The sequence below is a fragment of the Durio zibethinus genome, chromosome 13 (assembly GCF_047325235.1).
Source record: "Durio zibethinus cultivar Kanyao isolate XHJ-2024 chromosome 13, ASM4732523v1, whole genome shotgun sequence".
Classification (NCBI taxonomy): domain Eukaryota; kingdom Viridiplantae; phylum Streptophyta; class Magnoliopsida; order Malvales; family Malvaceae; genus Durio; species Durio zibethinus.
The window spans coordinates 12,155,367-12,227,455 of NC_143174.1; the positions used below are offsets into that span (position 1 = coordinate 12,155,367).

Here is a 72,089-nt window from a genome sequence, read left to right on the forward strand (position 1 = left end):
CATAACTTTCAATGATGATAAAATTTCACCAGAGGGATAAGGCAATACCAAGGCCTTCATATCACTACTATGTGTAAAGGCTATATTATAGCTAAAGTTCTTATTAACAATGGCTCTTTTTTAATCAATGCCATACCCATGATCACCCTAACAAAATTACCCATTGATGTATCATATATGAAGAACAACCATATGGTTGGGAGGACTTTTGATGGGTCTCGAAAGGAAGTGTTAGGGGACATTGAAATACCAATGCAAATTGGGCCATGCACTTTCTCTATAGAATTCCAAGTCATAAACATCTCATCATCTTATAGCTATCTATTGAGATGACATGAATTCATATGGTAGAAGCTGTCTCTTCATCTTTGCATCAAAAAGTAAAGTTTATAGTTGAGGATCAACTAATTAGTTTTTTTTAAGAAGAGAATTTATTGGTAACTAAGCCCATGACTGCTTCATATATGAATGTGCAAATGAGGTATTAGAGTGCTCTTTTAGATTTCTTGAATTCATTAATGTAACTTATGTGGAGAAAGGATCGAAGGCACACACTTCATGCTTATCAAGTATAACCGGATGGTTGTTAAACAAACACTTGGTAAAGAATGGCGTGTTCGATACAAACTTGGAAAAAATTTGTAAAGAATCAAGGAGCTATCGTAAGTATTTAAAAATAGGGAAAGGTTTGGATTAGGATTTAAAGTCACTGTAATAGAAAGAAAGAGAGCCATAGTTGAAAAGAGAAAAAAAAATATTAGTGCAGCTTAAGGGACATGAGCCAGAATATATAAGAATAATTATCCCTTACCTCTATGATATATTTCATTCAGGTGGATATATCCACTCTAATCTACTGAAAGTTACACAAAAAGAACCTATGCTGAATATAGAAAAAGCCTTTTTCAAACTCTATATCTATATGGTGAGAGATACAACAACAATTATTTAGAAAGATAAGCTTCTTGTTTATCCATGTTCTCCAGGTGATGAGCTGAATAATTGGAAATCAATGAAGTTGGTGGTTATCCTTAGATCTTTCACAAAGTAATATAGTGAGTTAATTTTCCCTAATGCTTATGCCCAATAGCATTTGAAAGAATTTTTTATGGGCTTATCTTTTCATTATCATTTCAATAAAATGACTAGTGTTTTGCATTTGTGTTTCCTCTGTTATTTCATTCATTCAAAGTTACAATGTCATTTTCTTTTTCTTTTCCCACACATACGCTTACATCCTTTTAATTTCACTTATTTTTAGGTTTTCAAATAATGAATACAAGGATAATCATGATGACAATCGAAGATTTCACTTTGAAAAACTTATTCACATTGATGAACTTGATAATGAAAAAGATTTAGATGAGCAAAATTTGCCTTTTGATTTATTCAAACTAATGGAATAAGAAAGGAAACAAATTGAACCTCATATAGAAGCTACAGGCATAGTTAATTTAGGTGATTGAAAAATAAGAAAGAGATTAAGATGGGCACATCCTTTTTACACAAAAAAAAAAGGAGGTTGGAAAATTTGCTTCATGAGTTTGTTAATGTGTTTGCATGGTCATACCAAGATATGCCAAGACTCAGTTCAGATATTATAGAACATCAATTACCATTAGAACATCGATTGCCATTACAATAGAAATTGAGGTGCATGAAGCCAATCATGTTGTTAAAAATAAAAAAAGAAGTAAAAAAATAATTTAATGTAGGCCTTTTAGAAGTAGTCAAATACCCAGAATGGGTAGCTAATGTAGTCCCAGTTCCCAAGAAGGATGAAAAAGTTTGGATGTGCGTAGACTATAGAGATTTGAATAGAGCTAGCCCGAAAGATAATTTTTCTTTATCCCATATTGACACTCTTGTGAATAACATTGCTAAGCACTTCATATTCTCTTTCATGGATTATTTTTCTATATATAACCAAATTAAAATAGCCCCTACTAATATTTTAAAAACTATGTTTATTGCCATGTGGGGCACGTTCTGTTATAAAGTTATTCTTTTTGGGTTGAAAAATGTATGAGCTATTTATCAAAAAGCTATGGTAACCTTTTTTCATGACATGATGCATAAAGAAATAAAGGCATATATGGATGACATGATTGCAAAATCTCGTAAAAGAGAAGACCATGTTACAAAATTCACAAAGCTATTCAAAAGATTACAAAAGTATTAACTCAAGCTAAACCTAGCTAAGTGCACATTTGGTGTTAAGTCAGAAAAATTGTTAGGGTTTGTGGTTAGTAAGAGGGGCATTGAAGTTGATCCAGATTAGATACTCACCATCCAAAACTTATCTCCCCTATACACGTAAAAGGAAATAAGGGTTTTTCTGGGAAGGTTGAATTACATTTCCTTCTTTATTTCTCAACTTACTTCTAAATGTGACCTAATTTTCAAGTTGCTTCAAAAATATGATCCCGAAAAATGGGATGAGGAATGTCAATATGCCTTTGAAAGGATTAATGAATCCCTATCAAATCCACCAAGGTTAGTGTCGCCTGTTATAGAAAAACCATTGATTTGTATATCAAGGTATATGACTATTTTATGGGATGTGTGTTGGGGTAACAAGATGAAACGGTCAAGAAAGAGTACATTGTTTATTACTTAAGTAAGAAGTTCACTGAATATAAGTCTAAATATTCCCAATTGGAAAAAGTGTGTTGCATATTAGCTTAGACAGCCTACACACTCAGGCAATATATGCTATACCATACTACTTGGTTTATAGTAAGGTTGGATCCTCTTAAGTATATTTTTGAAAAACTATCATTGTCAGAAAGGTTAGCAAAATGGCAAGTCATGCTCTCTGAATATAATATTGTAAATGTGTCATAAAAGGTGACCAAAAAAAGTGTGTGTGATAGCTAAATTCCTTGCAGAGCGTGCAATTGATGATTATAAGCCTATCAAATTGAACTTTCTCGTTGAAGATTTAATGATCATCTCCTAAATGGAAAAAAAGGAACCAATCAAAAAACCATGGAAAATGTTCTTTAATGGAGCTTCAAATGCTATAGGGCATGAGATTAGAGCAATTTTAAGATCCCCTGATGGAAATTATTATCCAAGCACTACAACGTTGGATTTTAATTACACCAACATTATGGTAGAATATGAAGCATGCATAATGGGCCTACAAATGGCAATTAAAAAAAAGATTGGAATGTTAGAAGTTTATGGAGACTCAGCCTTGGTAATTTATCAACTAGTGGTGAATGGGAAACAAGAGATTCAAAGTTGGTACGATACCAAAAGTATGTGGTAAATTTGATCAAAAAAATTAAAAAGGTCTAATTTCGTCATGTACCTCGAGAAGATAATCAAATAGTTGATGTTCTAGTTATGTTGGCTATGATGTTTAAAGTGTGTGATAAGATGGAAATTCAACCTATTTGGTTAAATGTGCAAGGATCACTGACATATTATTCAACTATTGAAGAGGAGATTGATGGTTTGCCTTGGTACTATGATATTATGCAATATGTCAAGCACCAACAATATGCAAAAAATACATCAAAAAATGACAAATAAATTGTTAGAAGATTGGTTATGCTATTTTTCCTTAATGAAAAAATTTTGTACAATAAAAGTCAGGATCAAATGTTATTAAAATGCATGAATGTTGTTGAAGCCAAGAAAATACTTCAAAAAGTGCATAAAGGAACTTATAGAGCACATGCAATGGCCACATGATTGTTAGACAAATCATGAGGGCAAGTTATTATTGGTTGATAATAGAGAGTGACTATATCACTATGCTAAAAAATGCCATAAATGCCAGATTTATGCAAATAAGATTTATGCTCATCCAATCCTTTTACATGTTCTCACACCTCCATGGCTATTCTTCATGTGAAGAATGGATGTAACTGGACTCGTCACTCCAAAAGCTTCAAATGGACATCGATTCATCTTTATAGTGATTGATTATTTCATAAAATAGGTCAAAACAGCTTCTTATGCTAATATGACAAGGACAGTGGTATGCAAGTTTATAAAAAAAAAAGATAATATATTGATATGGTCTTCCAAAAAAGCTCATTTCTAATAATGCTCATAATTTGAATAATAAGATATTAGCAGATGTTTGTACTTAGTTTAAAGTGAAGCACGAAATTCAATTCCATATCACCCAAAGATAAAAGTAGCAATAGAAGCTTTCAATAAAAATATCAAGAGAAAAATAGAAAAAATGACTGATACTTATAAGGACTGGCATGAAAAGTTACCTTTCGCACCGTCTGCTTATAAGATATCAATGCGCACATCTACTAAGGCCACTCTTTTTTTGCTCGTATATGAGATGGAAGCTATGCTACCAATCGAGGTGGAGACTCTTTCTTTAAGGATCTTGATGGAAGTAGATTTAGAAGAAGTAGAATGGGTCTAAAATCATTACGAACAATTAAACTTTATTGAAGAAAACACAGCTCTTTGCCATGGTCAGTTGTACCAAAAAAAATGATGTGGGCATATGACAAAAGAGTTCAATTTAGGTATTTTCGTGAAAGAGAATTGGTTTTAAAGAAAATTCTTTTAAATCAGCATGATAATCGAGGAAAATAGATGCCAAATTGGAAGGGTCCATAGGCTTTTTTAGGTGAAGTACTAATCTTGGCAAAGATTAATGTGGATGACTTGCCAAACTCGATAAATTCGAATGCTGCAAAAAACCACTTTGTTTGAGAATGAGATAGAAAAAGAAAAAAAAACAAAAAAAATCAAAAGTGAAAGAGAATCATAATTAAAAACCCAAAAATGGCAATTTGAGTTAAAAAGAATTATCTAAGTTAAAAACCTGAAAATGTGGCTTAGATACAAAGGAAATATCCAAGTATAGGGAGACAATATCTAATACAATGAACTCGAAAGGATCAGGTGTATTAATGGAATGGGTTTTTAAAAGGAAAATTTTGGAATGGTGTTCATGATTGTTTGAATATTCACTATCTAAATATAATTCCCGTGTTTAAACTAGAGTTCAAACTTCTCACTGGATGTGTCCTTATACCTTTCTATAATCACATTTCTCTAATTTACCTTACTTTTTGATAATCTTCATTCTCTCAAGTAGAAGAAATGCTAATTCATTACACTATTCATGAAATTTGGAATATGATAAATGATTGATAATATTCATAAAAGGTTTTACATTTTTTTGTGAAAATCAAGGATAACAAAGTGAAAAGAATAACAAAAAAAAGGGAGATTTGGAAAAGCATCTATTTTCAAACTCATCAAATCAAAGTAAAAACTTGTTGAAAGTAGTGTTGGATAATGATATTAGCAAATGATCATTGTAGTTCATAAGAAAGCAGCTTATAGAATATGTAAACCAGGATTGAGATTGGTTGTTTTGGAAAAAATGAAAATTAGAAAAGATTGACTTGAAGAACCTTGTTATCACAATTTGGATGCATCATATTGGTTTCCAATAATACTTGTATTACATGTATTACATTCATTGCATTCATGAATTATGTTTAATATATTCTTTAAAAAAACTTGAACTTTATTTTTTTTAATGAAGAATCATTCAAGTAAAAGACTGAAGTATGAGAAATGATTTTGAAAACAATCACAACTTGTGAAACCATTGAGCTAAAACATTATGAGTCATTTCCAAACCAGTTACAAAATTTAAAAAAAAAGAGAGAGAGAGAGAAAAAAAAAGATTTTTAATGTTTCAATACCTCTATGTAAAGGAAGCCATTTGCAAAGTTTCAAAGCCTCTGTTTAAAAAAAGTCATTTTCAAAATTTCAAAATCTTTGTTTAGAAGAAGTAATTTTCAAACAAGATTTTTTAAAAGTTTCAAAGCCTCTATTTAGGAAGAGCCATTTTCAACATTTCGAAACCTTTGCTTAGAGGGAGCAATTTTCAAACAAGATTTTATAAAAATTTTAAAGCCTCTATTTAGGGAGAGCCATTTCCAAAGTTTCAAAACCTTAGTTTAAATGGAGTAATTTTCAAACAAAAATTTTTCAAAAGTTTCAAAGCCTTTGTTTAGGGGGAGCCATTTTAAAAGTTTCAAAACCTTTGTTTAGAGGGAACAATTTTCAAACAAGATTTTTTAAAAGTTTCAAAACCTCTATTTAAAGGGAGCCATTTACAAAGTTTCAAAGCCTCTATTTAGAGGAGTAATTTTCAAGCAAGATATTTTTAAAAAGTTTCAAAACCTCTATTTAGAGGGAGCCATTTTCAAAGTCTCAAAACCTCTATTTATAGGGAATAATTTTCAAACAAGATTTTTTAAAAGTTTCAAAGCCTCTGTTAAAAAAGAACCATTTTCAAAGTTTCAAAGTCTCAGTTTAGGGGGAACCATTTTCAAAGTTTCAAAACCTCTATTTAGGGGGAGCAATTTTCAAATAAGATTATTTAAGTTTCAAAGCCTTTGTTTAGGTGGAGCCATTTTAAAAGTTTTCAAAACCTCTATTTAGAGGAAGCCATTTTTAAAAAAAAAAAAATCTCAGAAGTATCATCCGGATAAAATTATTGTTTATGTCTTTATATTATTTTTTATTCTCATAAATATTCAAAAAGGGGTAGCTATAGACACTGCATTTTTGTCTAGGACATTTTAGTATGGTTAAACCAAGCCCTTTTACAACCCATAAAAACACCCACAAGTTGGCCTATTTAGAGATTCAAACAAAGCCCATTTGAAGCCTGTAAAAAGGCCTTTTTAAGAGCCTATAAAATGCATTGATATTTATGTCTATAATAAACAAAGAAAAAAGAGACCCATATTATTACTGTCAAACTCATTCGCATATGATTTATATGGATGATACCTTGTCACATGGATACATGAGATAAAAAGAATAAATGAAACAAATAAACCCCAAAGCAACTCTTTTCAAAATTACATAAAACTTTATCAAAATAAATAGAACCAGTGTCAATCCTCAAAGTTCACAACCTAATTAGAATCAATGTAGTTTAAAAATAAATTTGGTGATTTTTAAAACATTAAAACTTTTTTATTGCACTATAGAAGTATAAAATTACTAAAATGCCCTTTAGGGGTATTTTAGTAATTTGACCTTCCCGAGCTTGGATTTTCATGAAACTTTTCAAATCTTAATTTCATAATATTTCATGACTTTTTGTGCATTTGAAATCACAGCAAAACCCCAAAAAGTATGAAATTACCAAAATACCCCTGTAAGGGTAATTTCATAATTTAGCCTTCTCGAGCTTTAATTTTCATGAAACTTTTGAGATCTTAATTTCATAATATTTTTATGATTTTTAACGCATTTGAAATCATAGTAGTACCTCAAAAAGTGTGAAATTATCAAAATATTCCTATAAAGGTATTTTCATAATTTAACATTCCTAAGCTCGAATTTTTATGAAACTTTTCATATCTTAATTTTATAATATTCATGATTTTTTATTTTTTAAAATACCAAAAATGAGCATGGGAACAATGATTTCTAAGAAAATAACCTAAATACCAAAAACTTTGCAATATGGGTAAAATGGTCCTTCCATGGGTTTAGAGGCAATAAAAATTTAATCTCTCATTGATCTTGATCCAATAGCCAAAGTTTGTTCCTTGAAAAAAAAAAGATTTTGACCTTTGGATGAGATTTGATCAAGGGCATATACTCACCAAGAAAAGAAGATATTTTTTAGGGGACTCTTAAAAAACTGGAGAGAGGTTTTCCAAAAAGGAAAAAGAGAGCAAGAAGAAAGAAACGGAGGCATGTAAAAAGAAAAAGAAAAAGAAAATGCTAAGAAAAAAAAAGGAAAAAAGAAAGCCAAAAGGTAAAGGTTTCTAGAAAGCTAAAACAAAAGAAAAAAAAAAACAAAAAACAAAAAGGATAAAGAAAGTTTGAGGAACACTAAGGAATTTTCTGTAGAAACAAGGTTTAGAAATGGTAAAGGAGGGAATCAATAAAAAAAAGGGGTGGAAACTTTGTCAAAAAAGAAAATAGTTTGTTTAAATGGGAAACTATATTTTGGTTTTGGTCAAGCTTGTTGTAGAAGCTTAAATCTTCATCCTGTCATGGTATGCCATCTTTTCTCTTTTTTTCACATGGGATCATATTCAGGAACTTAAAGCTCCATTATTTTCATGTTGGTTGTCTTTACTTTTAGGTTCACAGAAGCCTAGGGCTTCAGTTTGTGCCATGGTTACTTATTTTCCTTTTTGCAAAGGGGTTAGTATGGTTATAGTTTGTGTTGCGTGTGGCTCTCCCATGAAGGCTTTAAGCTTTATCGCCCCTATATTCATTGTTTTGTTTCCTGCATATAGTTTGTGTGGTGTCTATTATTTTGTTCAGTCTCAAAATTTAAAGTTTCAAATATTTCGTTGCTGCTAAGGATGCTATTGGAAAGTTTTAGGTTTTATTTTCTTTTGATCTTGTTTATTGGTGTAATTAGTTTAAGTCTCCTACTCCTTCGAGGTCTGCAAAACCCTCTCAATGCCTTCAGATTTTACTATAGAAATGGGATGTTTTTGTTCTTGGGGCAAGGAATTCATGAAAGCTAAAAATAGGCTTCCTCATTTTATCGTGCATGATGGTTTAAAATAAAGGAGAAATAGTCACACCAAAAAGAAAATAAAAGCTTTGCCTTTTTATTTGGGGGCCAACTAGCTTTTGGACTTGATAAGTATTGGTTATGGATGGCCCAACATTTTTATATGCCCACACACATTTCTTCTACGTTACTTCAATAAATTACAATTTTTAATTTCATGCATTTTATTATTTCTTGATTGATTGGATTCCTACGCTTATCATAACTTGATGCAATTTAATATTTCATGTTTTAATTTACTTCAATGCACTTTATTTCTCACACACTTTAGATTCATACACAAAAATAATAATTAAATGAAAAATATTTCAATGATGATATTTTAAAGAAATCCAAGTAGCGATTTTCTAAAAATGCCTAGGTGATGATGCATTTTCTAAATACTACTAAACTAATGGAATATTTAAGAAAATATCTAATACACAAAAGTTTTCATTCTTTTATCTTCTTAAGGATATGTTTAAAATAAAAATATTTTTAGTTATGCTTTGACATTTGAAAATTGTGATTATTTAAAAAAAAGAGTAATAACAATGTAATTGAAAATTAAAAATTAAAAATTTAGATTAAAATATAAGAAAGAAAAAAGTAAATGAAATTTCTGTGAATGGGATTTTAAGAAAGTCTAAGTAAAGATTTCTAAGAAATCTCTAGGTGAGAAAATTCTTCTAAAATACCATCAAACTATCAAGGTATCTAGAAAAATTTTCAATAAAAGATTTTATTTATTTTGTTCCATTTTAAAGTTTTTAATGATAATTGTGAAATAACTAAAAATATTAAAATAAAATTAAAACAAATAATGAAAGAATGATAAATATTATATTTTTTTCATACACATATTTTGCTTTATTGTCTTGCATTATATGATCTTATGTGTAAATGAAATTTTCAATGATAGGACTCTTGGAAATCCAAGCAATGATTCCTGATAATTCCTAAGTGAGAAAAAATTTTTAAATTAAAATAAATAATGAAAGAATAATAAATATTATATTTCTTTCAGATGCATATTTTGCTTTATTGTCTTGCATTATATGATCTTATGTGTAAATGAAAATTTTGATGATGAGACTCTAAGAAATCCTAGTAGTGATTCTCGAGAATTCTTAAGTGAGAAAATATTTCTAAAAGTTATTAAAGTATTGGAATATTTAGAAACTTTTTTTAATACAAAATTTTTTTAATTAAATTGAACAATTCTCGTAAAAAGATAAAAAAAAAATTATACATATTTATAAAAGCATCTTTTTAATAATAATAAAATTAAGTAATAAGAATTTTCGATGATAGGATTTTAGAAAATCCAAGTAATAATTCTCCGGAATTTTTTAGGTGAGAAAAATCTTCTTAAAATTACCAAAGTATTGAAATATTTAAAAGTTTCTTTTCAATATGAAATATTTTTATTTTATAATTATTTTTTGTAATTTTAACAGTTTTTCTTAATAAATAAAAATGTGTTTTTTGGGAAATAAATATATTTGTAAATAATTATATTATTACACAACTTTTAATAATTTAAAAAAATAAAAAAACCAAACGAAAAATCTTCAAAGATGAGATCCAAAAGAAATTTGATTGGTGAGTCTTTAAGAATATTTAGGTAAGAAAACTTATCTAAAATGCTACCAATGTATTGGAGTATTTCAATTAATTTTTTATAAAGATTTCTCGTTGGTTTGTAAATGGCATAGAAATGAGTTTCAAAAAACACTATTTGTTTTTAAAAATTATAGATATCATATTTTATAAAAATAAATTTGAATTTTCGAGGATAAGATTTTTGAGAATTACAAGTAGCAATTCTTAAAAATTGTTTAAGTAAGATGGTTCATTTTAATATTGCTAGAGTATTGAAATCTCTTTAGGAATTTTTCAATATAAAGTTCTTATTTATTTTTCAACCATACTAAAAACATAAAAATATGTTTTTTTTTTTACAATAAATAAAACTAGGAAAATTAAACTTTAAATATCAAAATTAAAACCATTTTAGTCATAATTAAAAGATAACACAGAATTAATTGGTACCATTTTAAACGGGCATCGTGGGGGTGCTAATCCTTCCCTACGCTAACCAACTCTCAAACTCAAACTGTTTTCGCTAACCTAAAAATTATCTTTTTAATAAATTTTAATTAGTTTTAAAATTTTATTAATAATATAAGTTTTAATAGGTGGCCAATCACACCTAGCAAAAAAAATTAGTAGCAACTCCATCTTTTGTTTTCAAATTCATCACCAGCCCCTTAAAACCATTATTGCAATGCAATGTATGGCTATTCCTTCTCCTTTTTGTAATTTTTAAACGTCACTTTCTTTAGTAATTCTCTTTCAATTTTCAACCAATGAGAAGTATTTTAATTACCAATTCATCCATGTAAAAATCCAAAAACTTCCAGCATAAATAGTTGTTCCAAAAATTGCTCCTATTACTTTTTCTCCTAATTAGCTCATTCAACTTTACTAAAAAGATGAAAAACACTTAAAGAGATAAAAAGCGTTTTTTAAACAAGAAAATTATAAAGAATAAAACTTGAATTGAAGTTCTCTCAAGCTCAAATATGCAAAGGAAGTAATAAAAAAAAATGAAGAAAAATCTCCCAAAAGTGGTAATTAAACAAGCTTCACACTAGGTTCGACCAAATGGGGATGTTTAGCACCAAAATGCATCCAAATTGAATCCAAAACAACATTTTTTCCTATTTTTTTGATATATTTACCTACACATTGAATATTTAAACAATTAGGAGTATTTTTGCCACATTTTCTCAAGGATCAAGCAAATATTAATCATAAAATGCCTTTAAAAGGTATTATAAACTATTAAAATTTAATTGTAATCACACCCCCAAACTTAAGCTTTTACTTGTCCTTAAGCAAAACAAGATTGAGCAAGAATCATCACTAACTTCCATTGACTCATTCGACATGAATACCTCATGGATTGACTAATGGATATAACTAAAGCAAAATCATGATCATAGGCTAGTCTACAAGAATCAACCTAGACTAAGTTCTTTTCTAATTATGGTTCCAAATGCAGGTAATACATCTCTCAAATTCTTGCATGAAATCTAATAATGTCATGTAAAGCATGAGAATTCTAAAACAAAGATCAATAAAGTGTGATCATATTTTATATGTTTGCCTATCACATATCTTTCCCCTAATATAGATAAACACATGAAGATGATTTAAGACTTTATAAGCTTGTAATGTAAGGCTAGGGTTAAGGTATGATAAAAGTCATTTTAAGTTTAAGTACTCTAACTATGCATTACTTTGTCTAAATCACTCATCAAGAGCTTTCAAGAGATAGAAGTTAAAACATATCTAAAGAATCACCCCCAAACTTAATTTTTGTCATAATTTTTTCTTTATTTTCTTCACTATTTTACCATTTTTTTTTCATTCATTCTTTTTCTTTTCCTTTTCGCAATTGTTTTTCTTTTAGGATATAAGCTCTTTTTGCTTGCTTATTTTCTTTCTTTATTCCTTCTTTATTTTTCTTTTTTTTTTTTCCAAGTCCACTTTTTCTTTTCAATGATGCATAGTTCAAAGATGATATATGCATGTTCTAATGTTCATAGGGTAAAAGACTAAAAGATAAATAACGTAAGAACAAAGGCTTGGGTTTATAATGTGGTTTCTTGATAAAAAAAATGCATTAATAGGCTCAAAAAGGTTGACTATAGAAAAATTAATTAAAGTTAGCTTGAAAGGCTCAATCTTTCAAAAGATGTCCTATATCATTTCTCTAATCACATGTCTTCTAAGATTTTACCTTAAAAGATGATCAAAACAAATTATAAAACATGAAAAACAACTTCAAAGACCAATGAAAAAAAATTCCATGCTCACATAATCATGCACTAGATGAAAAAAATGCAATTCAATGATTCGAGTATTAACTCACAAATGAAAACTCATACTAACAAAGTCACTAAACCTAATCATCATCTTATATTTCACACAATATTTAATCTTTTTCTAAAGTTATATTCATTCTTAAACTCTACCTATCATTAGCTTTTATGAAGAATGCATGTTCTCTAATCTAAAGCTATGCTAAGGCTACATACACTAAGTAACTATCATAAACTTTGTACACTAAAAAGTGAGCTAATCTACAGAAGAGTATATCAAAAAATGATATTAGACTAAGGCAATATTCTCAATCCAATCCCTGGCAATAGCCCCAAAAACTTGATTGGTGATTTTTACAAATATATAGGCCATATCAAATAATAAAGTGATAAAGTTGAGTTATTGTCCCATAGAGATTGGTTTCGAATCAATTAGCCTAAATACCTATTATCAACACACTCTTGTTATAGTTAGTTCTATCAAAAGTTTGAAGTTTTTCTAAGCTATGCATGAAAGTAAAGAAATGAGTAGAAAATTAAATGCATAAATCGAAACTAGCTAAAGCATAAGCAATAAAACATAACAATAAGTAAAACAATAGCATAAAAGCATGAAGTAAATTCAAACACTAAATGAACTCAAAAGTAAAGTAAAGGACATGAAACATAAAGCATGAATAAAAAAAATAAAAAAAAGTGCAAGTGAAAACCGAAACTAGTAACTAGTTCAACTAAAATGTAAAGGCAATTTGAAAAGTAAATGATCTAACCTAATGCAAGTATTTGAATGTAAGCAAACTTTAAAAATAATAAATCAACTTGAATTAAAATGCAAGAAATTGAAATTACTTGAAATTAAATGCAAGAAAATGTAAAATGCATGGAAGCCAAAACCTATTCTACATGTTGAAATTTAAATGTGCTTAAACTTAAAACATAGATCTATAACTCTTGAAAGTAAATGAACTTGAACTGAGCTAAGAAACTTTAAATCAACATGTAAACAATAAATGTAAGTAAAAAAATCAACAAAACCAATGCATTAACAAGCTTAATAAACTTCAACAAAAAGTAAGAGCTAGAAATGTAAAAATAGAACAACCGAAAGTAAATAAGCCAAATAACTATTAAAAATAGCAATTTAAGTGCAAGGAATTGAAATTGAGCAAGTAAACAAGTAAAGGAACAAGATCAAATCAAGGAAAGAATGGATTGATTGCCTATCTAGGAAAAAAGACACTACAAGTGTTGTCATTACTTGTTGCTACCTTTGTTGCCAACTTCCCAGTCAAAACTTCTAAGACTTTTAGAAATTTTCTAGAATTAAAGTGCATTGAATTGAGAGTTTGTAGAAAAAAAAAACTAGAACAAAAATATCATAAAAAAACATAAAGATCTAAACTAAAAACTAAAAGCAAAATAGGAGTTGAAAATTACTAAACAACATTTTTGCCAAAATTCTCACAGATCACGCTAAAAATTAAGGGAAATTACACTAAAAATAAGTAAAAAAATGCTAAAATTTTAGTGCAATCAAACCCTTGAACTTAAGCTTTTGTTTGTCTTCAAGCAAAACAAGATTGAGCAAGAATCATCATATACTTTTAATGCTTCATTCAACATGAATGCCTCATGGATTGATTAATGGATATAACTAAAGCAAAATCATGAACATATGCTAATGTACAATAATTAACCTATGCTAAGCTCATTCTCAACTATGGTTGCAAGTGCAAGCAATACATCTCTCAAATCCTTACATGAAATCTAATGATGTTATGTAAAACATGAAAATTCAAAAATAAAAATCAATAAAGTGTGATCAAGTTTCGTATGTTTGTTTATCACATCTCTCTCCACTAATATAGATAGACACATGACTAAAGACCATTTAGGACTTTCATAAGCTTGTAATGAAAAGGCTTAGGTTAAGGTATGATAAAAGACATTTTAGATTCAAATGCCCCAACTATGCATTACTTTATCTAGGACCATTCATTGTTGAGCTCTTAAGGTAAGAATAGTAAAGCTTATCTAAAGATTCACCCCTAAACTTTGTTTTTGCCCATTTTTCTTTCTTTTCTTCCTTTCTTTGCTTTTTTACCACTTTATTGTTTTTACTTTCTTTCTTTTTTTTCTTTTACAAGCTAACTTGATTTTTTTTTCTTTCTTTTCATTTTTTTTAAGCTCCACCCTTTTTCCCTAATAATGTATAGCTCATAAATGATGCATGAATGTCCCAATGTATATAAAGTAAATGACCAAAAATATAGGAAATATCAACTCAATGGCTAGGCTTGTGATGTGGTTTCAAAATAAGGAAAGGATTTCATTAATCTTGAATGGGGTGATTATAGAAAAATTAAATCAAGGTTGGCTTTAAAAGTTTAATCGATCTAAAAATGGCCTATATCATTTCCCTAATCATGTGTCCTTTAGGATTTTGCCTCAAAAGATGATCAAAACAAATTCTAGAACATGAAACATAACTTCAAAAACCAATGAAAAAAATCTCATGCTCACATAATCAATCACTAGGTAAAAAATGTAATTCAATGATCAAAGTATTAACTCACAAATGAAAACTCATGCTTAAGAAGTCACTAAACCTAAGCATCATCTTATATTTCACACAATATTCAATCTTTTCCTAAAGCTGTATTTGTTCTCAATCTCTACCTGTCATTGGCTTCATGAAGAACTAATAAAAAAAAGCTAACTAATGATTTGAGCGATAACAAGTCATGCTTAATTTTAAGACAAAACTTAAGGAAAGTTCAAAAAAGTTTCCAAAAATTTTGAACAATTTTTTCATGCCCCCAAACTTAACAACATATTGTCCTCAATATGTAAACATTAAGAAATAAATCACAAAAGAAACAAGGAAACTCTCCTATCATATTGTAAGTGTGGTGGCTAAATGTCCCATGAATGTTTTGTTGAAGCTATTGAATCTTTTTTTCAAGCTCTTATTCATCCTACAAAATAAAGAAAACAGCTACACAAAGAAACTACATCAATATGTAAAAGAAAAACATAACCTAATGAACAAATGAACAAATGAATAAGGAAAAACTAAGCAATATAACTAAATGAACAAATGAAATCAACAAAAAGAAACATCTATAAACAAACATGAATAAAAACAAACAACATGTAAAGTAAAACTTAAGTTTCTTCCTAAGAAGCACTTTCAAAAGCTAGACTATAAAACAAGCTTATAACTATATATTCATAATGATCACTCTACACTTAATTACATAATCCAACAATTTAATAACCTCTCTCTTAACCATCTCATTCAAAATAGGGTTTAATAGTGGATCATGTGGGCAACGAGGAGTAACAATGAAATTTTAAACAAAACTTTTAACCTTACACCTAGAAGAACTTAGGTAAGTAGGTTTCGATTTTAAAATCCAATCAACTGGCATCTCATCAACATTAGCCAAATCATATCCTTCTAGCATTAAATCCACACCCTTCTTTCTAGAACTAAAGATTTAATCATTTTAGAGAGAGTGTTAGAATCAACTAAAGGCTTGGCACTATGAGGTAGTATAAATTGACAAGTAAATATCATCAATATCTCATCATCAGCATCATCATCATTCAAATTCATATCCTCTACCTCATCAACTATAAGAGATTCCTTAAAATGCGAGATAGGGTGTTCTAAGTGAAAAACATCATCAACTAATTGCTAACTACCTTTAACCTCGAGCACTCATTATAATCATTAGAGTATTTCAAAACCTTGAAAAATTAAATTAAACCTTTTGATCTTAAGCTTACATAATGAATTACCCTTTCTGTACATCAATCAAAATTGACCAATGGCTAAAAAATTTTCCTTAGAATAATCTAGATCTTACGGTCCACCTCATTATCTACAACCACAAAATCCATATGAAAAATGAATTTATCTACCTTCACCAAAACATCTTCCACAATCCTTCTAGGGTATTTTAGTGACCTGTTAGTCAATTATAAAGTAACAAAGGTGTGCTTAGCCTCTTCTATGCCTAATCTCTGAAAAATAAACCAAGACATCAAGTTAATACTAGCCCCTAGGTTATACAAAACTCTATTAAAAGACATATTACCTGTGGTACATTGTATGGTAAAACTATCAGGATCTTTTAACTTCTTAAGTAGTCTTTTTTTAATCAAAGGTCTATATTCATTAGTAAGTGCAACTATCTCATAATCTTCTAGCATACTTTTGCAAGAGATAATGTCTCTTATTAAATTTCACATAGGTAGTTATTTGCTCCAATTCATCCATAAAATGGATGTTATTATACAACTTCTTAAACACCTCTAAGAATTTAGAGAATTACTTTTTCTCTTTTTACTTTTGAAACCTTTAAGAAAAAGAAATGTAAAGTCTAAGTAGCTCAATTTTAGGAAGATCAGGCCTAGATGAATTGAGTACTGAACAATATGTTAGTGTCTAAGGTAACTAGTATGGCCTACACCTTTATCTACCTTCTTGCTCTTACTTTTTTTTTTACCTAGGTCTCCTTCAAGCTCATCATCATCAAATTTTTTTATTACTATATCTTGGGAACGTATTTGGACCAAGCCACTAACTATCTGCCTTTCACTCCTAAATGTAATTATTTTGCACTACTCATTTCCCTCTTTTCTATAATTGACTTTTTATGCTACTAGGTAGAGTTCCCTAGGGTTAGGTACAAAGAAATGCAGCTAACTGACCTATATGGGTTTCTAGGTTCTTAATTAAAGTAGTTTGGTTTTGAAACATAGTGTTTTAGGTTTGTATGAAAGAGATCTGGGTTTTGATCATAGAACCTAAAAGATCATCAACTAAGAGTTTTTTCTCAAAAGGTGGCATAGGTGGATATAAATGTGTGTACTATTATGGGTATGGCTGCTACTGATATAGAATAGGCTGCCATAAACCTTAAAGGTTTATGGTCTAATATATTGAGGATGCTATGGTGCTTGAATATACTGAATTGATATTGGATTACTTTGTTGCTGCTCTAAGCCAAAACTAGGTTATTCTTCTTGCATGTGTTATATGTGAAAGCATAAGAGTTGTTGGGTTGCCTAGGGTTTTGTCCTTCATAATGGATACTCTATTGATAAGTACGACAAGTGTCACCCAGAAGACCTACCCCGCATACCTTATACAAAGCTATAGAACTATGAGTAAACTTAGAATAACTAAGACTTGGTTCCAAAGATATAACTTTAAGGTTCAGGGATTCTAAAGATTTAGCTAGGGAACCTACCCTAGCACTCAACTTTGTAAGCTCCCTAAGTTCATACACCTTTAAAGCTTTCTTAAGATGTTGTTTATCTTACAACCACTAACAATTATTGCTAGCCATATCCTCTATCAGATCATAAGTATTATCAGAAGTTTTACTCATTAAGGCATTTCTTACTACAGCATCTAGTATGGTCTTATTATTTGATACCAATCCATTGTAAAAGATTTAAACCTCTAGCTATTTCAATAGTCCATAGTATAGACACTACCTTAAAAACTCCTTGTATCTTTCACACATCTCATGCAAGTTTTTCGAGTCATGTTGGGAAAAGGTTGTGATCTTATTTCTAAGCTTGACAGTCTTGGTAAAAAAAAAGAACTTAGCCATAAACTTCTAAACTAAGTCATCCCAAGTAGTGATGAAATCTAGTGGCATCGAGGATAACCAACTCTTAGCTCTATCTCTGAAGGAAAATGAAAATAATCTAAGCTTAATGGCATCAACACCATTATATTTGAAAGTATCACATATCTCTAAAAAGTTTCAAATTCGGGTCCTTATTTGTATGATTACTAAATTGCACTGATTGTTGTATCATTTGAATAATTACAGGTTTAATCTTAAAGTTATTGGTTTGTATGGCTAGCCTCCTAATGTTAGGTTGAAATCCATTAAGATTAGACATAGCATAATCCCTAAATGCTTTAGTGTATTTTTCAACCACTGTGATGGCAGGATCGGGTTGTCTTTCCCTTATAAGTCTCTTAAGTGTAATATTAAGTTTTGGATTTAGAGGGATCAACTCACATCTCTTAATTGAGTGCATACATGGGCCACAAGATTACTAGACCAAAAGAAAATCTCTAAATAGAAAAATCTAATTATGTACAACTAAAGAAAAAGGACAGCAAAACAAAGTGGACTATATACACATAAAACCAAGACAATCATAAAACTAGTTTAGTGTTTATACACTAAAGGTGAACCAATCTATAAAAAAGTATGGTAACAGATGATATTAGTCTAAGACTTTTTACTCTTAATCCCTGGCAATAGCGCCAAAAACTTGATTTGAATATTCTACAAGTGTATAGGCCATACAAGTACTAATAGAGGCTAAAAAGCCTAGATGTTGATCCCACAAAAATTAGTTAAAAAGATTCTTAGCTTAAGTACCTATTATTCCCACACTCTATCTAAAGTTGTTTCAATAAAACAAAGGAAAACATGACATCAAACTAACTAAAAAAATTAAAATCAAACAAAGCATTTAATGCAAGTATAGTAAGGTGTGAGCATGCAAAATGTAAACCAAGTAAAATAAAAAAAAAGTACAAAAACAATAGCTAAAATGCCATGCAATGACCAAAACATGAATTAAAATGTATTTCTAATCTAAAAATTTAAAATGGCAATTATAAGAAGTAAAACAATAGCTAGGTGAACATAACCAAAATAACTAACTAGCAACTAACTTTAACTACCTTAACTAATTTTAACTTCCAACTAAGGCTCCATTTAGATGGGTGGTGAGACTAGCTCTAATGAGATTGAAAACAGTAATAAAAGTTACTATAACTATAATTGAAAAAAAAAGTTACTGTAGCTACGATTGAAAAAAAATAATAAAAAATTTATGCTGAATGAACCTCACAGGAGTTGGCATTTAGATTCAACCTAGCCTAAGAAAATTCTAAAGGAATAAACCAAACATGATGTAAAATGTAAATTATAGTAGCCTGACTAAGTGAAAATAGAATTGAAATGAAAAGTAAGGAAACTAAAAACGTAAAGTTCAAATAAGCTAATAAAAACCAAAAACGAATCATAAATTTGAAAAGTTTGAAACTCAACAAGAAAATTAGATCTAAACTTCAACAAATTGGATGAACTTAAACTAGAAATTGTAAAAATAGTAACTAAACTAAGATTAAAACAAGATTGAAGAACAATTTAAGAAGCAAAAATGCAAGAACTAGCCAAAACACTTAAAACTATAAACAAGAATTCAAATATGGAAAAATAGAAATTTGCAAAAAGAAAATTAGATCTAAATTTTTACAAATTAAATGAACTTAAACTTAGCTAAAGTAATCTAAGTCTACAAGTTTACTACCAAAATCAACAAAGAAATAGCAAGAAACAATAAAAAAAATCAAGCTAAATAAAGTAGATAAAAAAATCCAATGCAAAAATAATAAAAACAGAGCAATTAACGAGAAATCATCCAAACAACATCTAAAAACATGAATTTAAATGCAACAAAATGAAAATTAACAAGTAAATACATGAATTATAGTGTTCAAAGTGTAGGAGTTGCAAACCAATCACCAAGATACAGAGAAGATCCTTGCTACTTTCACTTATGCAAAGTTTAACTCTACCATTAATGTTTAGCCTAAATTTTTGGAACTATACAGATCGAATTTGAAGCTAATTTTTTTCAAATTTAAAGATATATGAGTTGGGACTCTAAGAAAAAAATATTTGGTTTAAAACAAGCTAGATTTTATTAAGAACCAATTATAAACACTACAATGAGGTCAAAATCGTGAATTGAAAAATAAATTTGATATTCATGTGAAATTAATGAAAATTGAAAATGAAAATGTGAGAATCTAGAAATTTCATTGAGAATATCTGAAAGTACATTGAAAATTGATAGAAGAAAGTTAAATTTGCATAGAAAGTAAAAGAAAATTGGCTGTCGAACAGCCTTATTTGGAGAGCAAGAAATAAAAGTGCAAAGAAAAGTAAATGTAAAAAACTTAAAACTAAAATCTAAAAATCCATCTAATTCTCCTCCTTTGGTAGGATACCCCCCTCTATTTATAGGTAAATAGGAGGTGGTTTAACCCCTAAAATTTCAGCAACAATATCTAAGTATTGCCAGCCTTCTAGATCCTTCTTCTTTCCTTTCTTCATGGCTTTTACTTCTTTATTTGGCTCATTTAGCTCTCCTTACTTTCAAACTCTCTTCTCATGATCCTTTGTACTCCTAGAAGTCAAAATTATGAACAATAGGAAGCCTTCAAATGTTCAACTCAACAACTCCATTTAGTCTTCTTTGAATCACCAAGAGTGGCACCAACGTTGCATTTGGTCATATAAAGCTTGCTACAAGGCACACTTGCACTTTAGCAAATTCATTTTTGGTGCCTATTTTAACAACTTCCTTTTCATTTAGCTGCCAAATTTCAAGCCATTAAGTGAACAAATTTTACATTATAATCATTAGAACATTGTTGAAAAATTACAAATTCAAAGTTACCTACTAACTACATTAATGCAATTAATACCGTTTTACTATGTATAAAGATACTACAAAGGTGATAATGCACTAATGAGCTAAAAAAGATAATTCCAAATGAAAATTATGAGAAGTGAGACTTGAAATAAGGTTCCATGAAGTTCATGCTTAAAAAAATATAAAAAAAGGGTTAAAAGGAACTCCCCTAAATGGTAAGATAAAACAATCACACTAGTTATGGCCTTTTCCAACTTTTAGCACCATAAATCCTCCAATATGGTCCAAATATTGCAAAATTCTCATTTTCCATATTTTTACCTACACATGAGACAATTATGCATTTAGGAGTATTTTTACCAAAATTATCAAAATCAAGCTAAAAATCAAGAGAAATTGCACTAAAAATAAATAAGGAAATGCTAAAATTTTTGTGCAATTAGGCATTCAGATGCCCTGTTGAGCATTCGAATGCTTAAGTTTTGAAAATAAAAAACTCGATCCAAATTGATCCAAACAATAATGGCAACATGCATTTGAATGTTCCAAAATATTCACAACATCTTTTCACAACAAAACTACACACTTTTGTATATTTTTCCATATATTTCCAAACATATTCCAATAAAAACTTAAGAACTTGTTGAAATTTCAGTGTTTCAAAGGAAAATAACGAGACAACTAGGAATCAAACTGTTATGGCATGATACCAATGAAGGATATTATGAACATAATCATATATCAATAAATGCAAAAAACTTGATTTATAAAAGGACAACAAAAGTTACGAAAAATTATCGATTTGATTCATTGGTCTAGAACAGGATTATGCATTAGAAAATTATTCACTATCCATAACATAAATCCTTAAACATCAAAGCAAGAGATTCCTTTAAAAGTTTGGTTTTATCCTCTATTAAACACTCTCTTTCCTTTCTTGTAATGATTTTGCATCATTTTCTCACATGTAAAAATATGACGGTCTGCCATATATTGTCAACAAAGAAAAATGGTAGTAGCATATCTATTATATTTCCCATTATCCCTTTCTCAATGGCCAAATGCTATGATATATATAATTAATAAAAGGACATGACAATTATTCATGTCCATTTGAATTCAAATTTGAATAGACATAATTGCTCATAGCAAAAATTGTTACAAACACAAAACTACCTTTAGCAGTCAAGTTGGATTGTCGAATTCCATCCATATTTGGGCATCTGATTCCTACATTTACATTTTAGGATTTTTATTTTTTAAAACTATTGTGCTGCCTAACATTTCGTTGCAGTTTTTTACTCGTAAAACAATTAAAAGATATAATTTTTAGTTAATTAGGTGTTTTGTAATTAATCTATAAATTTCAATTATATCTTAGGTTTTGGTTAATTTGTTTATTTGAATTAAAACTTCCACCATTTCTCTTAAAGCAAAAGAATTCACATTCCTCTTTTGTTATTTTTTATTTTTGTTACATCGTTTAAGATATAATAATAGTTAGGCGAATTATTATGATTTGTTGGTAAAATACTGAATTTTTAATTTCAGTGGCTAATATTCAAATCCTGATAATTTCAAGTATTAAAAAAAAAATACTAGGTCAATTTGTGGTTGCTAAAGAGTCCCCAATGCTCTCATGTAATGCCTGGCCAAGAATCATGAGATAAAGTACAAATCATGCAACCAAAATAGAGATTATAATCTAAAATAAAAATGATAGAAAAAACTAGTCTCAAAATTCGGGGCATTGGTAGTTTAATAATAACCAATTTCAAGGTCAAACCTTAAATAGCCAATAAAACACCATCTATTAGCACCCATAAAATCAATATCTAATATACAACTATTATTGTCAATTTCAAACATTTTATTAAATCCATATCTCTCACTTGCAAAATAAAATAAAATAAAACTCAAATGAAAATGAAAATGCAAAAACTTATAATTAGTAATAGCATTTAAATATGAAATTAAGTATGCATAATTGAACACAAACACATTACAAAAGAGAGATAAAGAGAAAATTCACTGAAAGTGAGTTACCATCAAACCAAACTTAAGTTATCATCTAAAAATGGACAAGAAAGCCAACTGAAGCCCATTTTTACACTTGTAAAATAATTACAATACAAATAAAATTGAAGGTTTCTTTATTTTCTTGTAAAATTGAAAATATAATTTGAATTGATCAAATTATAAAATAAATTTTTATATGAAAACATGAAAAAAATAAAATTGAAAAAAGTAAATAATAAAAGAAAATTTACTAACCTTTTTATTATTTTTTTTACCTTTTCTTCCTATTTTTGAGTAACAATATGGATCTTTTTCACTTTTTAATCAAATTAAAATAAAATACATATTAAATAGGAGTATTGTTATTTATGATCAGATTTATTGATCAAGAATCAATATGTAGCAATACATCTAAAGTAAACATCACAGCAAAATGATTGAATTTATCCCCACGAATTCATCTCCTCACAACTTTCCTTTAATTAAGTATAAAACTAAAAATTACACCAATTAAATATTGTCAAATGTCTAACAAACAATCTTTTGAGGGATTGTTTTCAAGATACTATATAGAACTGTTCATTAATAATGTGATAACCTATGATAATGACAGTTTATACAGTTTATATACTATTAGTGACTTAAATATAAGGCTTTTATAAAATTATAATAGAGTTAATTACATTTTTGGTACCTAAACTTTAGAAAAATGTATAAATTAATGTCTAAAAAAATAAAATTTATAATTTATACCCTAATTTCGCTAACCATATCATCTTATAAATGTGATGTCTTACTAATATTATTAAGTTATGTGTTCATCATACATACTATCAATATTTTTCTGTTTTAATATAAATTAAAAATATATATTTTTACCTTAATCGTAAAAATTATTTAAGATCAATTAAATCATTTTTTGTTATGTCACATTCACAAGAAAAAATTAATAAAATATTTAATATTTTTATTTGACAAATAATATGCGCATAATAAGATTATACTAGTTAAATATCATATAAAAATATAATAAAATTATACTAATTAGATATCATATAAGTAAGTTAAATTAATAATATTAAAATTAAAATTAAAATGATATATTATTTAAAAGTTTAAAATATAAAATATAAAATATAGTTTTTTAAATACTAATTTATATATTTTCTCAAAGTTTAAATATAATTAACCCATTATAATAATATTATTCATTTTAAAATTATTCTTTTTTAAACATATTAAAAAAACCCGAAAATCCTTGAAAATAGATATTACGCGGGCATAAACCGATAATCCTTCCGTTGGAGTAATGCTACTTTATATTTGTTTACATCTTTCCATACGTGTCAAAATATTATTGGATATATGATTTTTTTCACAAAAGGAAAAAAAAGCAAAAATACCATCATCTCGCAGAAGATCAGGCCCGTAAGAAGGGTGAAAATAAATTTCCTAAATTGAAATTTCATTGGCACAAAACGATAATCCTTGCCTTCTGCTTATAAGCTCACTGTGTTGAAATAGCTTCTTCATTTTCAATAAAAAATGATGCGTTGAAGATCTAATTTCTCCAACCTCAGAAGAAAACTGCTTCACTTTCACAAACCGGCCTCTCGTCTCGAAGGATCTGATCGTTCGAGGTTCCTTTTCTCTCTCTCTCTCTCTCTCTCTCTCTCTCTCTCCAATTTTCCAAATCTATAGATTTACTTTCTACTTTTCTCGCCATTTGTTTTTCGCTTACTATTTTGGTTTCTTTTATCGGGTAGTCAAACGGAGGCATTTTTTTCTTTGTTTTCGAAGCTGGAATGGTTGGATTTAGGTTTTGGATTTTGTGTTCCCTATTGATATGATAAATTGATTGAATCCTTCATAGTAATAACTATTCGCTGCGAAGAGAAATCTGCTCTGTGGATTTTAATCTGATTTACCTTCTATGCTTTCTTTGTTTCGTCACGCTTTCTCAGTGATAGTGCATTTTGTTTATTAAATTCGTTATGTTTTGATTTTAATTTGAGAATTCATCATTAATGTTGGAATTAAAATGATGAAAGCAAACAGATCTTACCATTTTCTTACTCCGTGATTTTCTATTAATAATTAAGCTTATATCACCATGATTCTTTATTTAGATATATTTCAATTGTGGCATTAAGGTAGATTTGTCTGGAGTTGTAGATATGGTGCCCTTTTTTTTGTAAATTAGGAATGACCTAGTCATTCCTAATTATTTTGGAAGATGGTTGTTAGCTCTTCCCGTTTAGTATAAGGAAGCAATTAAAAAATCTATATGTGGTAGAGCTTTCATGTGAGAATCAAGCGGAAATTTTCTCTAAAGTCTGCATTAATAGGTGGCTGTTATTGTTTAGAAGAGTTGAGGAGCAATGTTCTATGAAAGATCAATCTGCAAATGCTATAGTAATGATATATTGTTATCCTAAAATATCCATGTGATAGTGCTAATTTGCAAGTGTACGGATCGTAACAAGTAATAATAGTGTGAATAAGATTCGTTCCCACAGAGATTGTAAAAGAGTGAACCGAGTACTGAAAATTGTATCAGGTTTAATTATATTCAAAAATCAAGACTTAAACAATTAACTAATATGCAATAACTAATTTAAATAATTAAAACCAAATTAAACTAGAAACAGAAACTAACTTAATGCAATAACTGAAATTTAACTTCTAGCACCCTAAAAACAGAATTGAAATAAGCAATAACAAAAAATAAACTTATACTGCGAATAACATGCAAAGCTAAGTAAATAACTAAAACCAAATTTAAAAGAATGCTTTATCAACTTCTTAAACTCTAAAAACAGCAATTAAATCCTAATCTAATATGCTTGAAACATAAACAAAGAAAAACTTAAATCGCAACTAACCAGATTATAATTAAGACAAATTAAACCTTAAAACATGCAAGAACTTAAACCCTAATCTAACAAACTTAAAACTTAAACTAAGAATGCTGAATTAAACTTAATAACCTGAAATTAAACAAAAACAGAACTTAAATAAAGTAAATTGCATAAACCAAAATTAAACTTAAAATAAAACAACAACTTAAAGATGAATAAATAGCAAGAACTGAAATCGAAAGAGCTTTAAACTTAAATTAAACCAAACAGAATTGATATTGCTTGAAAACCTAAATTAAAATTGCCAGAATGTAAAAACAGCTTTGAAGAAACTTAAGTAACTTGAAAACTAAAGGAAACTAAGCAAGAAAAATGAATGAAAAAGATTGTTGGTCTGTCAACCCAACCCCTAAGCTAAAGAAAACGTAAAAGAGCAAGAAAACAATAAAGAAAGCTAAATAAACTATAGGCTGTTCGGTCACCACAACCATCTTCTTCCTAATGCGTAAAACTAGTTATTTATACACAAAGAACCCTAAGCTAGGTGCGGCAGCCTTGGTCTTCTAATGTGGTAGACTTCTTGGTTTGTTTTAAGTGAACTTCTCGAATGGGAGAGATCTTCTTAAAGTGAATCTTGGTTGGATTGAAGTGGATCTCTTCAAAGAAAGTATCTAGACCAAATCTTGGCTTCTAGAAAGTGAGTAGTTGCTGCCTTGGCTTTTCTTGATGTGTTGCACTTCTTTAAGAGGAGAAGAGAACATAATTCAAACTTCTTTGGAGAGAAGGGATGGTTCGGTTTTAGCTTCTTGCATGCCTTCTAGAAATTCAGAAGTTGAATTGTCTTGAACTCCTTATTGCATGGTGCAATTTAAGCTTCTTTCTTGCAGACTTCTTGGATATTTATTCTTCAACTAGAACTCTTGAAAGACAAGTTTAATTTCTCTTTTAAATCTCTTATGCCGCACCCTTCATACAGCCTTTTAATCTGTCATGCAAAATCCTACTTTCAATAGGAATAATAGAACTCCAAGTCAACCTAGGAATTCCTCTTTTGATTAGGAATACCTTAGGGGCAGTTTAGACTTTCTCTTTCAAATCAGATTTTAAATCCCCAAGCCATGTCATTACACCAATAAGCATTCAATTCAACTCTCTTGATCAATGAGATTTAACTTGTTTTCATGTGATCCCACAATGATTCCATGCATGCACACCTATATAGAACGGCATGGACTTGCACTTAAATCTTGAAAATTCAAATCTGCCCCTTATGTAACGTAACTTGTATTTTCTTGATTCTTGCATGGATTTCACCCATTTAACTTTAAGATTCGGCACACTCTTGAACCTTAGGTGTTGCATATCCAATCTTGAACAAGAAGCAATCAAGATTTCTCCAAATGTATCAAGAACTTATCAAGATTGTTCAAGATTCTTCAACATTCACCAAGATTTATGAAGATTCAATCTTTTCTTCAAGATATCCTACACAAAGGCAAATTAAGTAATTTAGGAGTAAAATGTACATTATTTTACCAAGAACAATGCAAAATTCACTCATTTAAGAACTGAAAATAACTCTATTTTATAGAGTTATCAGCATGTGAGAGGGTATTGAGAGAGCGAATTATTTTGGAAGATGGTTGCTAGCTCAAGTAAATTAAATAGTCCAAGAAGAGATGAATTGGATTAACTCCAAATTCTTTTTCAAAATAAGAATTGAATAAATATAAATGTAAACTTAATAATTCAATAAATATATATGAAATCTACGAAGCGCGAACATGCGGCCACCCTTACATGGACATGCTGGCGACACGCCGTAATACGTATGGCACACACTGAGACATGGTAAAAAAAAAAAAAATCAAGTTGGACACAGTCTTGACATGGTCAAGACTTATTTTGACACGGGTCAAAAGCAAAAAACGACAAAAAATGGGTGGAGGTTATGGGATTTTTTGTAGATGTAGTCTTTTCTAGTTTTTTTTTTTTTTGGGAAATCTAGCTAGATAAGAAGAAAGAGGAGGGTGAGATGAATTTTTTTGATAATTTTTGAAGAATTTTTTACATTGGTTACCAGTCGTCAGCAGTGATGGTGATGGGGTGGCGGCAAGAAACTGCATAGTGGTGGGAGAAAGAAAAATAGAGAAGGAAGGAAGAGAGAAGAAGAAAGGAAGAAAAAGAAAGAAGGAAAAGAAAAAAGAGAAGAAAGAAGGAAGAAGGATAAAGAAGTGTGGGTCCCTTTTGTGGGAAGGCATGTTTTCATAGATCAAACATGAATTTTGGCCTTTTTTTTATGCGCCAAAAAGAAAATGTGATAAAAATGAACTGAGAAAAGTAATATGACTTGTAGCACTTTTTAGAAAGTTAAATACATTACTTTGAACAATATTTTTAATTTATCATTTTGAAATAATTATATATTTTATATGTATTTAAAAATGAACTCTTTTATCATATAATTAAAAATATTTTATATTATAAAATATTATTTTAAATTAAATTAAATTGAAAAAATAAAATACTAAAGATTGATATTTACATTTACATAAAAATTTTTTACATAAAAAATATATTCAAATTTTTTTATTATCGTGTCTTGCTGTACCTATGTCGTCATTCTTTAGAAATTGCCTGTCACTGTGTTCGTGTCGTATCATACCTGCATTGTGTGCTCATGTTGTGTCATACCTGCATTGCATGCCTGTGTCCGTGCTTCCTAGTATGAAATTTAAGCACAATTAACTTGAAATTAAATAGAAAATAAAGAATATAGAATTAAAACATAATGATTTATAGAGGTTCAATTCTTCTTCAAAGCACCTATATCTTCTCTCTCGGCTTCCTCTTGTTGAGAAATCCTATCAACTATCTTTAAATCCTTACAAGTTACTTTTTGTGGATTTAGGTATAACCTTTCCAATCCCTATCTTTCAAGGATTAGGTAGCAAGCTCTAAGCCCCTTATTATTTCTACCCAAATCCTATACAATTCACTTGAAGGTCTTACTCCCTTGACTGACAAATCCCTTTTGTAAACTAGTCTTTTGCAAACTAATAGAAACCTATAATAGGTAAATGTTTGCTAAGTTTAGGTGCAATATTAAAGAGATAATACAATGAAAAAATCACAAATTGATACAAAGAATAAGGTTTGAAGCTTAAGACACTCATGAAATGTAGAATATCAACTTTCAAATCTTTGTAATGGCTTCTCTTGCTCTCGGAAGGTGTTGGATGCTTTCTTTTATAATGAATATCATTTGTAGCAATTATGGATGATTGGGAGTGAGAAATAGCCTTTGTAGCCTTTAATTTCAAGTTGATTTAAAATTGATCTGCACTAGAGGATCGATCCTTTGCTTTAGAGGATCAATATTTTTGCTTCAAAATTAAAAAATTTGAACGTTAGAGACCAAGGAATTGATCTTTTCAATGAGGGGGTTAATACTTTCAATTTTCAAAATCGAAGGGAGCATTTTATTTTACAAAGTATTGATCTTTGAGCATGCTAACTCATATGTGGATCTTGGTAGTTATAAAATTGACAGAAAGAGCACTTTCAATCTATGTCAATTTTTAGGGAATATGCTCATATCCTGTTTTTCAAAAAACAAAATAGTGTTGCTTACTCTAAAATTGAGGCAGAGAATGTAGCCACAAGTAGTTGTTGTACCCAAGTATTGTAGATTAAACAACAAATGGAGGATTTTGGAATTACCATGGATAATATTCCTATAAAATGTGATAATACTAATGCTATAAATCTTACCAAAAAATCACATTCAACATTCAAGGACTAAACATATAGAGATAAGGCATCACTTTATTAGAGATCATGTTCAAAAAGGAGATATTATTCTTGAATATATTTATACCTTACATCAATTGTAAGATACTTTCACCAAGCCAATTCGTAGAGATAAATTTTGTACCTTTAAAGGTGAGTTTGGTTTGATGAATGCACCTTGAATGCTTTGAATGTCTATTTCTTGCTTACTTTGGTGCTTTTATTTATTTAAGTTTGATGGTTATTGAATATGTTTATGAACTTGTTCTGATTTTTTTTTTTTTTTAAATATTGAATATTTTGTTTGATACCTCAAGTTAAGCTTAGGCACTATTCGATGCACATATTGGGCTCAAACTAGTGAAAATTTTATATATATATATATATACATATATATATATGTCTATATATATTAGTTCTTGTCATGTCTTTTGGTGCTTATACATTTGTTTGAAGTTGTAACATTGCATAACCCATCTTCAAATTTGCATAACTCATGAAAATAACATTTTTTTTAAAAGTCATGAAACATTTGGATAAAAATGTTTATCTCAGATTTTTGCTTTTATGAGTCACAAATGATGCTTTTAACATGATCACAATTTCAATTTTGATTAAAAAATCAAGTTTTTAAGGTCCTTTTTTGCTACAACAGCACAAAGGATCGATCCCTTATGCATATATCTGCAAAAATAAAATGGAAATCCAGTGGAGAATTGATCCCATTTGAATGCAGGATCTATCCTTCTTGAATAGAGGATTGATCCGCAACCCCTAGGTTGTAACTCAGAATCACAAATTTCAAAATAAAACTTCATTTTTTTTCTTCTCCTTCTTCCTCTTCCTAACCTGACTCACCTCCCCAAATTCACGAAATCTGCAAACCCTAACCCCAATCCCACCATTTCCCTTTCAAATTTCTCATTTTCCACTGATTTCTCATCCATCAAAAAGCCCTTTCACCACCTCAATCTCAACAACTGGTTCACCTAACCCTTACCACTGACCAAACTCAATTGGCTTTCCTTGAGTGATGAAATATGTTTTCCTTGAGCTTTTAACTTCTAATTGGCACAAAATGGTGTATAATTGTGCAATGCTTGAGAACTATAGCTTTAGTGTCACATTTGAATTACTTGAAATTAAATATGATATATGATCTTTAGCTTAAGTTACATTGAATGATTAATTTGTTTTTATTGAATACTTCTTTCTTGAAATTGAAATTTTTTGCTTAATGAACAAATTTTCTTTTGTTTATAATGACTTTGAAGTATAAAAATTATAATTTAACAATGTCCATAGAGTAGATTTATCATTTCAATTTTTCCAAACTTAAGAAATTTAAAGTTATCATTAAATCTGTGTACAAAATGGTTCCTATTGTAAGACTTTTTGAATGATTTGTGTAAGCTATGTTAAAATTGTCATGTTATAGATGCATATTTTATGCTGAGAAGCTATGTTAAAATTTCCATGTCATAGATGCCTATTTTATGCTGAGATGGCTTTATTCTAGTCCCATCTTTGAGAATTATCATTAGCATTATACTTTATTTTTTGTTGATTATTTGAAAATTTTATGTTCCTCTATTTGCTAGAAAACTAGCAAGAAATGGAGAAGTCCTGTACTCTTCTTATTCACTTTGACAAAGGAACACCTGCAATTGCCAATGAGATTAAGGAAGCGCTTGAAGGAAATGATGTTCCTGCAAAGATTGATGCCATGAAGAAAGCAATTATGCTTTTGTTGAATGGTGAAACCCTCATCCAGCTTTTTATCACCATTGTTAGATATGTTTTGCCTTCGGAGGATCACACTGTCCAAAAACTGTTGCTTCTATACTTGGAGATAATCGAGAAAACTGATGCAAATGGGAGGGTGTTACCTGAAATGATCTTGATATGCCAAAATTTGAGGAACAATCTTCAACATCCAAATGAATATATTCGTGGTGTAACCTTGAGGTTTCTCTGTCGCTTGAATGAGACGGAGATTATTGAGCCCCTAATCCCTTCAGTTTTGCAAAATCTGGAGCATCGGCATCCATTTATTCGGAGGAATGCTATATTAGCTGTCATGTCCATATATAAACTTCCACAAGGTGAGCAGCTCTTGGTTGATGCACCTGATATGATTGAGAAGGTCCTTTCTACAGAGCAGGATCCATCTGCCAAGCGAAATGCATTTCTTATGCTCTTTACTTGCGCACAAGATCGAGCCATTAATTACCTTCTGACCCATGTTGATAGGGTTTCTGAATGGGGTGAATTGCTTCAGATGGTTGTGTTGGAGCTGATTCATAAGGTTTGCAGAACAAACCGTGGGGAGAAAGGGAAGTATATCAAGATTATTATATCTTTATTAAATGCCCCATCAACTGCAGTTATTTATGAGTGTGCTGGCACCCTTGTTTCTCTGTCATCTGCTCCCACTGCTATTAGGGCTGCTGCCAACACTTACTGTCAGCTTCTTCTTTCACAAAGTGACAACAATGTGAAGCTTATTGTGCTAGATCGGCTGAATGAGCTCAAGTCTTCTCATAGAGATATTATGGTTGATTTAATCATGGATGTGCTTAGGGCACTTTCGAGTCCAAATCTTGACATCCGGAAGAAGACACTCGATATTGTTCTTGAGTTGATAACTCCCCAAAATATCAATGAGGTTGTTCTTATGTTGAAGAAGGAAGTTGTGAAGACTCAAAGTGGAGAGCTTGAGAAGAATGGAGAATACAGACAAATGCTTATTCAAGCTATTCATTCCTGTGCAATCAAGTTCCCAGAAGTTGCAAGCATAATTTTGCATCTGCTGATGGATTTCTTGGGAGACAGTAATGTTGCTTCAGCTATTGATGTCGTGGTTTTTGTTCGGGAAATAATTGAAACCAATCCTAAACTTAGGGTATCCATTATAACGAGGCTGTTGGACACATTCTATCAGATCCGAGCTGCACGGGTTTGCTTCTGTGCCCTTTGGATTATTGGAGAATATTGCCTTTCACTGTCTGAAGTTGAGAGTGGCTTAGCAACCATCAAGCAGTGTCTTGGAGAGCTACCTTTCTACTCTGTTTCTGAGGAAGGAGAAGCTACTGATGCTTCAAAGAAAACTCCACAAGCTAACTCCATTACTGTCTCTTCAAGGAGACCAGCTATTCTTGCTGATGGTACTTATGCAACCCAGAGTGCTGCCTCCGAAACTGCTTTCTCCCCTCCTACCATCGTTCAGGGATCATTGGCTTGTGGGAATCTCAGATCTCTTCTCCTCTCTGGCGATTTTTTCCTCGGGGCAGTTGTTGCTTGCACATTGACTAAACTTGTTCTGAGATTAGAAGAGGTGCAGCCATCAAAAATTGAAGTTAACAAAGCAACCACACGGACATTGCTGATCATGGTCTCTATGCTGCAATTAGGACAATCTCCTGTTCTTCCACACCCAATTGATAATGATTCTTATGATAGGATTGTTCTGTGCATGAGATTGTTGTGCAATACTGGTGATGAGATGAGGAAAATATGGTTGCAGTCTTGCCATCAGAGTTTTGTTAAAATGCTTTCAGAGAAACAGTTGCAAGAAACTGAGGAATTAAAGGCAAAGGCTCAAGTTTCTAATGCACAACCAGATGACCTTATTGACTTCTACCATTTAAAGAGTCGGAAGGTGAGAACTTTTTTATGGTCACTATTTTATGTGCACAAGTTAACATCTTTGGTTTGTGCCAAGATGATCGTGCCCATATCTAATGTGTAAGCATTTTTATATTCTGTTCAAGCACATGCATTTCGTTTTGTTTTAATAGAATTATGTGCTTTATCTCCCTGGTTCACCTTCTTGGTTTGCAGATCTTTTGGTTATTGACTCATAATTTTGGTTCTTTCTTGGATTTTGTCATGAATTTATGTACATGTATCTAAAATTTTCTGTTTTTAACTTCCAGGGAATGAGCCAGCTGGAATTGGAGGATGAGGTTCAAGATGATTTGAAACGTGCAACTGGAGAGTTTGTCAATGATGCAGATGATGCAAATAAGCTTAATCACATTCTTCAACTAACTGGATTTAGTGACCCAGTATATGCTGAAGCATATGTCACTGTCCATCACTATGATATTGTTCTTGATGTCATGGTTATCAATCGAACCAAGGAAACTCTTCAGAATTTGTGCTTAGAGTTGGCAACTATGGGTGATCTGAAACTCGTGGAGCATCCACAAAACTATAACCTAGGTCCTGAGTCTAGCAAGCAAATAAAGGCCAACATCAAGGTGTCTTCAACTGAGACTGGTGTCATATTTGGAAACATTGTTTATGAGACTTCAAATGTGCTTGAAAGAACTGTTGTTGTTCTTAATGACATTCATATTGATATCATGGACTATATTTCTCCTGCCGTTTGTACTGATGCTGCATTCAGAACTATGTGGGCAGAATTTGAGTGGGAAAACAAGGTATCTCTTGCACTATTTCCATTATTATTTTTTCCAACTTGCATTCTCAGCCTCCCTGTTTCCTTTAGTTAGTTAGCCCAACATTGATGCCTTAGTATGCTTCAAATACAATATGTTCAGTATGCTAATTGGAATACAATTATATGTTAGCTCAATTTTATAAGTTGCTCACGTCCATTTGCATAGTATTTGATTACCCTCTTTGTTATTCCCGTCACTGCTAATAAAGTTCACTCCCTAATTTGTAAGCTTCCCCTTGGACTGAGCTAACCATTCTTATCCCCTTGATGTTTCAATTTTAATTTTCATTGTTGTTTTTGTGATTCAGGTTGCTGTTAACACTGTAATTAAAGATGAGAAGAAATTCCTTGACCATGTTATCAAGTCAACCAACATGAAATGTCTCACTGCACCGTAAGTTTACCTTATTCAGAAATATATATATATATAGAGAGAGAGACAGAGAGACAGAGAGAGGGATTTAAAAATAAACTGATCAGTTTTTGGTTTCTGCATAACGTACTGTAGGTTGCACATTGTTAATACTACAGCATGCTATACATATATATGTCACTTTGTTTTGAAACAACTTAATGAAGCTATCATGCTCGATATGTAGTATAACAACATAACATTATGTTGGTTTTCAGAATAGATCTGTTTATGGTTTTGTGACTCAAAATAACCTTTCCTTAGACGTTGCTGTAAAACACGGTTGTAAATCTCTTATGTGAACTTATAAATCATCTGCATTGTTATTAATTCATTCTTGTCCTTCCCTTTTGCTGGCTGGTTTGTGTTTCAGATCTGCACTAGATGGTGAATGTGGATTCCTGGCAGCAAACTTGTATGCAAAAAGCGTGTTTGGGGAGGATGCCTTGGTAAATGTGAGCATTGAGAAACAAGCAGATGGGAAGCTTAGTGGGTACATCAGGATAAGGAGCAAGACCCAGGGGATTGCCCTTAGTCTTGGGGCTAAGATCACTCTAAAACAAAAGGGAGGCAGTTGATTTGCAGTATTTCAACATCATTTGTTTCATCAATACTGGTAATCATTCTTGTTTTGGCTTGTCAGTTGCTACCTCAAATCTCCACTGAAATTTAAAATATAGAAATTTTGTTATTCTGTTCAAAAAAGCATGTATTTAGCTCACATTTTAAAAGATGGCCGCCTTCATTTTTGATGTGTTCTCTGTATCTAGGGGTAGTACCTGTAACGATAGTTGACATTGTTGTATTTGGAGTTGCACATTTCCACAGTAATAGGGTCATTGAACAATGGTTAAAAAACTGCTTTTTGAAGATGCTAGAACAGGATTTTTTTTTTTTTTTAATTTTTTGCGATGATTCTTTGAAATAGTATTGAATTGAGGGCTTCTTTCAGTACCATTGCTTCATAATAAGTAATCCTTATTTTTGTGTATATTTATTCTGCGGTTTCTGCTCGTCATGCTATTTTGGTTCTCTTTTTGCTTGCTGCTTTTGCCTGTTTATCTGTGTTCTCAGTTCTGCCTTCTCTGCCCCATATTGTGCTTTGGTGAGACAGATAAATTTCTTTCATGTTCAAACTTGGAACCAGAAAGTAAAAGCATTCAAGTATAACCGAGCACGGTTAAAAACCTTGCCTACTGCAAGATGAATTATGAGGAACTACGCTCATATTTATTTCTGTACGGTAAACTCTGTAGTCGGCAACCATACTTGGTTTTATGCCTTGTTATAAGAGCATAAAACTCAAAAGCTAGATGTGAAAACAAGGATTACTCTTTGTTTCATCAGAAAAGCACGACTTTTTTGAGTCTTTGAACTCTGCACAGATTGCAGGCTGAGTGAATTTGCCTTTGAGTCTCGTATTTTATATGGGCGGAACAATAAATCTTGCGCAAGTCTTTTGCGATGTTCCAGAAATCTTAAATGGACAAAACAAGCCAAGCTATGTTTAGAGCTGCAATGTGTCGTTTCAATGCTGTATATAAAAAAATTCAACTCAGAATCATGGTGCGCAAAAAAAAAAAAAATAGTTTCAACAGATTGAAGAGACCCATATTGATTAGGTTAAACTATGCAAATAGCTCTTGTGCTTATATGAAATTTGAACTTTAATTCTTATATAATAATATGTAGAAATTAGACTTTCATACTAAATTAAATAATACTGATTCAATTGATAATAGTATTGTTTGATCTTCGTTAAATTAGTTGATGTAGCCATTGATTATGTTGATATGGCATTGACTCTAATAATGTGGTATTGACATGATAATTAGGATTAATGAAATTAATTGTTAAATTATACAAATGATTTTTATATTCAATTGAAATTTGAAATTTGGTACTTATATTCATACAGAATTTGAAATTTAGTTCTTATAGTCGTATGAAATTTAAAATTTAATCTTTATAATTACTTGAAATTTAAAATTTAGTTTTTCTAATACAAAAGTTTTTTTGAATTTTTAGAAAATTTTTAATTTTTTAAAACATTAAATTTTAAAAATTGTAAAAATATCATTTCATAATATTTTATTATACTATTAAAAAATTTATCACAATATTTAGTCACAATTTTCATATATTGTCATTAAATCTATCATAATTTTGTCACCTATGTGAAATATTATTACTAGTTCTGTCATTATTTTTTATTACATTCTATCATAAAATATAAAATATGTTACTAATTTGGTTACATTTTATATTGTGGTCATATAATAAAAACTTAAACCAATCTAATAAAAATCTATCATAAATTTGTTAATATATTATACAAATTTGTCACTATTTAATTTTAATAAAGTTACTAGTTTTAATTAATTTATCTAATGAATTAGAATTTTAATTAGATCTCACAAGATTAAATTGTCCATAAAGTAATGTTTTTATTTCTTTAAATTAAAACTTATTTAAATGATTTTTTATAATCAAATATAGATTCAAGATTCCAAATGTATTAAAGTAATTTGCAAAACTTAATGTGCATTGGTTTTAAAATTAATCTTATTATTTAATTTAACATAATTATTTGAATAAAGTTTTTTGTGAAGATTAAAAAATTAAAAAAATCTCATTATGATACACTATATTGATGTTTCAGTTTATTAAATAAATTATTTTCTCTTTTCATTTTGTTAAGATTCAAAATTTGTCCTTCAAATGAATAAGAACTCGTATCTCGTAAGAATTTGGGTTCGAATTTATTATTTTGTTTGGTTGAACAGAATGATCATTTCATTCATTATCTATTTTGGATTCATTACAAATGCAACTCTATTTAGTAGTTTGGTTCATTATAAATTTTATTATATGATATATTTATACTAATTAAAATAATATTAATTTTGATATATTAATTTAAATTATTAATATTATAATTGATTAATGTAAATGTTAATAACAATAATTATTATTAATATGATATTAGTAATAATTAATTATATACATAATAAAAGCTAATATATTAAAGGAACTAAAATATTTTTAAAATTTAATATTTTTTAAAAAATAAAAAATAAAATATTTTTTATATTAGACGGATTAAATTTTAAATTTTATGTTAGTATAGAGATTAAATTTTAAACTTCGTGAGTACAGAGATTAAATTTCGAAATTTGTATAAGTACAGAGATCATTTACATAATTTAACAATTTATTTCATCAATTCCAATTATCATGTCAATAAGTTAATGCTAAATCAACATGATCAATGGTCATGTCAATTAATTTAGTAGAGATCAAGTAACATTATTATCAATTAGATCAATGTAAATAAATTAAATTAGTATAAAGATCTAATTCTACAAATTATTATATAGAGATTAAAATTAAAATTTTATATAAATACAAAAACTAATTGCATAATTTGACCCATTGATTAAAACTATTATGGATTAGAAGAATCAAATATTAACTTACTAAGTTTCAACTTTTTGAAGAACAATGGCACTATGGACTTGGGGTATGGTTATGTAGCCAGGCAAGTTGGAACTTTTTCAGGTTGTTCAATCCACAGTTTATGAGCAATACCATCAGCTGTCAGCTCTTAGGAGAATTTCAATATTTGGGTTTCTCCCTTCACCTCAAGGGCAACTTACACGTTCTAAAAAACAAAACTGTGGTAAGAACATTTAGCCTAGGATATTACTTCAGCCAGTCAGACCAGCTTGTAAGTGGCAAGCACTAATCAAGACTCGATTAAAAGACCAAATCAAGGAACAATTATAGGACCTTACACAAATCCAGACATTGGGGGTAAAAAGTTTACAATTAACACCACGTGATAGTCGTTATCATGCTACATGAGATGTTGTCATATATTAGATTATTACGACCGTAGTCAAATTAATTACCTAAAAATATAATGGTGCGTGACGATTACAAAGGGAAAAGTTGAAGCGATGAATTGGCATAAACATTAAAACCAAGCTTTACTCATTCATTTTGTTCATTTAATTATCTTTAAAAAATGATATTTAATAATTTTAGAATTTAAATTTCAATATCTGTTATCTTTTTTATTATTTCAGACTATGACATCTTTTATAAAAAAATATATATAAACATAAATTAGTAAAAAAATTATGTTAAACTTTAAATAATAATGCTTGTGTGAATGTAAGAGAGGTAAGAACAAAAACACAAAAAAATTGTGATTCGGCCATGGTAATCTACATTGTAAGAGAATGTCCTAAAAGATTATATTGTTAATATTTTTGTTTATCTGAAAGAGTACATAAAATCCCTATTTATATATATAAATGACTCACTATTTAAAAAAATAATATCGTTAAGACATCATAATTTTACGTTTGACTAGATCATTATAGAATATTACTTAACACCCCCTGAAACTCAAGATGGAATTATAAATGTCAAGTTGAGTTTGTTGACTAAGTCTTGAAAACGACCGACCAAGAAATTTTCTTTGACAAACAAGTAGTAGATTTAGATAAGTCATGCCAAAACACGTGACAAATGATAGATTCAGAAATACCGTGACAAAACATGTGGCAAGTAACAGATTCAGAAATGCTATCATGAAACACGTAGCAAATAACAGATTCAAAGATAGTAAAACAAGTTCCTAACTAGGGTTTTAGATAGAAATTAAGCCGAAAAGCACACGAAACAGGAGCTGCTGGCATTTTTATTTGTGTAAGACTAAAGATAAAATAAGAATAAGTTTCGAAATAGCGTTTTAGACAAAAACAAAACAGGAAATCCCTAAGAAGGGTTTTAAACAAAAAAGAAATAAAGAGGCCTACGAAATAATCTAGCTATGATATCATATTAAATTTTAAATAATAATATTTGTGTGAATGCAAGTAAGAGAATACACAAGAAGAACAATAACATAAAAATATGGTTTCACTACGGTGGCCCACATCACAGGAGAATGACCCAAAAGATTACATTATTAATAACCTTATTCACATGAAAGAGTACATAAAACTTGTATTTATAAAAGGATGACTCCCACTAATTAAGAAAAATATTTCATACGATAATATAATATCATAATTTTAGATGTTATTAATATTACATTTGACTAGAATATAATAGACTGTTACTTTAATAGTTTAATTAACAATACAAACGCCAATTAATGATTACTTTCAACTGCAAACTTGTGTGCAGGCTCTCAATTATGGTAATGGTAATAAACTAACCAAAAACTAATCTGTTATGGTAGAACGAAGAGTCACGCCTTTGTTTAATTCCAAACGTGGTAAGGTGTTTTACTTACTGCTACTCAAAAACAACGGTGTAAAATCCGAAATCATTGTCTTCCATCAAACATCCCTTGTTGGATAGTTTTATGGGACAAAATGAATGGATCTCTCTTCAGCTATGATGCTTAAAAGGACTAATTCAGTCATTTTTGGGTGGCGAACCTCCCAAGCAAAGAAAGATTTAGTACAAACCTAGTAGGAGAACCAAAAAAAATAAAGAGTGTCGTAATGAGGCTGCCTCCAATTGCCATAATCATACAAGAGTAGTAGAGCACAGAACGGGAAGAGAGATTACACTTTGACCAAAATGTTGAAGCTTTAATTTCATCTTTTTACTTAATTTCCAATTATTTCTAGTCTTCCGTACATCAATTTAGCAGATAATGTCGTCCTCAGTTCCTTAGTCTACTTAGCTTAATGATTAAGGAGCTCTTAGGAAGATACAAAAATATTAATTTCAAATCAAGACCCTTTCTCTCTTCTTCTATTGGGTATGCCCATTTTATGTATCAAAAATAAAAAAGTCGTACACTTAAAAAGGAAAAGCCTCAATCCATAACAAAACAAATTCATTCATCGGGGAAAAAAAAAGACAAAAATTTGCTTACCCTGTGCATAGAGCCTACATTTTTGGGGCTGCAACACTGGAGACTCAACGTCTATGATTTGTGAATCTCTCTCTTAAAAACCATTAGCCACTTACTATAATTTTAGTCCAGTCCAGTACTAGTCCAAGCTTAAGAATGCAGCAAGATCTTAGATCCGCATCAAATATCTACACTGCAAGTAACTTTTTTTTCATTGCTTTGTTTCAAACATTATTCATCGGGGGCAAGTTTTCCATTTTGGAATATTCTGAGTGGCCAAAAGGAATAATGTCGAGTCTATCTTCAATTACAACCCATGAAAGTGCAAAATGTCAATGTCTCCTTTTTCTCTATTTGGATTCTCTTCTTATCAAACAGACAAACCCACTTGGAATGGAATACATACATACATACATATATATATATATATATATATATATATGAAAGCTGTATCTCTCTTTTTTCACCATCAGTACAGAGATCTAAATTCAAAACTCTTCGGCAATGCCCAACTTTAGTAATTGTTTCATTTCGTCTAGAAAAGATTATTAGTACATGCATGTAAATACAATGGTCGATTTAGAATTTTTTTAAAAATTTTTTTAAGACATCAATTTATAATATATATAAAAAAACTGTTGATGTATTTATCAATTATTGATTACAAAAAATATTCATTACAAATTTTGAAATGTTTTGAAATAATTTTCTTTTAAATATTTTTATATTTTTATTTATTGCGATATGTTTAGAAGCACTTGGCCTCATTCATCACCACAATCCCAATTCTCAATATCATGTATATACACTTAAAAGAAAAAAAAAGGTTAAAAATAAAATTTTGAAGAAAGAATTTCGATATGCGTTTCGAGATATATATATATATATATATATATATATATATATATATAAAGCATGCATGTGATATTGAGCTAAGCATTTACGACACAAGCGGATTTACCTTGTGACTTAGGATGTTCATGATATTTTAAAATAAAAAAATTTTATTGAATATCTTAAAATTTTCTTGTGGATGATTCTTCGAAACGCCACTGGGCCTAACCTAAATGTCCCGTCACCAAACCTGTTTTGCCCTTTTTATTTATTTATACAGATTAAAGATCTATAAATAAATAAATAAAAAGGATATTTCTAGTAACATCATACATTTAATACATTTAACATCATCATTATTGTTAGTATTATTTTTCTAAATACCAAATGGTCTAATTCACCCGACAACTGAAATGTCAATATCTTCCCCATACTACAACCTATGGCCCCCGAAAACCAAGGACCGAATAGTCTTTAAACCGAAGAAGAAGTTGTAATAAAAGAAAATATAGAAACACACATCTTATATGCACACATAATTGACATATCCATTGACTATATCTACCCATAACTATAAACAAAAATTTATATGTGTATATTTATGCATGTATTTATAGACATTCTAATTTGTCTGATTAAATAAAATAAGAAAAACAAGAAAGAAAATCAAGTGATTAAGTTTATATGAAACTGTTTGTTTGGGGTGTAAAGTTTGAGTTGAATCTAAAATTTGAAGGAAAAATTAAAAAAAAAATCGAAATTCTATTTGATATAGAGTTTTCTTCATTTGAACCCTATAAATATAAATTCAAATCAACCAAGTAATACATAAAGAAAAATACAAAAGCAGTTAGAGAGTATAAAAATTTATACAGATTTTTTAGAAAATCTGCACATTTTTTCTTTTTGGCAATTTTTGAAACTTTCAGTTTCCGGTGAAATTTTTCAACGATCTTTGAAGATTCTGACGAGTTTCCAATGAAATTCTCAGTTTCAGCAAGATTCCTAATTTCCAGCATCAGATTCCTGGAAATTGACGAACGTCCGACAAATCAACCCAAATTCTAGTGAGATTTTTCAAAATCCGATGAAGATTCAACTGAAATTCATATGAGTTTTAAAGAGATAACATAGAAAAAAAAAAAGGAGAGAAAAGGAGAAGAAGAAATCTGAGGAAAAAGAGGATTTTTACCCTTTTATACCCCCACCGAAATGATGTCATTTTGGCTTTTAATTCAGCCTAAGATCCGCTTATTTTCCTTTAGGTTAATCCAACTTGAACGCTGATCCGTTTTGCTATCGATGTCCCAGTCCTTGGCTCGAACCGAACCATTCTAGCATCTATCCCTCTCTGCAACCAAGTCGCACATTCTAGGCGTCGAACCAAGCTGATTCCTATTTTGGTTTTTATTTTATTTTATTTTATTTTATTTATTTATTTATTTATTTATTTTGTTTGTTTATTTATTTTTTAAATATTTTTACATGATTAAATTTTATAAAAAAAAATAAAAAATAAAACACTAATAATTTTTTTAAGAAATAAATAATAATTATCCAATGATAGAATTTTTAGAAATTATAAAAGTTTAATTTCTATAAAATTTTTAGGTGAGAAATTTTTAAAAATTTGATCCAAATGGAGGAGAATTTAGATAAAGTTTTAATAATCATAATTAATATTTATTTTTAATTTTTTAAAAAAAATAAAAAATTTTAACAGAAATTATGAAATTAAATATTAATTACTCAATGATGAGATTCTTAGAAATTTCAAATGTCATATTTTCTAAAAATTCTCTAGGTGATGAATTTATCTAAATTTATCCCAAATGATAGAATAATTTATATGAAATTTCAATAAAAGTAATTATATTTTTTTCAAATAAAAATATTAAAAATATAACTTAAAAATTTTTAATTGAAAATATTTGACAATTACCCAATGATAAGAATCTTATAAATGTCAAATGGTAAATTTCTTAAAAAATCTTTGGGTGATAAATTCTTTTTAATTTGTCCCAAATGGTGAAAGAATTTAAATGAAACTTCAAAAAATAATTGTTATATTATTTTTTTCCAAAGATAAAAAAAAAACTAACAAGAGTTTTTTTTTCTAAATATACTCAAATTGTGGAAAATTTAGAAACAAAACTTGTAAAAAAATTTTAAATTGACCCAAATTGTGAAAAATTTAGAAATAAAATAAAAATAAAAATAAATTCCAACGATGAAATTCTTAGTTATCGCAAATGGATGATTATTTAAGAAATTTATAGGTGAAAAGATATTTCTAATTTTGGCTCAAATAGTGAAAGAATTATATAGGTTTTCAATAAAACAAAAACCAAAATAAAAAAAATGATTAAACCTTTTTTCCGATGATGGAATCTTTTTAAGAAAATAAATAGGATTCTTAAATACTCTTAAGATAAACAAATATTTTTAATAATTCTACCAGATTGACGAAAAAATCTTAAGAATTATTTTCAATATTAAATTTAAGACCATTAACATCAATACTTTAGGATAATTTAAAATAAAATGGTACCATCCTTTGGATGGACATGTAGGGGTGCTATAACCTTTTTTCATATGTAACCAAACTCCTGAATCATGTTCTGATTAGTAGACCAGAACCTATTCTTTTAAGGACCCTTAATCAAGTTTAGAAGCTCTTTAAAAAAATAGATTCATTAAGTGGCCAATCACACCTAGAAAAAAGATTGGTGGGAACTCCTCTTGTTAAGTCTAGTTATAGATTTATGGATTTATATATTATAACAGTTTGATGACTTCACTAGGGATAAGGTTAGAGAGTCAGGCCATAAATTTTAAATTTATCATATCCTTTGGTCTAATAGTTTTAAAATGTAAAGATTTTGTTATTTGTTCACTAACGTTTTTTCTTTTTTATCTTGATTTATGAGGTATGAAACTTATTTGTTCCTTTACACACACTATTACATGCATTTCAATTACATGAGCCCTATACCCGGGCTCCATCCCTATTAGGAGGGAGTAAATTACCTACGCTCTCGTGAGATAGTAATCTTCGCAATGGCTAACGAAATACTCCCACTCAAATTGAATCATTTCCGTTGGCAGCTTGTGATGGGTGAGGATTAGAATACCTTACTAGTCTATGATGGACAATGATGTAAAGAACAATTTAAGAACCTTTAGTGGTCAAAATCACTTAGCCTAACATATAACCGACACGTAAGAGGTCAACCTTAAGATAGAGTTATTCTTACCCATTGATAGATGTAACCGAAGTTAGGACACAAGAATGAACAATTTGTGTGATATATTGATTTTCTAACCATTTTGTTTGTTTGACTTTGTGCATTTGCATCATTTCAATTAGTGCTTGCATTAGCATGTAATTCCATGCATCATTTTATTATCATATGTAACATTGTGCATTTGCATCATTTTCATATAGGGAATATTTGCCATATATTAGTTATTGATAAATTACATCTCATACCTGCATCCATGGAAATGTACTAATATAAAATGATAGTTATGTGGCAAATATGAGTACATTCCATTCATGCCTTAAAATAGCAAATATAAAGCATAGCATTTTTAATAATAATACAATTATAATACTCAAAGTTCAAGGATAGCTCCACTAAGCAAGAACCCCACATAATCAACTCACTAAGGTAATACAAGAGCTCGAGCTAGATAAATGGAACAAAAAAATTTCAAACGTTTTGAGAAGATAGAGAGAGCTCAAGAAAAGCTTGAAGGGGAGTTAAGTAAGATTTTAGAGGCTTTGAATAAATTAAACAATGGTAATGGTATAGAAAAAAATACTAGCCAGCAGGATCATCTATCACAAGACATGGCTGACCTTCTATATCCTATTAGTTATGGGCTGCATCAAGCCCAGTCCACATAAGATGCACCACTACAATAGTTCACATACCCTGTAGGATATACATACCCTGAAATGTCATCAATTTCAAATCCAAGACATTACTAAAGCTATATAAATCATGTCTTTACTAGGAAGGCAGTGGAACCAATCCAAGTTCTTAATCTAGATGATCCAAAAGAGAAAAAATGGATCGAGTTGCTAGGGAACCCAATAGTTGATAGAAAGATGAATATGCTCGAGAAAAAGTTGTAAGCAGTAGAGGGAATTGATTTTTATGATTCTTTAGATGTTTTTGGGCTCTATTTAGTCTCAGATGTCGTTATTCCTCTGAAGTTCAAGGTACCAAAGTTTGAAAAAAATGATGATAAAAAGTATCCAAAGACCCACATTACCATGTACTGTTAAAAAAATGGTTGCCCATGCTAATAATAAGAAGTTATTAATGCATGTATTTCAAGATAACTTTACTGACTATGCTACTAGATAGTATGTTCAGCTAGATAAGACTCACATTCAGTCCTAAAGTGATATAACCCATGACTTTATCAATCAATATCGGTATATCATAAATTTAGTCCCTGATCATCTGTTTCTGCAGAATATAGAGAAGAAGGCAACTAAATCTTCAAAGAGTATGTCCAGAGGTGGAAGGACATAGCTACTCAAATTTAGCCTCCTCTAACTGAGAAATAGACCACAGTATTGTTCGTGAGTACTTTAAAATCTCTCTATTATGAAAAAATGATAAAGAATGCAACAAAAAATTTCACCAACATTGTGATTTCGGGTGAAATCATTAAGAATGCCATTAAGAATGGCTAATTGAAAATAGGAAAAACTTCCACTAAGAAAGCTTAAAAGAAAAAAGAGATTGAATCTCAAGTTTTGAGCTTTGAAAGACAATAATTTAGGAGTTATCAACCTTATCCACCATAAGGTTACTTCTCATACTACCTTGTTATTAATAATACCTTACCTTACCCATACCAGCCAACCCCATAGCTATCTTACCCACCAACATATCAACCCGTTTTCAAACCTTAAACTTTCATGTACAGTCCTAACACTCAACCTCTTACAAAACCCTAAATTAGTCTTGCTAACCTAATAAGTGGTTTACGAGAGCTACAAACTACTTTAAAAAACCCATATTTGACCCAATCCTTATGACTTAAATGAAATTATACTGAGAGCTTTACAACAACCACTTAATTGCCTCTAGTCGTCTAGAGCTGTTCAAGCCATACTATCTTAAGTAGTATGATCCTACAACTCACTGTGACTACCACTATGAAATTGCTGGTCATTCCATTAAAAATTACAGTGTGCTAGAATATAAGGTGCAACGATTGATCAAAGATAGAATGATAAACTTTGATATAGGGGGAATAATGATAATGCCAAATGTTAGTGGTAATCCTTTGCCTAATCACAATGTGAATGCTCTGAGTGAGGATCGAAAGTGTCATTTGAAGAAAAAGTGAAGAAATCAAGACTCCACTCAATCAGTTATTTGATGTTTTGTATGAAACTGATATGATATAGTTGATGGATCCTCGTAATTATCGTGGAAGATGTGTATAAGATGAAAGCTGTAAATATCATAATGGGGGCAATTGGTCACTCTATTGAAACTTGTGAGCAATTTTGTCATAAAGTACAAAAGCTTATGAATTTTTACCAAATTGAGATTTATGAATAGGGAAATACCTCAATAAGTGCTAAAGTGTCTATGGGTAATAAGCCATCAAAATTGGTTCTATGACCAATAACAATTTACTATAGAAAAAACCAAGGTCGATTGTGGACAAAATCATCCCTAGGCCAGTAACTTTTAAAGTCTCTGCTTCATTTTCCTACAAATATGATAAAGCTCTGCCATGAAGATATAGTTGTGATATGGTAGTCTAGGGGCAAAAGGAGAATACACCTAAGTCTGATGCTATCAATATAACTGATGTAGGGGATATAACCAAAAATGAAAGATATTATACTCCAGAAATGCTAGACACTCGAAGTAAAAGATGTTATACTCCAAAAATATTGTACAAGGCTAGAAAAAAAAACCTAAAGTAGAGAAAAAACAAAATAAACCAGAAGTGATGCTTAAGGAAGAATGTCAAAAACCAATGTCAGAAAAAAAGGTTTGTGAACTCTTAAAAATGGTCAAGCAAAGTGAATACTTTGTGATTGAATAATTGAACAAGATATCAACATGAATCTCATTGCTATCACTATTATTAAATTTTAAACTACACCAAAATGCCTTATTGAAGATGTTAAACCAGGCGTATGTGGCACATAATGTGTTTGTTGAGTATGTGAATCACTTAGCTCGAAACTTGGTTATGATAAACTATATAGCATTTAGCAATGATGAAATTTCTTCAAAAGGAAGGGGAAGCACCAAGGTTCTGCATATCACTGTCAAGTGCAAAAGCCATACTATAGCCAAGCTCTTCATTGACAATGGCTCTGCTATTATTGTCATGTCTATATCAACTTTGGTAAGGCTTCTTATTGATTATTCATATATGAAAAGTAATCATATGGTCATCCAAGCTTTCGATGGGACCAGGTATAAAGTTTTAAGAGATATTAAGATGCCCTTACAAATTGGGCCATGCACATTTAATATAAAATATTAGGTGATAAATTTTTTTTTCATTTAATTGTTGTTTGTTGAGAAAGCCATAGATTCACATGGTAGGTGTTATTCCCTCTACCTTGCATCAAAAGATCAAGTTTAATGTGAAAGGTTAGTTAGTGGTAATATTTGGAAAGAAAGATTTGCTTATGACTTAGTCATAGAATGCCCTATACGTGGACGTTGCTAAAGAAGCTTTGGAATGTTCCACCAATCCTCTGAATTGGTCAATTATGTGGGCGAAAGATCTAAAAAGTAACAACTCTAAAAAATAGTAGTGAGTCAAATCATCAACAAAGGTTGGTATCATAGAGCAAGACTGGGCAAAAATTTATAAGGGATAAAAGAGCCCCCAACAATAATTGACAATAGCAACAGGTTGGGCCTAGGCTATGAGGTAGAAGGATGGGAGATAAGAAGAAGACAAGCAAATAGGAGAGATAAAAAGATGGCAAGGCTAAAAAGGTATGAACCAGAGATTATGCTTATGATCATCCCATACTTGTACGACACCTTCAAGCCTGAAGGGTTCATGTTCGTAGATATGGAAAAAGATTTTGAACTGAGTATGGATGAGACATTTGCTGAGTTGCCTATCCATGCAATTAGAGATGAAAAAGGGCATGAATAAGAAATATGGGTCCGCCCTTGTCCGCTAGGTTACGAGCTAAAAAATTAGAGCATCATTGAAATGCCTACTATCCTTAAAACCATTTCAATGTAATTGTACATCCTAATAGATTATACCCAAAAGCATTGGGATGATCTTTTATGTATGGGCCATTTATCTATTTATTATTCCAATAAAGATTAGAAATGATGCATTTTCATAAATTTCTTCTGTTGCTCTCATTTTCCATTTTTTCAACACATCTTGCCAACATATCCAATTTCATTTAATTTTAAGTCCTCAAATAAATATGAGGATAATCATGATAACGATCAAAGGGTTAATTTTAAAAATTCGATTAGCGTTGATGAACTTGATAACAAAGATGATTTTGAGGAATATGCCTTCATTCCAAACCTAATGAGATTAATTAAGCAAGAAAACAAACCAATTGAGCCTTATAAGGAGATAACTGAATTAGTGAACTTAAAAAATGAAGAGAATAAAAAAGAGGTTAAAATTAGAACCTCACTTTCATCAATAAATGAACAGAGATTGGAATATCTACTTTGAGAATTTGTAGATGTGTTTGCTTGGTCTTATTAGGATATGCTTGGGCTTAGCACAAAAATAATGAAACATAAATTGCCCCTAAAGCTAGAATGTAAACCAATCCAATAGAAACTGAGGTGAATAAAACCTGAAATACTGTTAAAGATTAAAGAAGAAGTGAAAAAGCAATTTAATGTATGTTTCCTACAAGTGACCAAGTGTCTAAAATGGATAGCCAACAGAGTACCAGTCCCTAAGAAAGACGAAAAGGTATGAATATATGTGGATTAACATGACTTGAATAGGGCTAGCCCAAAGGCTAACTTTTTGTTGCCTTATATTGACACACTGGTGGATAACACAGTCAAGCTTTCTATGTTTTCTTTCATGGATGGGTTTTTAAGGTATAACCAAATAAAAATGGTTCAAGATGACAAGGAAAAGACTACTTTAGTGACCATGTAAGGTACATTTTGCTATAACGTTATACCTTTTGGTTTAAAGAATGCTAGAGTAACTTATCAAAAAATCATGGTGACATTCTTTCACAAAATGATGCATAAAGAGATTGAGGTGGATGTAGATGATATGATTGTGAAATCTCAAAAAAGAGAAGATCATGTCACCAACCTTAAAAAGTTGTTTGAGAGATTGAAAAAATTTCAACTCAAGTTGAACCCAACCAAGTGCATCTTCGAGGCAAAGTCAGAAAAGTTGCTGGGCTTCGTAGTCAGTGAAAGAAGGATTAAAGTCAATCAAGATAAAATAAGAGCTATTCAAAATTTGTCACCTTCAAGCACACTAAAAGAAGTTTGAGGTTTTTTGGATAGACTGAACTACATTTCTTGGTTCATTTCTCAGCTTATCTATAAATGTGATCCAATTTTTAAGCTTTTTCGCAAGAGTAATCCTAGATAATGAAATGAAGAATGCCAAGAAACTTTTAATAAAGTTAAGCGATACTTGTCTAATCCGCTAGTGTTGGTGCCGCTTATGCTAAAGAGACCTTTGATCTTATACCTAACAGTATGCGAGAAATCAATGAGATGTGTACTAGGGTAACAAAATGAATCTAGTAAAAAAAAGAGCTATTTACTACCTGAATAAAAAATTCACAAAAATAGAAGTCAAAGTATTCTTCTTTAAAAATATATATATTGTGAATTAGCTTAGATAACCAAAAGACTCAAATAGTACATTCTCTATCATACTACATGACTTATAGCAAAATTGGATTCAACCAAATATATCTTTGAGAAGCCTTCATTGTCTAGAAGAATTGCTAGATGGTAAGTAATGTTCTTAGAATATGATATCATATATGTGAGTCAAAAGTCAGTAAAAATGAGTGCTATAGTTGATTTTCTCACAGATTGTGCTACGAAGATTACGAGCTAATGAGATTAGAATTTTTTGATGAAGATTTGTTAGCTATTCCCCAACTTGAAAAGGAAAAGCATAATGAAAAACGTTGGAGAATGTACTTTGATGAAACTGCTAATGCTTTGGGACATGAAATTGGGGCAATTTTGATTTCTGTAGAAAAGCACTATTATCCTATAACAGTGAGATTAAATTTTAATTGCACAAATAACATAATTAAATATAAGGCCTGTATCATGGGTTTACAAGCTACTACAAATAGAAAGATTAAAGTATTGAAAGTGCTTAAAGACCCAACTCTAGTTATTTATCAATTGAAAGAAGAATGGGAGACGAGAGATTCGAAACTTATTCCATATCATAAGTATATCTTAGAGTTGATCAAACAGTTTGAAGATATTTAGTTTGAGCATTTACTTCTTGAAGAGAATCTGATTCCTAATACCTTAGCTACTCTGACAGTAATGATTCGAATTAATAATAATACTAATATTAAGCCCATCAAACTAGTTGTTAAGGATATACCAGTTTATTGTTCTAATGTAGAAAAAGAAAATGATGAAAAATCGTGGTAATATGATATCTTGCAGTACATTAAGAATCAACAATACTTGGATCACGTAACTGAGAATAATAAAAAAGTTATCCGGAGACTAGCTATAAGTTTTTTCCTAGATGGTGATCATTTTTTATATGTAAATGTGACTGAGGCTAGAAGGATTATTGATAAAGTGCATGATAAAATATATGGGGCACATGTAAATGGACATACGATAGCAAGATAGATCAAGAGAGCTAGGTACTACTGGTTGACAATAGAGAGCAACTACATTGGCTATGCTCAAAAATGTCATAAGTGTCAGATCTATGTTGATAACTGTCATAACGTATAAATCCAAGGACCTATCGCTAGATATGGATGAAAGGGAGTCACCACCAATCTTTTTTTAATTTAGGTGTGATTGGTCACCTAATATAGATTATGATTTGTGAAAACAAATGTTAGGTTCAGGAGTCGGTTACACATGAAAAAAGTTATAGCACCTCTACAACGCCCATCCAGCAGATGGTACCAGTTTGATTTCAATTATCCAAGCCTTGATCATATTTGTAATTTACCAAATTAATTTAATATTAAAAATTAGTCTTAAAATTGTTCCAATAGTTTGGTAACAATTTAAGATAATTTTTTCACCTCAGTAATATTCATAGAGACTAGTATCCCATTCTAAGAGGCTCTGTCATCGAATTTATTAACATTTTTTTATTCAAAAAAATTAGTAAAATCTACCAATAGTTTGGTAGGACTTAAAAATAATCATTCAATGGTTTAAAGGATAAAAATTATTTTTTTATTTTTTACCTTTTAAAAAAAATTGATTTATGAAACTTTTCAATAGTTTAGTGGATTCCATTTTAAATATTAAACCTATGAAAACTCTTCAATAGTTTGGTGAAATTCATGAATTTATTTTGTAAGGATTTTTATTTGAAAAATATTTTTTTTATTTTATTGAAAGGATTTTTTATATAAATATTTTTGAAAACTTTATTTGAAATGATTTTTTTATAGAATCATTTTTTCTTTTTCTTTTTTACTTTCAAAAATAAAATGGTAGAAATAAAAATTTTTTAAAAAATAAAACCAAAAAAATAATATAAAAAATAAAATGAGTTAAAAATAAAATAAAATCAAAAAATAAAAATAAAATGGAAAAAAGAAACTCTGCAATCAGGTAGGGTTAATAAACGGGTCGATGCACAGGTCAACGGGTCAGAGCGAGAATCCCGGGCTACTAAAATCTACCATTTTAGGGTAGTATAAAAGTGAGCTTTCAGTAGTTTTATCCCAGATGCCTTTGCTCTCTCTCTAAACCCTCAAACTCTCTCCCTTCTCTCTAAAGCCAAACTGAGATCTTACCGAAAACTAAAAATCCTTGTCGATTTTTAAAAAATCCCATTAAAAAATTCATATTCCGCCAACAAACTCATTGAAAAATTCACATTCCATCGAAAATTCAAACATTCAAACTTCAAACCTAATTTTCCAAAAAAAAACTAAAATTTTCCTATTTTTCCAGATTCCCTCTAAAATCTTCCAAAACCTAATCTCAACCCCTAGTGACCTAAAATTAAACCCAGAATCTTCAAATCTCACTCAGAAACCTCAAATTGATCCTAAAATCCTAGAATCCCAAAAACCTAATACTGCCTAAAACACCCAGTTTATTCAAATTAATCGAATCCCTTATAAAATTCATTCTGCTCTCTTTTGTAATGTTATTTAGATTTATAGGCCTCCTTAGAACAAATTCAAAAAATGGATAGAATCAATCCAAGCTTGAATCCTGGGATTTGATTCTATCTTAACCTTAGCTTATGCTTATGTTCATTGCTGATTGAAAATTTTTTTGATTTGAGCTTTGATTAACCCTTTGACCAAATTCAATTCTCAATTTCAGTTATTCAATCGATAGTTAGGAAGGAAAGAAAAATAATAATAATAATAATAACAAATTTTAATATAATACCATATATTATACTAATAACAATAATAGTAAAAATAATAATATAATACTATAATATAACCAAAATAATAAAAATGGTCTAATTGACCTCGGACATAGTCTGATTGACCCCAAACACAAACGGGTGTCTGCAGCTACCCATTTTTGCATATTCTTGTTAGAAAGGACGATGTAAGGACCTAGACACCCATTTCGTTTCAACCTAAGAGTCAAATCAATAAGTAAAATGACCAGGACTGAACCATGAATTTGGAGATGAAGCGACCAAAACTAAGTCGAAGTAGAAAATAAATGACTGGGATGAAATCACGAGTCAAAAATGAAGTGACTTAGACCAAGTTGAGGTTAAAAATAAATGATTGAGACAAAATCACGAGTCAAAATGAAGCAACCAAGACTGAGTCGAGGTCGAAGATAAATCATCAGGATGATACCATAATCATATAAAATGATCTAAACTGAGCCAAGATCAAGTGACCGAGATAAAATCATGAGTTAAAATGAAGCGACCAAGATCGAGTCGAGGTCAAAAATAAATGATTGAAATGAAATCACGAGTCAAAATGAAACGACCAAGACAGAGTCGAGGTCAAAAATAAATGACCGAGATGAAATCATGAATCATATTAAATGAGTTGGATTGTGCCAAGATCAAGTGACCGGAATGAAATCATGAGTCAAAATGAAGCGACCAAGACGGACTCGAGGTCGAAAATAAACAATCAGGATAAAACCATGAATCATATGAAATGATCTAGACTGAGCCAAGATTAAGTGACCAGGATGAAATCACGAGTCAAAATGAAGTGACCAAGATGGAGTCAAGGTAAAAAATAAATGATTGAGATAAAATCACGAGTCATAAGAAATGATTTAGATTGAGTCAAGATTGAGATGAGTGATGATGATATTGCAGCAATGCATGTCTTATATGTAATGTATGTAATGTTGATGTCATGAAATGTCAATTATGGTGGCAAGGTTCTTAAGACTCCACCAGTTTTTCTTAGCTTCTCAACATCTCAAAACAAATTTTGTCAACCGATCCATGTTATTCTTCTCATCTGATCATTACTCGTAGGTCATGTTAACCAATCTATCTTGGGTTCATCACAGGATCACTTTGCTTGCCCCAATGTAAATCATTTTCTCACGCTCTTTTCATTTATCTCATCTTGTGTTTCTTTTAAATATGAGAAAACTCTTTATGAAAAATGTCATTCATTTATTTACCATCATTCAAATCAGTGACAGACATGATACATGTTCTTGGTTTATTTAAGGAATGTTCATTTGGTGAAAGGTCAGAAAAATGGATATTTACTATTAAAAGAGCAAAAGATAGGGTCAAAAACAACTCAATGGTGAACAAAGGCAAAATGCTATAAATGATTGCTTAGACAATTTTGAACTCAAACTTAGGATCATCCTTCAAAAACACATTCCATTAATATTTTCAATCTTTGAGCTAATCATCATTCTCATTTTGGGGACCTTCATATGAAAATTTTTTTTTTTTCAAGTTTTCATCTTAAACCGCTCTTTTGGGTTTTCAATTTAAGTCTTCCTTTTTCCTCCTTTGTTTTTTTTCTTTTTTTTCTTTTTTTTTTTGCACATTTTTTCTCATTTTTCATTTCTCTTTCCTCCTTTATTCACTTTGATCAAAGTTTCACATAATCCAATGACAAACCTGTCCTAATTCAATTCATGATTCTCCAAATCAAATATTTACATTTGATCAAAATAAACTTTTAAGGGACGTATCGTAGGCTAGGGTAAAGGGTACCAAAGAAAGGATAAATATGACCAAATTATATTTGAAGGGTTATCAAACCAATGATCGTTTCTTCATGTGGAGCACTTTGACATTTTGTCCCATCAATTTTTTTTCTTTTTTTTTTCTTTGTTTTTTGTTTTCTCTTTTTTTTTGTGAAGTATAATGGCATTTTGTCCCAATAATTTTTCTTTATTTTTTTCTTTTTTAGTGGAGCATATTGGCATTTTGCCCTATTAATTTTTTTTTCTCTCTTTCTTTTCTTTTTTTCTTTTTTGGTGGAACACATTAGCATTTTACCCCATCAATTTTTCTTTTTTTTTTCCTAAGAAAAACAAAAGGTTTTGCCCCTAAAGTTACAGACTTTTCGACTTTGTCCCTAGTGTAGGAGTGATCCTTGATTAGGTTTTCTTAAAAAAATTCTCAACTAACTCAAATGGGGTGACAAAGGATAATAATTTTTTAAAAGATAGAATAAATATGGCCATTTCTCATTTCAAACATGAATACTCTCAATGAAAAATTTTTATTGACTAAGAGCAGACTTGTAAATGAGCAAAGATCATGTATTGTATCACTTTTGAAATTCTTCCCTAGATTTATCTTTTTATTTAGTAGTCCCAACAATCCTAAATTTATCAATCAAAACATCATGAATGGTGTTTTTAAAGTCAAATATTGAATTATCATTACGACTGTCTGAACATTCATTATTTGAAAAAAAATGGGTAGAGAAAAATGGTATGAGATGGTAAAAGTAAATGATGGATATTCACAAAAAAAAAAAAAATGTCATGAAAATGTATCAAGCATGTCACTTTATTAAAATGATAAAAAATAAGATGAAATTCAAGTACATATAAGAAGATCCACATTTTCAAAAGTCTAAGATGATAGGCAGCTCTAATTATGTCTCTAGATGATTAGGAAACGAGTTACCAATGACATATTATGTCATGTTTCCACCAGTATCAAAATTTATCAACCCTCCTTTAATCAGACTTTGCACCATACATTTCAAAGGAATGTAATTTTTGGTGGAATGGCCTGTCACCCCAAAATGATAGTCACGGTAAGCAGTGGAGTCATACTATTTGAGATAGCGAGATTCAAGTTATTTTGTATGAATAGGGGCAATCAAGTGGTTCTTATAAAGTTCTTGGTACAAATTTGTGTAACTCACAAAGAAATGGTCCAATGTAGGCTTTTTTCGATTTTATGATTTTTATGCACCACTTGTTGGGGTAGTGGGATGAATGGATGACCTAAAAAGAGATGGATAAAAGGGTCGTGGAGTTGACTGGTAAGGTGTAGCATAAATATAACTTGTAGGAGAATGATATGTGGGATAACTTGATTAAAGATAATTTTTAGATTGTTGTTTATCAAAACTCACAGCTTAAGTCTCACTTTCCTTTTTCTTAAGCATGTTTTTAGTAGCAAATGATTCTCTTTCTTTTAGTTTACCGCTCTTGATTGCATTTTTGACAATCTCCTCTAAAATCACCATGTCGATAAAATTTTTAGTTGAGTTCCCTATCATTTTCTCGTAGTATGGCAACTTGAAAATGCTTACAATAGCATTATTATCTTTTTCCTTGTTAAAGGGGGTTGCACCTGAACTGCGACATCCTACCACCTTTGGGCATACTCTTTGAAAAACTCAGTTGCTTTTTTCTCTATCCCTTGTAATGAGAGACGATCAGGAACTATATCTATGATTTGATGATATTAACTAATGAAAGATCAAGTTAGATCCTTCCATGACTTAATGCGAGTCCTATCCAGTTAGGCATACCATCTTGCAACAGACTCGGTAAAGCTATCTTAAAGCACATGCATGAGTAGCTTTTTATTGTTGGCATAAGCTACCATCTTACGACAATACATTATGATATACGTGATGGGGCATTTGATACCGTCATACTTCTCAAATTTTGGTACTTTGAACTTCAAAAAAATCATAATATCTAAAACTAGACAAAGGTTGGTAACATCTATGGATCCATAGAAATCAATGCCCTCTATAGCCCGTAATCCTTTCTCAATCATGCTTATGGCTTGATCAGTCTTGGAGTCTTCTGATGGTACAAGCATCTGTAACTTTTTGTTCTCTTTGGTTTTATCCATTTTGAAAATTTATATTGGCTCATCTGCCTTTTCAATGAAGACAGGATTGATATAGCTCTAAACATTCCCTTGATTGAAAATTAAGAACGTTGTTTGTTATTGATGAAAGCTTGGAGTGGTATGAGTCTAATATGGATTGACACCTAGAGGATGTAGTGGCTCAGAATCTTTATGTAAGATGTCTTCTTCTGTTGCCTTTCCTCTATTTCCCTTTTTTAGAGTTTCCAAGATTTTGCTCAATTTTCCTTCTAGTATTTCCTGAGCCTTTTTTATCCTTTTAAGTCGATCTACATTATCTTACGCCATTTTTTTGGCTTTAGCCTGAGTGTTGTACTGGTGTTGAGCTATCTTTGAACCTTAATTTCTAACAATTACAGTGCAAATTTAGAATGATGTTTATGGATCTATCAAATTATGCATAAGAATGAATGCAATGATGCATGAATGCATACACAATAAAAAAGTACTAGTAAGCATAACATGTAATCTGCATGTATGTTTATGAATATGCATAAAAGAAAAAAAATAAAAGAAGACAAAAAAATCGATTAGTCACTTTAAAATAAAGAATAAACACTACAAAGCAAGTAAAATAACATGACCTTAGATTTGGGTTAACTATAAATGGTGGAATGACATGGCTCTATCTATGGTTAGGCTCTTAAAGTTAACTATATGTGGTTTGAATAGCTTATAAGAGGTTCCCAAATTGTTCTTTACATCATGGTTTATCACAGACCAGTAAGACACCTCGATCCTCACCCATCATAGGCTATAAGCGGATAAGGTTCAATTTGAATGAGAGTGTTTCGCTAACCCATGTAGAGACATGAAATCTAACAAGGGCATAAGTACTTCATTTCCTCCTAAAGATAGAGCTCGGATGGAAGGCTTATGTTATGCACATGCACATGAATGACATGTATATATACAATAAATAGATAACTAAGTAAATATAAACAATGAATAAAAAGAAAGATAAATGAATAATTAAGCAAGTATACATAATGAAAAGGAAAATAAATAATAAAGCAAATATAAGCAATGAAAAAAGAATAAAATAATTTCAAATTTATTAAGCAAAGCTTGGATAATAAGAAATTATTTACTGGCTTGACTCTTGATGTCCTCAGTGGAGTTGTCAAACTGTCATAACATATAGATCCGAGGACCTACCGCTAGACATGGATGAGAGGGATTCACCACCAATCTTTTTTTGTTTAGGTATGTTGGCCACCTGATATAGATTATGATCTGTGAGAACAGATGTTAGGTTCAAGAGTCGATTATGCATGAGAAAGATTATAGCACTTTCATAACACTCATCTAACAAACGGTACCAATTTAATTTCAAATTATCCAAGCCTTGATCATATTTATAATCTATCGAATTAATTTAATATTAAAAATCAATCTTAAAATTATCTCAATAGTTTGGTAGCAATTTAAAATAATTTTTTCACCTCAAAAGTATTTATAAAAACTAATGTCTTATTCTGAAGAGACTCCATCGTCAGATCTATTAATATATTTTTATTCAAAAAATTAGTAAAGTCTCCTAATAGTCAATCTAGGCTTAAATCCAGAATTTAATTCTCTCCGAACCTCAGCATATGTCTAGGTTCATTACTGCTTAAAAAATTCCTTGATTGTACTTTGATTGACCCTTTGACAGAATTCAATTCTCAATTTTAGTTATTTAATCAACAGTTAGAAAAGAAAAATAATAATAATAATAATAATGTAATGTAATACCATATATTATACTAATAACAATAATAGTAAAATTAATAATATAATACTATAATATAACCAAAATAATAAAAACGGTCCAATTGACCTCGGACATGGTCCAATCAACCTCAAACACAAATGGGTGTCTACAATAAGGGACATGCTCCACCGACTACTTTATATGTTTTGGAACCACCCTAGCTATTCTCTACGTGGGGCATGGATATCATTAGTCCTATTACCCCAAAGGCTTCTAATAGGTATAGGTTCATTTTCATAATGATAAATGATTTCACGAAATGGGTGAAAGTAACTTCATTTGAAAGTGTGACATGATCTGTGATCTGTAAGTTCATAAAAAAAGAGATCATTTGTAGATATAGACTTTTAGAAAGAATCATTTCAGATAATGCTAAAAATATTAACAGTAAAATAATGTAAAAAATTTATGTTCAATACAATATCAAGCATCATAATTCGATGTCATACCGCTCGAAAATGAATGGGACAATCGAGGAGGCAAACAAGAATATAAAAAGAATTCTTGAGAAGATGACTGAAACCTATAAAAAGTGGCATAAGAAGTTATCATTTACCCTTCATACTTATTGAACATCAGTGCATACCTCTACTGGGATAACCCCATTTTCTTTGGTTTATGGAATTGAAGCTATGTTGCCAGTGAAAGTGACAATCCCATCCTTGATAGTCTTAAAAGAGATTGGACTAGAAGAAGTTCAATAGATTCAAGGGCATTACGAGCAATTAAATTTCATTGAAGAGAAAAGATTGATAATGTTCTGTCATGATCAGCTATATCAGAGAAAAATGATAAGAGCTCATGATAAAAAGGTCCAACTTCATTGTTTTCAAAAAAAAGATTTGGTTTTGAAAATAATTCTTCCAAGCCAGTACAATAATAAAGGAAAATGGATTCCAAATTGGGAAGGATTATATGTTGTGAAAAAAGTTTTCTCAAGCAACACATTGATATTAGTTGAGATGGATTGAAATGATTTGCCTAATCTTATAAACTCTAATGCTATGAAGAAATAATATACTTAAAAAAATAAAAAAAAAAGGAAAAAGAAAACTACAAAAGGATGCCTCAAATCGAAAACCCCAAAAAGGTAGCTTGAGTCAAAAGGGATTCATCTAAGTTAAAAACCTGAAAACGCAATTTAAATGAATAGGGTGCAACATGAAATTTAGGACTTCACCAATTGGAGGCTAGTATGTTTTGATGAGCTCTAAGTTGTTAGGTGTATCAAGTGGTTGAATTTTTTAAAAACACTTCGAGATGTGTTATCATAATTATTTTATTGTTTATTTTAGGCGTTATTACCCTATGCCATTTTTATAGCCATTCTTTTTTGTTAATGGCCAAAGTTGTTCTACCATTTTAAATAAGAGACATTTCATTTCATTTTTTGTATCTCTTTTTTGATGACTATTTTTCATTTATTCTCAATCGATCCCTTAACTTTTCTCTTTAATACCTTGCAATGGAAGAAATGTATGATTACATTTTTACTTTTTAAAATTGAAATAATGATTGATACTTGAATAATAGCATGAAAGATTTCTACATTACCTTGAAAAGGTTGAGAGTGATAAAGACAAATATAAAGTGTTCAATTTCTTGGTAAAGACATTGAATTTAAAGGAAAAAGATTTCTTTAAAAGGAGAATATGGGAATTAAATGAGATGGATGATTAAGAATTAAATCGATTTGGTCTTAGTACTTAAAGATTGAAGAGTTCAAGGTCCAATAAAAAAGCTAGAGAATTTATGTACCAAAATTGAAAAAAAAAATTAATCAAGTGACATTTGCATAGCATGCATTGCATTTAGGAATGTCTAATGCATGAATCTAGAAAACAAGGATATTGCAAAGTCTCGCATGGTGAAGATAAATATGAAAACTTTTTGATGAAAGAGTTAAAAATTCTCATTTGAGAAGAAACCTATAAGATAATATTCTAATCCTTGAAAAAGGATATTACAAGAAAACCAATCATAGACAAAAAAGATTTTTTAAAATTTTAAAGCTGTGAAGCCTTTGTTCCAAGGAGTATTTAAGAATGATTTGTAAGACTTCTGGATATAATCTCTTAAAATTTCTTCAAATACGATCTATAAGACCTCTGAGCATAATTGTTAAAAAAAACCTCTGTTTAGAGGAGTTTTATTTATTTTTCGAAAGTCATGAGCTTCTGTTTAGAAAAATCTTATCTATTTTTAAAAAGTCGTTAAACTTCTGTTTAGAGAAACCTTATTTATTCTTCAAAAGTCATTGAGCTTTGCTTAGAAGAGCCTTATTTATTTTTTAAAGTTGTTAAGCCTCTGCTTAGATGAGCTTTATTTATTTTTTAAAGTTTTTGAACCTTTACTTACAATAGCCTTATTTTTTTTTAAAGTTGTTGAGTCTCTACTTAAAGGAGCCTTATTTATTTTTTAAAGTTGTTAAACCTCTACTCAATGGAGCTTTTTTTTTATTTTTCAAAGTCATTGAGCATCTTTTCAGAAGAGCCTTATTTGTTTTTTTTTAAGTAATTGAGCATTTGTTGTGAGGAACTTTTATGTTTTTTAAAGTGTTAAACCTCTGTTTGGAAGATTTTCATGTTATTCAAAAAGTTTGAGTATCTATTTTTAAAAAAAGGTAAAAAATGTGTCAAGTTTATTCTTTATTGGGTTGTCTACGTCTTTGCATAATTCTTGTTTCATAAAAAGTGCACAAAAAAGGACAACTATAGACATCCCAATTTGTCTAGGGTTGTAACTGTTTAAATAAAATGAAAAAAATGAGAAAAAAATCAGGTTGTTGAATTGGTATGAAACTATTTGTTTGGGGTGTAAATTTTGAGTTAAACCTAAAGTTTGGAGGAAAAATTAAAGGAAAATTAAAACTCTATTTGATATAGGGTTCTCTTGATTTGAACCCTATAAAAACAAACTCAAATCAACCAAGTAATACATAGAGTATCAGAAAGAAAAATACAAAAACAGCCAAAAAGTAAAAAAAAAAAATTTAGAGATTTTTTAGAGAATCTACATGTTTTTTCTTTCTAGCAATTTATGAAAATTCTAGTTTTTGGTGAAATTTTTCGACGATCTTTGAAGATTCTGATGAGTTTTCGACAATATTCTCAATTTTCAACAAGATTCTCAATTTTTGATATCAGATTCCCAAAAACTGACAAACATTCAACAAATCTACCTAAATTTCGATGAGATTTTTCAAAATTCGATAAAACTTTAATCAGAGTTCATTTGAGTTTTAGAGAGAATAGAAAAAAAAAAGGAAAAAAAGGAGGAAGAAGAAAAAATCTAAAAAATAAAAAGATTTTTACCATCTTATACCGCCACTTAAACGATGTTATTTTAACATTTAATTAGCCTAAAATCCGTGTATTTTCCTTTGGGTTGATCTAACTCGAGTGCTAACTTGCTTTTCGACCCGCATACCAGGCTTTGGCTTAAGTCGAGAGGTTTTGATTGTGGTCCCTCTTGCATCAGAACCGCACCCTCTAATCGCAGAGCCGAACCGATTCCTGTTTTGATTTATTTATTTATTTATTTAGTTATTTTATTTATTTATTTATTTATTAGTATTTTTACATAATTAAATTTTACAAAAACTAAAAGAAATAAAAGAAAACACTAATAAATTTTTTTTAGGAATAAATAACATTTATTCAATGATGAATTTTTTAAAAATTATAAAAAATTAATTTCTATAAAATTCCTATGTTAAAATTTTTTAAAAATTTGACCCAAATGAAAAAAAATTTAGATAAAATTTCAATAATCATAATTAATATTTATTTTTAATTTTTTAAAAATTAAAAAATTTTAATAAAAATTTTAAAATTAAAAATTAATTACCCAATTATAAAATTTTTAAAAATTTTAAATGACAAATTTCTTAAAAGATCTCTAAGTGAAAATTTTCTCTAAATTTACCCAAATTATTAAATAATTTAAATGAAATTTTAATAAAACTAATTATATTTTTTTCAAATAAAAATATTAACAATATAACTTAAAATTTTTTTATTGAAAATATTTAACAATTACTTAAAGATAAAAATTTTAAAAATATCAAATAGTAAATTTTCTACAAATCTCTAAGTAAAAAGTTTCTTTAAATTTGTTTCAAATGATGAAAAAATTTAAAGAAAACTTCAAAAAATAATTATCATATTATTTTCTTTCTAAAATTAAAAAAAAAAAAAACAAGAATTGTTTTTAAATATACCCCAATGAAGAAATATGTAAAAATAAAACTTGTAAAAAATTTTAAATTGACCTAAATAATAAAAATTTTAAAAATGAATTGAAAGTAAAAAAAATTTTCAATGATAAAATTCTTAATAATCGCCAATAAATAATTATTTAAAAAATTTTTAAGTGAAAAAATATTTTTAATTTTGATTGAAATTGTAAAAGAATTAGATATATTTTTAACAAAACAAAAACCAAAATAAAAAAAAATGATTAAACTTTTTTTTTACAACGAAACGTCTTTAAAAAAAATGAAATTCTTGAATACTCTTTAAGTAAAAAAATATTTTTAAAAATTCTACAAAATTAATGAAAAAATCTTAAAAATTATTTCTAATATTAAATTTAAGAACACTAACACCAAGATCTTAAGATAATTTACAATAAAATAATACTATCTTTTAGATGAACATGTGAAAGTACTATAACATTTTTTATATGTAATCGAACTCTTAAACTCTGTTCTGATTAATAAGCCTAAATTTATTTTTTTAAAAATCTTTAGTCAAATTTAAAAGCACCTTAAAATAATAGATTCATTAAGTGATTAATCACACTTAAAAAAATAATTAGTAATGACTCTTTTGTTTAATCTAATTATAAATTTATAGATATATATATGTTATGACAGTACTTATACTTGCTAGAAATTTTGTTCTTCTTTTGAGTAAATAGAGAAGAGAAGGAAGAGAATATTAAAAAAAAAAAAAAAAAAAGTAATCTTAATCCTAAACCATTTTCATGCTAAAAGCAAAGAGTGTTATAGACGTTCTACTTGCAGATCTGCTAGAGAAAAACAACTCTGTGGCTTGAAAGTAGCCTTCAGCTTGCTTTGTTGCAATCTTGGTTTTGTTGCTGCTACTGATACTGATAGTTTGTCATTTGATGATGGCGTTTCTTTATCCTCTCCATCTTCATCGTCTTCATTCCAAGCAAGAAGGGGCATGGATTTGAGGTTTTGCCAAGAGTAAAAAGAAGACTTCCTGCTGGACCATTTGTTGGCAATCAACACCCTCCTCCTTTTGTTGAACGGGTTCTCTGCCTTGTGCAACTCTTTCACTGAGCTTATATCTAAGAGATTAGCAAACGACTTTGATTTCCCTGCATAATGATTCGACAATCCCCTCCTACAACAAGCCAAACAAATTTACAACCCTTGTTTCTAATTCAAATTTCTGTTAAAATTAAGGATATTCCCTTCAGAGTCACACAAATTAGAAAGAAATTCATGGCTGTCCCCTTCTTTTTTTTCCCCAATATCACAGGAGAATCAAAATACCAACAAACAGAAAAATCAGCCAAACCCCCAATACTCAAAAAGATGGTAATTTCAAATAACAAGTTTAACACAGAAACTACAGAGGAGAATTGATTAAGGGGGGCAAACAGTGGAGAAAGATACTAACTTGATGGGAAGAGAGTCTTCTAAAACACCCAAAGAAGCCAAACCACCCCTTCCTCCAGATGAAACGACGCCCTCTTCTACTTCATCATCACTGTCTCCCAGAGGTCCGATCGAGGACGAACTCTCCGAGGACACATACGAAGAGACGCGATCCGACCCGGGGGAGGAATCGTCGAAGCCAACATCATCCTCTTTGAGATACAAGCAAGAGGAGGAAATCTTCTCCTGAGGCCCGTCTCTAACATACGTGGCCGAAGCAGCAACCTCGATACTGAATGTGGGACCCACCAGAAGCTCCATTTTTCCGGTTGCCACTACGAAACTGGGGACAAAAAAATTCACAAACTTCAACCTTCCCCTCTTGGTGTTCGACTTCGTCTTCGCTTTCTCCTTGTCTTCCAGATGGGTTTCACTGTCATCAATTGGAAGTTACGGCTTGTAAAAAGATGCGCAGGTTAAGGATTTCTATGTTGACAGGTAGAAAAGATAACAAGGGAAGGGGACCAACAACAACAACAAGGCTATTCATGTAGAGAGAAAATGTTAGAAGAAAAGGAAAAGAACGCAACACCATAAGAGATGGATTAGGTAGCTTGTAGATAAAATATACCACTCCCAGTAAAAATGGTTGGGTTTTTTTTTTTTTTTAATGTGTATAATACATATTATGTCATACGTATTCATAGTCCGAATGTATCAATATGTTTATACAGATGGAAAAGTTAAACGTGAACATCCGCCGCGAAATAAGGGGTGCTAGAACTTAGAACGCGGTTTGACACGTTCGTAACGACGTGGCAGCGACTGTGACCAGATAAATCCCGAAACACGTTTTAATTTATACGGTCCTAATTGTTCCTCATTCAATCACAGTACCTTTCATACCTCTCTCTCAATCTACGTAAATGCTAGTACTAATTTTGTCTCTGTTGCCTATTTCTACTTGCAATTTTAAAAGAAAATAAATGTTAGACCTCATTGAAGTTTTTTTTTTTCTTTTTTTTAAATATCGATAAGGTTGGGTCAAGATGGAAAGAAAATTTAGTTTCAAGTAAGTACTCTTTTCATGCCACGTTTAACATTTATGTTATGGTTTTAGATGGGATTAAGTTGTTGTCATTAATTTTTTTTAAATATTTAAATTTAAAAATTTTTAATATAATATTTAAATTATAAATTTATTAATTAATATAGTTAATATTAAATAATAATAAATAATAAATAAATAATTTTTTAAGTATCATATTAATTAATAAATTTATAATTTTAAGTAACATAAAAAAAAATTTAAAATTTAGATATTATATTAAATATTTTATTATAATATAAAAATCATTCATGATATTAATCCATTGAATTATTACAATTTTAAAATATCATTCAACTTTTTTTTTTCAAATAGTTTTTATTTGGAATTTATTCAAGATTAATTTGTTTAAATTTAGATATTATATTAAATATTTTATTATAATATAAAAATCATTCATGATATTAATCCATTGAATTATTACAATTCTAAAATATCAATCAACCTTTTTTTTTCAAATAGTTTTTATTTGGAATTTATTCGAGATTAATTTGTTTGTATAAAATTTATTACGGTGTATATATTTTGATTTTAATTGAATTAATTGATTTCGAATTAATTTAATTAATCGATCGATTATTGAATTAATTTTGATTGGTTATCAAAAATAATTTTACAAAAATTTTGATTTTTAATTAATTTGGTTCGATAATTGAATTAATCAAAATTTTAATTGAAATATAAACTTTTAAAAAAATTAAAAATATGTAAATTGATCATTCCATTTTATAAGTTGTTTGAATTTTTAAATTAATAATTTGGTATTAGGATATTTTATTAGATATTTTATTTAATTTATTTAAATATTCATTATAAATTAACCAAATTAAATCTGAATCAATAAGATTTTCAAAATTAATAAATTTGATTATATTAATAAAAACAAAATAACATAATTTAATTTATTTGATTTTGTATAATTTAATTCAAAATTAATTGAATTAATTAACATAATAAACACCTTATAAAACATTGTTGTCATTGTTCTAAGACTGCACTATTTAATGGGGAATATTTAAAATTTTTTAATCTATCTATCTTCTTTGGATGCATATGTTGGGTACATAGAGTTTAAACACAACTCAAATGTCTTAGGTTTTTTTTTATTATTTTTCTATCATATATCCAAAGATAAACCCAATAACTTATCACCTTAATGTAAAAGAAATGGAACAAAATTTTCATTGCAAGGATAGAAAATAATGTGTTGACATGGTGGAGAAGAGCGATGGGGTTGACTTCAAATTCTTATAGCTTACAAACTTAAAAACCAAATCGAAACCGATACATCATCATTACAGATCATGAGTTCGATAGAACAAATAGGCTACTAAATTATGAAACTTAACCATTGATTATTGGCAAAAAAAAAATCATTAATCATCACATAAAATTTAATCGGATTAACTTTGAATGGATCAGCCTTAGCCAGGCCTCGGCCAATCCAAGACTGCTTCTTCATTTATACTCCTTCTATATTAAAATAATCCCCAAAACTTTGTCTACTTGAAAAGATGAAAATAAATAAAAATAAAACATTTATTAATCTAATAATTAAGTTATAAAGTAGAAAAGTATTATAAATTTTACCTATTAAATTAATAAATTCTTTATTTCACTTTTTTTCATCATTTTTACCAAATAGAATCCAAAAGATTAAGAGAGTGATACCTATATTAATATTTGGGTTTTTCCAGTTTTTTAAATGGGTTGTGAATTTGACAGTGAGTTTTTTTTTTTTTAAGTTTTTATAGATCAAAACTCTAGAATAATTGATTTATTTATAGGTTGTGAGTTTGCAATAAAAAAAATTTTTTAATTCAAACTTTAAGGTTGGAAGCTTGTTGTAGCAAATAGAAAAGACATTTTAGATTTAAAAATGATGGGAGGGTCCTTATGAAAAATGTAGAGAGGATTTAAATTTTATTTTTGTTTGGATATGTTTATTATTAAATATAAAGTACCAATATATTAAAAATATAATAAAGATTAAACTAAAAAAATAAAAAAAATTTCCGTTTAGCACACCAGGCTTCTAACTTTAAAGGCAAACAAAAAAATAATAATAAAGTCATGTAGACAATATAATAAAACCTAAACTAAAAAAGTGAAAAAATAACAATAAAACCTAATCGAAAATATAACAAGACCTAAACTTAAAAAATGAAAAAAAAAAAATAAAGCCTAAATTAATAAAGTGAAAAAATATAATTTTTTATTATATAAATTAAACATAATGAAATAATAATTATTTAGAAAATATTTCTTAAAAAAAAATTTTAGAAGGTTAAATGTTTTATATTTTTTAAAATTTTCTTAAATAAAAATAATTAAGGATTTTTATGAAAATTGTTGATAGCATTCAAAATTTATTTTTGTTTTGGATATGTTTATTATTAAATATAAATACCAAAATATTAAAATTATAATAAAGATTAAACTTTTACAACATAACACAAAAAACAAAAATCTAACTATAGTATATTAAATTTTTTTAATTTTAATATATTTATAATGAGAAGAGATTAACTTACACAATATATAACTTTTTTCTTTTTAGTTTCACATATTTTTTAACAATTGATTTTAGTAGATTCAAGAGATGAGATTAAATCATTTTTTATTATTTTTACTTGTCTCTATCATCATTATGATCTATTAAAATCAATTGTTAATAAAATATATAAAATTAAAAAAAAAATACATTATTTAAGTGGGTCCCTCTTCATTTATAATATTTAACATGTGTCGCCCTGCATCTTAGTCTTCTCTATGTAGAAGTTTTAGTCTTGGGGTCTACAAGAGTATTACTCCCTTAAGGTTTCATTTTCAACGGCTTCTTGAGGGTTGTTTTAGTTTAGAGTATGTTTTCTATCAATTTTTTTTTTAGAAAGTTTTTTGAAAAGGATTTAGGATGGCTAAAAATCTTAAGGGACTATGGAAGTCCATTACCTTTATTGAAGAGGAAATGGATAGTATTAGTCTAAGAGAGTCAGATTTGGAGACCGTGAGCATTGATGAAAGATGGTGGATGGTAGGAAAACTACTTACAACCAACCATTTAACAAGGAAGTAATGGTGAGTACTCTAAAGGTGGTATGGAGGATTTCAAAAGAGGTGGAAATTATAGAATTAGAAGATAATTGTTTCTTATTTAAGTTTGCAATAAAGGCAGATAGGAAAAAGGTAATAGAAAGGGCTCTGTAGTCTTTTGATAAAAACTTGCTAATGATGGAATAGTGTAAGGCGTGCCCAGACTTGGGGATCATTGTTTCAATCAAGCTGCTTTTAGGATCAAAGTTTATAGCCTTCCATTAGGGATGAGATCTCAAGATGTTGCCATACGAGTGGATAGTAAAATAGGGAAACTAACCCTATGTTTGGTTTGAAGGGAAGGGAAATAAAGGAAAGTAATGAAAACAGAAAAACCTTTCTTTTGTTTGGACAAACTTTTAATTTAAAGAAAAGAAAAGAGGTGAAAACTTAATGACCTTTAGTTTCTCTTGTAATCCTCATTTTTTTAATATCTCAATTTGGAAAAAAAGCTAAGGAAAGAAAAGTTGAAAAAAATTTATTTTTATAAAAAGACTATTATATCCATATTTTTATTATAACATTAGGTTTAATTATATAATTGACATTTCTTACAAAAATAATTTCTTTTTATGAGTATTTATATAACATCACAGTTTATAAATATTTTATAATTTTTTATGTCTTAACAACAAAACAAGTCAAATTATTGTAAGAATAAATTAAAAGACTGAATTAAACATAAAATTAAGAGTAAATCAATAAATAACAAATACATATTACTTATTAAACATGCTCAATTTTGTTTAAAAAAATTTGTTTATACAAGCTATGTAGGATAAAGATATATTTGTATATTATATGTTATTTTATTAAAAAAAAGGTTATAATTGAAAAAAATATATTATAATGAATTATTTCCTTTCCTTTTCATTATTTATCCAAACAATGGTTGTTAGAATTCCTTTTCTTTCATTTCCTTTATTAATTTTAACTATCCAAACAAAGGATACATGTACCCTTTTCTTTCTTTTAAAAAACTTGTTTCTTTTTTTTCCTTTCTTTTTTTTTCCTTTTCTTTATATATATATATATATATATATATCCAAACAGAGCGTAAGTACAGTGTATGTGGGTCTAGATTAAGGAGGGTGGTCCCTTTTCTTGAGAATTTGAGTTAAGGTGGATATCCACTCAAAAAAGCAATCTTGATTAAAGTTAACAATGGAAAGAAATAGTTGGATGATTGAGATATAAACGCTTGCCAAACTTTTGCTTGGGGCATATTGAATCAGAATGTGTAAATAACACCAATCCAAGTAGTGGTGAAAAACCTATATTTGAATATGGGGATTGGTTGTGGGCATCTCCATTAAAGTGGAGAAATGTGATCGAAAGAAAGACAAGCCATGCTACAAGTAGTCAAAGATGAATGGAAGATAAGAGGCATGATCAAATAAGTATGGCAAGCATGGACACATAGAAACCTGTGGCTAAATCCGTAAACATGGAATGTGCGGATGTTACGAATAAAAGAAAATAGTAGCTTGAATCTGTCAACGCATAAATAAAGGTAAAAAAAAGAGGGATCTCTATCCAATCTGGACAGACACCTAGTCAAAAAAAAAAAACAAGGTAACTGCTGATTTTAAGCATCAAAATGCCAAAAAAGAGATTAGGGAAAATGGAAATAATTTGAAATTAAGAGGGAATAATATAAAGGCAAATGAGCATGTAAATAAACAATAGTCAAATGATTAGGGGACTGACATTGTGGGCCTCTTATAAGAAAATGGAAATAAATCTAGAATGTAGTAAAAATATGAAATGTGGTGTGCATATCGAGGTAACAACCAAAAAAATCCATACAAGACTCATACAGACTCTTGAAAGTGTGAATGAAAATGAAGCAATAGGGCCAGACAATAACTATGTAAAAACCATACAACATTCAAAGTCGAAGTGGAAGAAGCTTACGAGGGCACCTAGCCAAACTCAACAAATAACTCATACAATCATAGGGGAGAAAAAAGTAAGGTTGAAAGAGCACACAATGAGTATGAAACAAAGAAGGGACCATAGAAAAAAAGTAAGAAAAGTCAAATAGTTTATGAAAGCAATGTGAAGATCAATCAGAAGCACAGATTCAAGCCTTGAAACTCAACTAAAAAGAATTTAGACATAACTTATGAGAAATAAAAATGTAACTTACCAAGCTAGTGAAAGGGGTGAAAAATCTTGAAGCGACCTATTCTCAAGATTAAAAAGCCTTTCACAATACTGATACTAGTCCAAGACATGTAAATGCATCAGATGGCCCAATAAAAGACCAAGCCAGAAAAGAAGCAAAAGTGATAAGGCTTTATAATCTTGCACTGACTTCGTAAATTGGCTCATTTCCAAATCCCCAATTGGTTATTCCTAAACAACCTCTTTTGGCATCATAAACAAGACATGTTCTTGTTCAACATCCACAAATTGGCCCATACCCATATACCTTATCAATTATGACTTATGCTTTTCAAAATCCTAATGCTTATCAACCCATCTAGCAACCAAGTTTCCCAATGAACCCTTAGGCATATACACATAGTTCTACTATAAAACTTACACCTGTAAGTCAAACAACTACTCAACCCAAAAAATCATTGAGTCAAAAGAATAAAAAGCCATCATTGATCCAATCTCTATGACTTACATTGAATTATTGCCACTACTCATCAAAAACAATTTAATCGTAACACTTTCTTTAGAACCATTAAAACCTTTTTATGCTAAGGTTGGTGTGATTATCACTTTGGCAATATGGATTATTCAATAGAAATTACCATGCTTTCAAACATAAGGTGTAAAGTTTAACTAAACTTGATGTATTGAGTTTTGGGAATGAAAGAGAGCCTAAGATTGTTAAGAGGTCATTGCCTAATCATAGTGGCAGAAGAACTTAACCATGATAGTACCAAGGTTTTAAAGCTAAAGAATAGGACCATGCAATAGATTTTAAGATTTTTTTAAGGTGTTTTTGTTAAAATAATTTTTAATTTTAATTTTTAATAAAAGATTTTTTCTTCTCTTTTTTATTATGTGATAACATTCAATACATGCATCAATTCATTCATATATAAAATTATCTTGCATAAATTTACAGTAGGCATTATCCTAATCCTTAATTGTGATAATTAAAGTTCAAGAGGCTAATCGTTAAGGTAATCTACTTGCCACTCATAGAGCCAGAACAAAATAGCCTAATTGAGAAATTTGAGAAAGCTCAAGATAAAATAAGAAGAGATCTATCCCATTATGAAATGCTAAAAAATCTAAATAGAGAGAAAGAAGTGAAAATAGCCTGCATACAAGCATTCTAAAGGACATAATCATAATAAACAACACCTCTTGAGACATACTTTTATCTCAGAATACCTTTAACAGCTTCACTAGTTTCAGTCTTTAATGATTCTAAAAAGCAAGAAAATTTGAAAAAAGTTCATTTAAAGTAACAGAAGTGAAAATAGCCCGCATACAAGCATTCTAAAGGACATAATCACAATAAACAACACCTCTTGAGACATACTTTTATCTCAGAATACCTTTAACAACTTCACTAGTTTCAGTCTTTAATGATTCTAAAAAGCAAGAAAATTTGAAAAAAAATTCATTTAAAGTAACAAAAGATTCAAATGCTAAAAAAAAAGATAGATCTTATAGAGGAAAGGCTTAAAGTTATCGAGGGAATAGATTTTTATGGATCTATGGATATATTGGAGCTTTGCTTGGTGCTTGATGTGATTGTTTCGCCCAAGTTCTAAGCCTCAAAATTTGAAAAATATG

The 72,089-nt window shown here is 29.5% G+C and overlaps 2 protein-coding genes, 1 long non-coding RNA gene and 1 other non-coding gene across 5 annotated transcripts; 2 read left to right on the plus strand and 2 right to left on the minus strand.

Annotated features, from left to right (window-relative positions):
• The first annotated feature begins 17,928 nt into the window (after positions 1-17,928).
• LOC149515349 (small nucleolar RNA R71) lies at positions 17,929-18,035 on the plus strand. Its single transcript, XR_016327186.1, has one exon. It is a non-coding gene; the product is annotated as a small nucleolar RNA R71 (small nucleolar RNA).
• Positions 18,036-24,478: 6,443 nt separating this feature from the next.
• LOC111302832 (coatomer subunit beta-1-like) lies at positions 24,479-35,864 on the plus strand. Of its 2 annotated transcripts, XM_022898689.2 has the most exons (6): positions 24,479-24,587; positions 31,202-33,261; positions 33,539-34,048; positions 34,377-34,462; positions 34,854-35,096; positions 35,595-35,864. In XM_022898689.2, exons 2-5 carry the CDS (start codon positions 31,216-31,218, stop codon positions 35,056-35,058), a joined length of 2,847 nt encoding a protein of 948 aa, XP_022754424.2. In that variant the 5' UTR covers positions 24,479-24,587; positions 31,202-31,215; the 3' UTR covers positions 35,059-35,096; positions 35,595-35,864. The 2 variants fall into 2 exon arrangements, with proteins under 2 accessions (XP_022754424.2, XP_022754422.2); XM_022898687.2 differs by lacking the exon at positions 35,595-35,864 and having other exon boundaries at positions 34,854-35,471.
• Positions 35,865-35,874: 10 nt separating this feature from the next.
• LOC149515350 (uncharacterized) lies at positions 35,875-40,630 on the minus strand. The gene is made up of 3 exons (XR_016326470.1): positions 40,386-40,630; positions 37,961-38,144; positions 35,875-36,014 (listed from the first exon to the last, which is right to left on the minus strand). It is a non-coding gene; the product is annotated as an uncharacterized LOC149515350 (long non-coding RNA).
• A 22,688-nt stretch (positions 40,631-63,318) lies between these two features.
• Positions 63,319-64,715, minus strand: LOC111302834 (KID-containing protein 1-like). Its single transcript, XM_022898690.2, has 2 exons — positions 64,143-64,715; positions 63,319-63,863 (listed from the first exon to the last, which is right to left on the minus strand). The coding sequence occupies exons 1-2, from the start codon at positions 64,439-64,441 to the stop codon at positions 63,497-63,499; spliced, it is 666 nt and encodes a 221-aa protein (XP_022754425.2). The 5' UTR covers positions 64,442-64,715; the 3' UTR covers positions 63,319-63,496.
• Positions 64,716-72,089: the final 7,374 nt, after the last annotated feature.

What these genes read in the sequence shown, in the direction of transcription:
- LOC111302832 (XM_022898689.2), top strand. Translation starts at nt 31,216, where the DNA reads ATGGAGAAGTCCTGTACTCTTCTTATTCACTTTGACAAAGGAACACCT. An exon ending in AATTTGAGTGGGAAAACAAG is followed by an intron (nt 34,049 to 34,376) that starts GTATCTCTTGCA and finishes TTTGTGATTCAG; the next exon opens with GTTGCTGTTAACACTGTAAT. An exon ending in ATGAAATGTCTCACTGCACC is followed by an intron (nt 34,463 to 34,853) that starts GTAAGTTTACCT and finishes TTTGTGTTTCAG; the next exon opens with ATCTGCACTAGATGGTGAAT.
- LOC111302834 (XM_022898690.2), bottom strand. Translation starts at nt 64,441, where the DNA reads ATGGAGCTTCTGGTGGGTCCCACATTCAGTATCGAGGTTGCTGCTTCG. An exon ending in GAAGACTCTCTTCCCATCAA is followed by an intron (nt 63,864 to 64,142) that starts GTTAGTATCTTT and finishes GGCTTGTTGTAG; the next exon opens with GAGGGGATTGTCGAATCATT.